General features: G+C 43.1%; 2 protein-coding genes across 2 annotated transcripts in view; both read left to right on the top strand.

Moving 5' to 3' along the window:
- The first annotated feature begins 13,085 nt into the window (after positions 1–13,085).
- On the top strand, positions 13,086–45,952 carry ABCB10 (ATP binding cassette subfamily B member 10). Its single transcript, XM_039241276.1, has 13 exons — positions 13,086–13,693; positions 21,312–21,512; positions 22,335–22,537; positions 26,327–26,461; positions 27,381–27,527; positions 29,017–29,152; positions 33,691–33,786; positions 35,123–35,332; positions 37,610–37,689; positions 39,199–39,379; positions 42,713–42,756; positions 44,120–44,154; positions 44,623–45,952. Exons 1-13 carry the CDS (start codon positions 13,183–13,185, stop codon positions 44,858–44,860), a joined length of 2,217 nt encoding a protein of 738 aa, XP_039097207.1. The 5' UTR covers positions 13,086–13,182; the 3' UTR covers positions 44,861–45,952.
- A 4,572-nt stretch (positions 45,953–50,524) lies between these two features.
- The window catches only part of NUP133 (nucleoporin 133), a 53,917-nt gene continuing 43,493 nt past the window's right edge, over positions 50,525–60,948 (top strand). The window contains exons 1-6 of the mRNA XM_039241246.1: positions 50,525–50,773; positions 53,823–53,941; positions 56,129–56,232; positions 57,780–57,887; positions 59,486–59,620; positions 60,474–60,644. Of these exons, the coding sequence (XP_039097177.1) occupies positions 50,592–50,773; positions 53,823–53,941; positions 56,129–56,232; positions 57,780–57,887; positions 59,486–59,620; positions 60,474–60,644 (819 nt within the window). The 5' untranslated portion in view covers positions 50,525–50,591. The remainder of the gene's footprint in view (positions 50,774–53,822; positions 53,942–56,128; positions 56,233–57,779; positions 57,888–59,485; positions 59,621–60,473; positions 60,645–60,948) is intronic.

The following is a 60,948-nucleotide window of genomic DNA, read 5'->3' as shown; positions in this document are numbered from 1 at the left end:
TAACTGACTGTGCCACCCAGGTGCCCTTAAATTTTCTTTTGCTATTTAGGAAACTTTGTAATTTTATACTAAAGCTTACTTTTGGAATTCTCTCCTTTTTAAATTATTTTTATTTTATTATTTTTAATTTACATTCAAGTTAGTTGGCATATAGTGCAATAATGATTTCAGGAGTAGAATCAAGTGATTCATCCCCTACATATAACACCCAGTGCTTATCCCAACAAGTGTCCTCCTTAATACCCCTTGTCCATTTAGCCCCCCCGCAAACCCCTCCAGCAACCCTCAATTTGTTCTCCATATTCAAGCCTCTTATGTTTTGTACCCTCCATGTTCTTATATGATTTTGCTTCCCTTCATTTATGTTCATCTGTTTTGTATCTTAAATTCCACATCTGAGCAAAGTCATATGATATTTGTCTTTCTCTAACTAATCTCACTTAGCATAATACTCTCTAGTTCCATTCATGGAATTTTCTCTTTTCTGATGCTAGTCCCCCTTTACTTTCTGATTTGTCCATTTGTATTCATATCCACTGTTCCCATCTGTTGTCTAGACAATGAATTTGTTTTGCTTTTGCTTTCTCTCTTCCTTCCTGTCCTATTTTAGTTGCTTAAATTTTTACTTAGAACATATCACATTTATACATGACTATTTTATTTTCATTCCCATCTTTGTTTTGGTCTTAAATTTAATTATTATTACGTGCTCATCATCAGCTCGTTTGCTAACAATTTCTCAATCATCTCTTAGTTGAAAGTCAGCCTCTCACAGACTCCTCAGGAAAGACTCATAAGTTCCATATTTCCCAAGCTTTTCCATGTTCAAAAAAATTTTTCTATAGTCTTGATAGTTGAAGGACAATGTAGTGAGTTGAATAGTATCCCACAAAGACAGATACTCAAGTCCTAACCCCAGGTGCCTATGAGTATCAACTTAATTGTAAAGGAGGTCTTGGCAGATACAATTAAGGATTTTGGGATGAGACGATCCTGGATTTGGGATAGGCCCTAAGTCCAATGACTGATGCCCTTATTGAGTAAAGAAGGTGAAATTTAAAACAGAGGCACATAGGGGAATACCGTGTGAAGAAAAAGATAGATTGGAGTTACACAGCCCCCAAGGCAAGGGATACCAGATTTGCAAGCAGCCACCAGAGGTTAGTGGACAGGCATAGGGACAGATTATTCCTCAGAGCAACCAGAAAACCCAATGTTACTATCACCTTGAGTTCAGATTTCTGGTCTCTGAAAGAATAAATGTCCATTTGTTTTAAGCCACTGAATTCCTAGTAATTCATCATGATAGCCCTAGAAAACGAACATAGCTTGACTGGTTATAAAAATCTCCAGTTCATGCTTTCTTTCCTTGAGTTTCTTTTCTTTCCCTTTTTTAAAAATGCTGCTCTGGTGCGCCTGGGTGGCTCAGTCGGTTAAACGTCCGACTTCGGCTCAGGTCACGATCTCACGGTTTGTGGGTTCGAGCCCTGCATCAGGCTCTGTGCTGACAGCTCAGAGCCTGGAGCCTGTTTCAGATTCTGTGTCTCCCTCTCTCTTTGACCCTCCCCTGTTCATGCTGTCTCTCTCTCTCTCTCAGAAATAAATAAAACATAAAAATAAATTTAAAAATGCTGTTCCATAACTGCCTTACTTTGCATGTTACTTTTGAAAAGTCTGCAGGCTGAAAGCAGTCTAATTCTCTTGCCCGTACAAGTCATTTGATCTTTTTGCCTGGAAGCTTTGAAAAATTTTTTTATCCTTAATGTTTAACCATTTTGCTGTGATATATCAGAGAATGGTCTTTCAGTTTCAATTTTCTCAAGTAGCTGTGGGCTTTTTAAGTATTAGATTCAGATTATTTTTATTTTTGGCATGTTTTCTTAGATTATAGGTTTTAATGTGAGTTCTGGTCTATTGTTTTGATTTGCTTCTCCATTATAAGAATCTTGGATCTTCTTCACCTATCTTCCATCTCAGTTATTTATTCCCTTTTACTTTGATTGTTTTACTGCCTCTTTCCAATTCTGCTCATTATATTTTTTTATTTGAAATATTTTTTCCTTGGGTACTTACACATTTAGTCTTCAATTCTTTTTTTTTTTTTTAGTTAAAAATTGTTTTTAAGTTTTATTTATTTTTAGAGAAAGAAAGGAAGACGAGGGGAGGGGAAGAGGAGGAAGAGAGAGGATGCCAAGCAAGTTCTGTGCTGTCAGTAGAGAGTCTGATGTGGGGCTCGAATTCACAAACTAATAGATTGTGACCTGCGCCAAAACCAAGAATTGGACGCTTAACCAACTGAGCCACCCAGGTGCCCCCTTTATAAAAATTTTTTAAAAAATATTTATTTTTGAGGGCTGCCTGGGTGGCTCGGTCAGTTAAGCATCTGACTTCAGCTCAGGTCATGATCTTGCAGTTTATGAGTATGAGGCCCACATCAGGCTCTGTGCTGACAGCTTAGAGCCAGGAGCCTGCTTCAGATTCTGTGTCTTCCCCTCTCTCTCTCTGTCCCTCCCCATTTGGCACTCTGTCTCTCTCTCTGTCTTTCAAAAATAAATAAACATTAGGGGTGCCTGGGTGGCTCAGTCAGTTAAGCATCTGACTTCAGCTCAGGTCATGATCTTGCAGTTTATGAGTATGAGGCCCACATCAGGCTCTGTGCTGACAGCTTAGAGCCAGGAGCCTGCTTCAGATTCTGTGTCTTCCCCTCTCTCTCTCTGTCCCTCCCCATTTGGCACTCTGTCTCTCTCTCTGTCTTTCAAAAATAAATAAACATTAGGGGTGCCTGGGTGGCTCAGTCAGTTAAGCATCTGACTTTGGATCAGATCATGATTTCACAGTTCATGGGTTCAAGCCCCATGTCGGGCTCTGTGCTGACTGCCAGCTCAGAGCCTGGAGCCTATTTCAGATTCTGTATCTCCCTCTCTCTCTGACCCTCCTTTGCTCACGCTGTCTCTCTCTCTCTCTCAGAAATAAGTAAAACATTTAAAATTTTTTAATAAATAAATAAACATTAAAAAATATTTTAAAATAAATAAATAGTATTTATTTTTGAGACAGCACCAGATGTGGTGGACAGATGATCCAAAGTGTCTCTGATGACAGAGAGCCCAACGCATGGCTTGAACTCATGAACTGTGAGATAATGACCTCTACCGCAGTCGGATGCTTAACCGAGTGAGCCACTCAGGCACTCCAGAATCTGGCTCATTTTTGAGTTCTTTCCTTTTGGTCAGAGTTTTGATCCACTAGAACCCTTTCTTCCCTAATTACCCATATTTTCATCTTTAAATTCTCCTTCTCTCTCATGATTTTAGGTCAATCTTAAAATTGTTTTCAATTCTCTTCTCTTGTTTTCAGTTTTTTAGGAGTCCTCCTGCCACAGTTATGTTCCAAACCTAGTGACACACCTCGACAGATAGCTCTGGTAGAAACTGGTGTTTATTTTTCTATGTACTGGCAATACGAGGTTTGTAATTACATTATAGGTATAAGATTTGTGTGTCTTTATTTGTTCTTTTTGTTACTCCATAGAGCCATATTTAGTTGGCAACAGTTACAGAAGTTTTCCTTGGCTTCTTTATTTTTTTTATATTCTAGATTCACTTCAGCAAGTTAAAAAAAAATTTTTTTTCACGTATGGAACCACAAAAGACCCCAAATAGCCAAAGTAATATGGAAGAAGAAAACCAAAACAGGAGGCATCACAATTCCAGACTTTAGCCTCTACTACAAAGCTGTAATCATCAAGACAATATGGTATTGGCACAAAAACAGACACATAGACCAATGGAATAGAATAGAGAACTCAGAATCGGACCCATAGATATATGACCAACTAATCTTTGACAAAGCGGGAAAGAGTATCCAATGGAAAAAAGACAGCCTCTTTAACAGATGGTGCTGGGAGAACTGGAGAGCAATGTGCAAAAGAATGAAACTAGATCACTTTCTCACACCATACACAAAAATAAACTCAAAATGGATAAAGGACCTGAATGTGAGACAGGAAACCATCAAAACCCTAGAGGAGAAAGCAGGAAACAACCTCCTTGACCTCAACCGCAGCAATTTCTTACTTGACACATCCCCAAAGGCAAAGGAATTAAGAGCAAAAATGAACTATTGGGACCTCATCAAGATTAAAAGCTTCTGAATGGCAAAGGAAACAATCCATAAAACTAATAGGCAACCGATGGAATGGGAAAAGATAGTTGCAAATGACATATCAGATAAAGGGCTAGTCTCCAAAATCTATGAGGAATTCATCAAACTCCACACCTGAAAAACAAACAACCCAGTGAAGGAATGGGCAGAAGATATGAACAGACACTTCTCCAAAGAGGACATCCAGATGGCCAACAGACACATGAAACGATGCTCAGCACCCCTCCTCATCAGGGAAATACAAATCAAAACCACACTGAGATACCACCTCACGCCAGAGTGGCTAAAATGAGCAAATCAGAGGACTCTAGATGCTGGCGAGGATGTGGAGAAACGGGCACCCTCCTACACTGTTGGTGGGAATGGAAACTGGTGCAGCCCCTCTGGAGAATGGTGTGGAGGTTCCTCAAAAAATGAACAATAGAACTCCCCTATGACCCAGCAATAGCACTGCTAGGAATTGACCCAAGGGATATAGGAATGCTGATGCATAGGGGCACATATACCCCATTGTTCATAGCAGCACTCTCAACAATAGCCAAATCATGGAAAGTGCTTAAATGTCCATCGACTGATGAATGGATCAAGAAGATGTGGTTTATCTATATAATGGAATAAATACTACATACAAATGAGAAAGAATGAAATCTGGCCATTTGTAGCAACGTGGATGGAACTTGAGGGTGTTATGCTAAGTGAAATAAGTCAGGCAGAGAAAGACAGATAACATATGTTTTCACTTATAGGTGGATCAGGAGAAACTTAACAGAGGACCACGGGGGAGGAGAAGGGGAAAAAGTGGTTGGGGAGAGGGAGGGAGGCAAACCATGAGAGACTCTTGAATACTGAGAACAAATTGAGGGCTGATGGGGGTGGGGGAGAGGGGAAGGGGGTGATGGGTATGGAGGAGGGCACTTGTTGGGGTGGCACTGAGTGTTATATGGAAACCAACTTGGCAATAGACTATGAAAGAAAAAATTAAAAAATGGTAAAAATTTTTTTTTCAAAGGTTTAGTTGGATTTATGTTAGATCTATAAATGAATGTGAGAAAACCAACTTGTCTGCTAGGGATATGCTTTGGAAACTGATTGCCAAATCTCAAACCCTGCTCTGCCCATCTACTATTTGGGTGATTCGGGCACACTGCCTCACCTCTGTGCCCCACAGCTTCTTCATTTGTTTAAAAACAAAACAAAACAAGCCTGGGTAGCTTAGTTGGTTAAGCATATGACTCCTGATTTCAGTTCATGCCAGGATCTCATGGATCATGAGATCAAGCCCTGCATCAGGCTCTGCATTGACAGCATGGAGTCTGCTTGAGGTTCTCTCTTCCTCTCTCTCATCCCCCTTCCCTTAAACTAAATGAGTAAACATTAAAAAAAAAAAAACCCTAAAAGTGCAGTGCGATTATATGTATAAATTGCTTAACATAGAACTTGGTACATATTGAGTAGTGTTCAGTCTACATATCCAGGACAATATTGCATTTCTTCATTTTATTTGAGTCTTCTTTTTACCTAAGGACAACTTTATTATTGTCTTCACATTTGTCTTGTACATTCCTTTTAATTTGATTACTAGGTGTTTTACCTTTTTACTGCAGTTAACAATGCCATTTTTTGGCAGTGAATTCTCTACCTTCATACTCAGGAAAACTTATTTTTTTGCCAATTTTGGGTTCAACCATCTTGTAGAATTCTCTTATTCGTTATATTTTCACTGGACTCTCTTTGGGATTTTTAGGTAAATAATATAATTTGTCTCTAATGGTAATTTCACCTTTTTCTTGTCCATATCCACACCTCACTCATTGGCTAGGACCTCCAGCACCATGTTTCGCAATAGCAGTGATAACTGGCATCTTTGCCTTATTTCTGGTTTAATAAGATTGTCTCTATTGGTTCACTAGTATGATGTCAGCTGATGGCTGGATCAAGATGCTTTTTTTCAGGGCACTAATTGTGCAATGTGACAATTCTATTCTGATCATGTTAGCTTAGTAATAATGTATTTTTCTAAGTCTTTTAATATTCTTTTGGATATGATTTGCTATGGTTTTATTAAGGACTTAAATGTTGATAATTTTCCTGTGTTTTGCTTTTGGTGGTGATCTTTGTTAGATTCAAATATTAAGGCTAATGAATTGCATAAAGTAGATTAAGAAGTCTATCTTGTTTTTTTATGCTTCAGAATAGTTTATATACCATGGGACTCATTTATTCTTTTTTAAAAAATTCTTAATGTTTATTTTTGAGAGAAAGAGGGATAGAGTGTGAATGGGAGAAGGTCAGAGAGAGAGGGATACACAGAATCCGAAGCAGGCTCCAGGCTCCAAGCGGTCAGCACAGAGCCTGATGCGGGGCTCAAACTCACGAACTATGAGACCATGACCTGAGCCGAAGTCAGAGCTTAACAGACTGAGCCATCCAGGTGCACTGGGAATCATTTATTCTTTAAAAATTTGAAAGAAGCCAAGGTGCCTGGGTGGCTAAGTTGGTTAAGTGTCTGACATGGGTTCAGGTCATGACCTCACAGTCTGTGGGTTCGAGCCCTGTGTTGGGCTCTGTGCTGATTGCTCAGAGCCTGGAGCCTGCTTTGGATTCTGTGTCTCCCTTTCTCTCTGCCCCTCCCCTGCTCGCAAACTCTCTCTCTCTCTCTCCCTCTCTCTCTCAAAAATAGATAAACATTTAAAAAAATAGTAAAAAAAAAAAAAATTGAAATAAGCCCTCGACAGAAGTATTTGCTAAAAATAAGAGAAAAAATAAATAGTCCGCAACACAAGGGTTTGTAAAAATAAGAAAAATAAATATAAATAAATACAATTTTGAAAGAACCTATCAAGCATATTTTTTTCAGGTAATCCTCTGGTATCTTCAAATATTTCCTCTTTTTCTACATAGGAGGCTATCTTTCATTGTTTTCTTAATTTTTTAATAAATACTTTTAGCATATTAAAAAAATTTTTTAACGTTTTTTTGAGAGAGAAACAGAGTGTGAGCAGGAGAGAGACAGAGGGAGACACAGAATCCAAAGCAGGCTCCAGGCTCTGAGCTGTCAGCAGAGTCCGTTGTGGGACTCAAACCCACGAACCATAAGATCATGACCTGAACCAAAGCCATTTGCTTATCTGACTGAGCCAACCAGGCGCCCTAGCATATTTTTTTAGTAGAAGATGGAAAATCCAAAAAGACACATACCCTAATACCCTGGCTATTCACTTCTCCCTAGAGAAAACCACTGTTCCTTGTGATTCCTTGCAAAGATATTCTGTTAATATATGAGTGTGTGAGCATATATATTTTTATTGTTTACACAAATATAGCATACTATGCATGCAGACCCGCACCTTGCTTTCTTCATCATACCTCTTTGGGTATGGTTCCAAACTGGCACATGTAGAGTTGCCTCATTCTTTCTAAAGATTGCATGGTCTTCCACTGGCTGGATGCACGGCAATTTATTTAACTTATGCCCTAGTGCTAGACTGTAGTTTCCAGCCTTTTTTCAAAATATTTTTTAATGTTTATTTATTTTTGAGAAAGAGAGAGAAAGACAGAGCACGAGTGGAGGAGGGGCAGAGAGAGAGGGAGACACAGAATCCAAAGCAGGCTCCAGGCTCTGAATTGTCAGCACAGAGCCCGATGTGGGGCTTGAACCCAAGAACTGTGAGATCATGACCTGAGCTTCAGTCAGATGCTTATCTGACTGAGCCACCCAGGTGTCACATTTTCCAGTCTTTTTTTTGTTTGTTTTTTGTTTTTGAAAATTTAATGTTTATTTATTTTTGAGAGAGAGATAGAGAGTGAGAGACAGAATCCAAAGCAGGCTCCAGGCTCCGAGCTGTCAATGTACAACCCAATGCAGGGCTCAAACTCATGAGCTGTAAGATCATGACCTGAGCCAAAGTCAGAAGCTTGACCCACTGAGCCACCCAGGCACCCCCCTCTTTTTTATTATTTTTCCAGTCTTTTGCTATTATAAACAATACTGCAATGAATACCTTTGTATAAATTTATCATTCCATACATGTGAGAGTGTATATATAATTTAAATTCCTAGAAGTGACACACGCATCGGAGTGGCTAAAATCCCAAACACTGGTAACACCAAATTCTGGCAAGGATGTGGGGCAACAAAAGCTCTCATGCATTGCTGGTGGGGATGTGCAACAAAGCAGCCACTCTAGTGGACAGTTCAGCAGTTTCTTACAACACTGAACATACAATCCAGCAATCTCTCTCCTTCCTGTTTACCAAGAGGTAAAAACTTTTGTTCATAAAAAAACTGCATGTGGATGGTTATAGCAGCTTTCTTCATAAATTGACAAACCTTGGAAGCAACCAAGACTTCCTTCTCTAGGTAAATAGATAAACATCAGTATGGACAAGGGAATATTATTCAGGGCTGGAAAGAAATGAGCTGCCAAGCCATGGAACGACATGGAAGACACTTAAATGCCATTACTAAATGAAAGGAGCCGATCTGAAAGGCTACATACCGTACATATGACATTCTGGAAAAAGGCAAAACTATGAAGACAGTAAAGATCAGCGGTTCCCTGGGGCTATGAGAAGGAGGGATGGATACGCAAAGCAGAGGAGTTTAGGGCAGTGAAACAATTCTGTATGATGTTATAATGGTGGATACATGTCATTATACATTCGTCCAAATGTACAATGCCAAGAGTGAGCCCTAATGTTAACTACGGCCTCTGAGTGATAACAATGTATCAGTGTACATCCATGAGTTGTAACAAGTGTAAGCTTCTGGGGGATGTGGGTAGTGGGGGGAGGAGACTGCTGTGTCAAGGCACAGGGCAGATGGGAAATTTCTGTACCTCGCTTTCAATTTGGTTGTGAACCTAAAATTGCTCTGAAAAATAGTCAATTTTTAAAAATCCTGGGAGTGACATTGCAGGATCAAAGGATATATGTATTTAAATTAATAGATATAACAGGTGCTTTCCTGTAGTAATTGACATTTTTCATCCACATCACCCAGGTTGACACCCCACCCTCATCAAGGCAGTGCAGTAAAAGTTTTTTATCTTTATTCAAATGATTGGGGAAAATGGTATCTGCTTGTCATTTTAGTTTTCATGTCTTCTATTATAAATTAGATGGTTTCGGCTCAGGTCATGATCTCACCGTTCATGAGCTCCAGCCCCATGTCAGGCTCTGTGCTGACAGCTCAGAGCCTGGAACCTGCTTTGGATTCTGTATCTCCCTCTCTCTGCCCATCCCCTGCTCATGCTCTCTTTCTCTCTCTCTCTCAACAATAAATTTTTTTTTAAATTAATACTCTGCTCCTACTCCAATATGGCTTCATCTTAATTAACTATATCTGTAACCACTCTGTTTCCAAATAAGGTCACATTCTGAGATACCAGGAGTTAGGATTTCAACATACCTTTTTTGGAGGGACACAATTCAACCCATAACAGGCTTCCTCTAGAGCCTTTGGGGAGAGGGAGAGAGAGAATGTAAAAGCCAAAGTTGCCAAAACCCTCTACTTACATTCCATTCAACTGGCCTGAGTCCTATGGCTGAGATAAAGTTACAGCCTCAGCGCTCACTCTAAGCACGCAGTGCAGGTGAGTTACCAAACACTTCAATCTGGACTTCAGAGGAATTGACAAAACACATCTGCCCCACGTAGGTTGCACCCCCTTCCTGGTTCATGCTTCAGGGAACTGCATGCGCCACCTTCAGCCAGTGCCCTGCCACTCCAGTCCCTCGACTGGATGAGCTGCAAGCGGGAATTAAGAGAAAAAGAAATGTAGGAAGAAAGGTCAACTGACAGCCCCACCCCCTCCTTATCAGATCACAAACTTCACACCAGAAGATTTTTGTTTGTTTCTGGTGCTTCCCCATGAGGGGGAGGGGGCGCCTCCTGCTGTCCACATGAGCTCCCTTATCGCCCTCTGAGAAGTACAGGAACCCACAGGTGGAACTATTCTTGAAGTAATCCCAGCTGCTCTCAAGTTTCCGTCAAAAGACATCCTTTTTTAATTCAACACCTGTTGCCCACTAAACCTATTAAGAGTCTATTCACTGAGGGCCAGATTTTACCATTTGGCTCAATCACACCTCTACCAAGAGCCCTTTCTGTCTGTCATTGGACAGGGTTTGGACTTTTGTTTGTGGTTTCAGAATTCATGCACAGGCTTTTCTTGCTTTTCTATGGTATTTTATACTATTAATCCACTCACATATAAGTGGGTGCATCTTACTTTCCCAAACACAGCTCAGAATATTTCTTACCTTTTTCAATGGCCAAAGAATTTCTAAAAAGACAAGAAGTTATCTTTATTTTTAAATGGGAAGAGAAGATCACTGTATTGCAAAGCAATAACATATACATGCACAAAATGTGTATATTTACTGCTTTGTATTACGATAACCTTTTTTTTCTCATATGAATGTATATTGAATATACACACACATATATTTAGAGTAGACTTTTGGGGGGGTGTTTTGACTATGTAAGTCCTGGTGAACCTTCTCCCAATATTTATTTCCTACTCCATTCCCCCACTGTATATATATTTTTAAAAACTATGGACATTTTCTTTAGTGTCTATGATAGTAAATCACTCTTGCCTTGTATATCATATGATAGCTGTGCAGGATTATTCTTTTTTTAACATGACATTTTGGTCAAGGTTAATTATTTTCTGTTACCTGCCTGATTTTTAGAAATGCAAAAAAGGGGCGCCTGGGTGGCTTAGTCGGTTAAGCGTCCGACTTTCGCTTAGGTCATGATCTCGCGGTTCGTGGGTTCAATCCCCGCGTCGGGCTCTGTGCTGACTGCCAGCTCAGAGCCTGGAGCCTGTTTCAGTCTGTGACTCCCTCTCTCTCTGACCCTCCCCTGTTCACGCTGTCTCTCTCTCTCTCCTAGAGATAAATAAAACATTTAAAAAAAATTTTTTAAAAAGAAAGAAATGCGAACAACATAGTTTTTGTTGTTTTTTGCTGTTGTTTTTTTCAAATCAACGACACTGGAGTTATTTTTCTGTTGACTCCGGGCGCCAGAGGGTGCTAGCTGAAAAAAGCCTGGTGGACATCACTCTGGCAAAGGGAGAGTGCAAAGGACAGTCGTGCCTTCCCCTGCCCTCCCCTGCCTGTAGAGTAGCAACCGTTTTCCGGAAAATGGGAAAAAGAAAGTAAGAGGAAGGTTAGATTTGACTTACACGGATCACTTTCCAACTGGGAGAATGTTATCTTTTGACATTGCTTCAGCTGGGGCTCAAATGGGAAGTAGCAGAATGCAAGATGTGGGGTGTGCTTTTTAGAAGTTACCGAATAAAATCTTTCCAGAAAGGAACATAACTACTCATAAATCTGTGGAGTCAGTTTCACTCTACACCCTGCATTCTAGAATTTGGACACCAATGAGAGGCTAACCTAAGTCATGGTTAACTTGGGTGGGGATTCCATATTCCCCTGGGTCTAAGAGGTTGGAATTTAAGAGGAAGGCATGCTTCCTGCTCCCTTCCTGCTCATCAGGGCATTTAAAGCACTATTTAATTCCACACTTTGTATTATCAGTATTTCCTCTCAAAAGTCCTATACTCCTTACCTACCGGGACCCCAAGTAGGGTGAGGTGAGGCAACTCTGCTGGGGGTGATACTTAAGGGGGTCTAAAAAGTCTCAGTAATCAAGATAAAGAACACTTCATGCAAAAATAAAAAGAATGACTGTTAAAGTAGGCCAGCTTCGAACTGCCTAATTTTGCAAATAAGGTTTTTAGGGGTAGGATTAACGTGGGAGGAGAGAGGCAGGATCGTGCAAATGCAAAAATGCATTCGAAATTTTGATATATTGCTCATAATGGGTTTTTTGCATTAATTTTTATTTTAAAAATACTGCATTAAAATATTTATCTTGATTATTGAGGTTTGGTTGGTTTTTTCCCCCCGAATCCATAAATTTTGCAATTGAAGCACCTGTCTCTCACTAGCCTTACTCTAGTACCGGCTCTGTAAAATTACGAGTCAACAAATATCAATCCACCTTCTTCAACCACGACTGCTACACGTTAGAGAATCAGGCTGGTCCCATCCCCAATCCCCCAGCGTACAGATGCGTGCACCATAAAGTCTCCTTGCGTCCCGGTTGGATGCTCTCCTCTGGCTTTCCTTGCACGTGCATGAAAATACTACATTGCATTTTACATTGCATTTAGATTGGTCTTCTCCACTCTGAGCAGCCGGAGTGTCTCGACCATGTCTGTTTTTGCACTTCGGCTCAGGTTAGGAAATGATCTCTTCCTTTCCTCAAAGTTATCCAATTTCACTTGCTCACCAACCACATCCTCCACAACGCCTTCCACAACCGCGCTGACCCGCAGCGATGGCCTCTCAAACACGGTTCTGCGACTCAGTCCGTGCTCGGCACTGGGACGTAGGGTGACAGGACCGGCCCCAGCCGGGGTCGCCGGGGCCGCGGACCCTCCCCGAGCCCCGACCAGCGCGCCGTCCGGCCGCCGCATCCCTTCACCGGTCATCGTGTGATCTTGTCTGCGCGCTCCGCCGACTGCTCCGGCGTGAGAAAGGGCTCGCAGGGTTTTACGGGAAGGGACTCGAAGCGCGAAAAATCTCCCCGCACGATGGTGCGCAGGCGCAGCGGCGCCGGGCGCTTTCTTCAGCCTTGTGGTCGGCGCCGCCAGCTCCGCGCCGGGTCCTCGGCAGCCCGGTGGGGGGCGCTGCGGAGAAGGACCCCCAAGGCGAGAGGGTGCTCCTCGGAGGGAGTGTGGTGCCGGGCCCGGGTCGCCGCCCTAGGGGGCGGGGACCCGTGCGGGCGGAGGGCCGCGGCTCGGACGGGCATGCGGCGGGCGCGACCCGGGGCGTGCGCGGGGGCTGGGGGCCCGCTGAGAAGGGTGACGGCGGGTGACAGCGGGCGGGGCGGCGGGCGGCGCTGCGTTCACGCCCTCCGCTCGGCCGGGCCGGGAGGGTCCTCGGACTCTGTGCGCGCCGTGCCCGGCAGGCTGAGGCGCGCGGGTGGGACGCGGCGCCATGCACGGGCCCCCTGCTTGGCCGCTGCGGCTGCTCGTGTGGCGAAGCCGGGCCGCCAGCACGTGGGCCCCGGGCGTCCGTGCCCCGGGGCCCCGGCCGCTGTTGACGGGCCTGTGGCCGGCGCGGCCTTGGGGCGCGGAGCCGGGGCTCCTCGGGGATGCTCGAGGCCCGCGCCGCTGGAGTAGCGGCTCCCCAGGCGGGGGTCCCCGCGGCCCCGGGGGCGGAGCAGGCCTCGCGCGGCTCCTGGGGCTGTGGGCGCGGCCTCCCGGCGCCTGCAGGTGCTGGGCGCTCGCCGGGCCCGCGGCTCCGCGGCTCCCGCGCGCCGGGCTCCCGGGCGGCCCAGCAGCAGCGGCAGCCCGGGTCGGGGGCGAAGCCAGGCAGCGCGGGCCGGCTTTGCCTGCGGCCGCGGCGACCCCCGGAGACGACCCGCAGACTCGCACCGCGGCGGCCAGGCGCTCGGAGGCCCGGAAACTTCTGGGGTTGGCGTATCCGGAGCGCGGGAGGCTAGCAGGTAGGCTTCTCCGTCCTCTTCCCTCCTCGGGTCGGCACTCCTTACAAGGCGCGGGGTCCCGCCGAGGGGGACACAGCGGGGGCTGCACAGCGACCCTGGGCCGCTTGCAGCACCACGAGGAGGGACGGGCTGGCTTTTAACCTGGGGATCTCTACCGACAAGTGCTGGGTGGCGCGCACCTCCCGGTAGCGTTGTGGAGCCCTCAGGTCGGCTGACTTTGTGTTTCATGTTTGTTTTCTTCGCTTGACACTTGATACAAGTGGAGCAGTATCTCATAATTGGAACCTGTGGGTCTTTTCTGCTCTGGCAGCATTCTCAGAGTGGGCTGGGTCTTTCCACCCCCTTCTCTTACATTTTAAATTTTAGTCCAGCCAAAACTATACTTATTTTGTATTATGCACTCTTACCACTTCTGAAAAAAAAAACATTTTTTTTGCCTTAGGTAAGTTTATTAAACAGTCAACAATTTTTTGCTCCGTGAAGTAAAACAATCTAACTTTCAGATTTGCTTCCTGTGCTTTTTGCCTCCCTGAATGGTAAGCAGGAAGTTACCGGCTCTTCTAAAAAATCAAATACTGGCTACGATCAGCCATCTATAAACTCCAGAAACTTTGAGAAACTGTAGACCAAAACCCAACTAAATCATAATTGAGTAATTTTTTAAAGAAATAAAAGTGAATGTTTTTAAATGTGTGTGGTTTTTTGTTTTGTTTTGTTTTGTTTTTTTGAGACAGAGAATGAGAAAGAGCGTGAGCAGGGGGAGGCACAGAGAGAGGGAGACAGAGGATCTGAAGCCGGCTTCTTGCGTCAGCACAGAGCCTGACTTGGCGCTGGAACCCGCCACCCGGAGATCATGATCTGAGCCGAAGTCAGACACTCAACCCAGGGAGCCACCCAGGCGTCCCAAAATGAATGTTTTAAGAACAATTTTCTATAGCTCCTCATTTTTAACCGTAATTAGGGAAATGTTTAAATGCAAGGGCCTTTTAAAATTTACACGTTTTTGAGATTTCCCTAAATCTTCATTTCTTTAATAAATAGTTACTAAGCCCCCTCAGTGTGTGGTGGGCCACACCCCTCCCCCCCGGGTTGCATTGGTGAGCAGAAAGAAACACAGTCCCCGTTCCTCCTAGGGTTTCCAGCTTAGCGGGGGAGAAACAAATGAAACTATCATATGACCAGAGACAAAACTGCAATCGTGATGAGGGCTTGGGAAGGAGGCCGTGAAGTTGTCAGATGCAGCCCTTGAAATAGTGAGAGTCCCACATGCTTTGCTGCAAATCCACTGCTTTAGAAAAGATTTTCCAAGAGAGTCATTTGGGAGGTCGGGCGGCTTGGCGCTGTGAAGGAGGGCAGATAGGGAATGTTTCACTTCTTACTGTCTGTTGAAGCTCAGGGGAGTTCTTGGTATCACTGAGGCAGGAAGAATTTATGTCATTGCTCAGTTGGTTTTGTATGTATTTTGATGCAAATGAAGATCTTTTACTCTATTAAAAGAACATCTTGAGACTAGAAGGTCTTACTGGACTGTGAGCTGCTCGAGACAGGCGCCGTGTCTAATTCTGTCTAGTTCTTAGCATATGTGCAGCCTAGAGCAGGGGCTCAGAGTGCCTGAGATGAGAGAATAATGGTACAACCGGGCCCAGATTGAGGCCTAAACACTGCAGGGTGTGTCTACCATCCCCATATGCAACTCAAACTGAGTGCAAGGAAAACCAGGTCTTTTTTTTTTTTTTTTTAATTATTTATTTTGAGAGTGAGAGAGAGCACGTGTGCAAGTGAGGAAAGGGCAGAGAGAGAGAATCCCAAGCAGGCTCGATCTCACAACCGATGAGATCTCCTGAGCTGAAATCAAGAGCTGGACGCTTAACCGACTGAGCCACCCACGTGCCCAGTTTTGTTTCATTTCTGAGCTATTAGGCGCCGAGAAGGGTTTTTAGATGTCCAGCTTTGCTGGTGCCCACGTTGGCTCCACACCCTGGGTAACCCTGCCCTGCGTCTCTCATGACCATCATCCCAGGACCTTCTTACTCTGTCCCACATGTCCTACCATGCCGGTATGTTGAGAAGACCGCTTTAAATAAAGCAAGAGCGGGGCGCCTGGGGGCCTCAGTCGGTTAAGCGTAGACTTCGGCTCAGGTCATAATCTCACGGTTCGTGGGTTCAAGCCCCGTGTCAGGCTCTGTGCTGACAGCTCAGAGCCTGGAGCCTGCTTCAGATTCTGTGTCTCCCTCTCTCTCTGACCCTCCCCTGCTCACGCTGTGTCTCTCTCTCTCTCTCTCAGAAATAAATAAAAACATGAAATAAAGCAAGAGCTGTACCTCCTTTTATCTTAAGAAGAGCTAGTTTGATCTGCCACATGAATAATTGTGAACGCATAATCTGAGAAAATAAGGCTGAGGTTGGTTCACTAATTTTCTAAGATAATAAGTACATATTGTATCTTATGAGGAAATCTGAAAACCCCTTTACTAGGACATCTGGTTTCCTTAAAAGTCATTATATATGATATGTTGAAGCCAATCTGGATGTTGGCATTTGTGGGATTAAAAGGAAGTGGGGTGTCATGTCATCATTAATTTGTAACTTATAAGGGCAGCCTCAGATGTTGGCACATCTCTTTGAAATGCTACAGATAAAGAGCCACGTGTGTGCACGTGTGTGTGCATGTGTGCCTGCGTGTGTGTGTGTGTTTTAATCAAGAGACCCAAAAACTGAGTTTGAAGGCAAGGCATTCCAATATTAACATGCTGATTTCTAGGAAAACAAATGCAAACATCCCTTTTTTTTTTTTTTAACAATTCAGCTCTACTTCTGATTAACAGTATTTTCATTCGCCTTCAGTGATTTGCTGAGTACGCCATCTGATGTGTGTGACTAGAAAGGGTGGATCTTAAGTAATTTGTATCAGAAACTTTGAAATAAGGTCTACCATCTGAAATGTTTCCAGATGTGTGGCGAGAGCAGTCTTAGCATCCCCCCCCCCCCCCCCCCCCCCCCCCCCCCCCCCCCCCCCCCATGCCTTCCACTTCCAGAAGCACTGCTCTCTGCTTCCCACTTGCTGGAGGACTTTGCAGCCATCTTCCTATAGCTGTGGCTTCCAGAGGTGCTCTCCCTGCTCACTTATCAGTGAGGCTCTTCATCTTATCACCTGGGCCAGAAGGAGTCTTCAGAGAAACAGGAGCTCCCTGAGGAGCCCCTGGTGGACTGCTGGGATAAGAAGTAATTTGTCAGAGCCCCTTGCTGTGCCTGGCAGATAGAGGGGGGCTGCGGACGGCTCTGACCATCCCCTCGAGTTAGGGGCAGGGAACACCACATAAGTCGATCTCAGCAGTGAGCTGTGTGGGTCGTTGGGGTGCCGTGAGGTTATGCCTACAGTACCAGCCTGTGTGTAGGGCACACAGAGACTGCCTGCCTTCCCTACACTTTCCAGACAGGTTCCTAGTTACACTATGCGAGGTACGCCCCTACCCCTCCACCCACACCATTCAGTTGAGGCCTCTGGGGAGGAGCTGGGAGGGTGCCTCTCACTTAATACACTGATAAGCACTTGTGTGGTTTGAGATTAGGACCCTTCTTAGACCTCATGGCCACCAGGAGCTTTGGCTGAATTTATGAGTTATATTTTATGAAGTGACCAAAAAGAGTCAAGTGGTAAAGCCAGCGAATACGGTAAGCAAGGAGAGGGTGAGCCGCACTGAGCACAGGTCTTTCCTGAAGCCCCAGTCAGGGCAGAGGCTCTGATGAGGGCAGTACTGCTGCACAGGGAGGCTGTACCTTAGAAATGGAGACTGCTCCAGAAAGCCAGGGATGTTTGTTTGCTCTGGAAACACCAGCATTCGGAGAAAGCATTAGTGTTCTGTGGCTGTGCTGTGAAACGTGTTAGCATTGATTTAAGAGGAAAGCGCGTACTAGATTTTAAAAGAACTAAGTGGGAAAAAAAGTAAATGATCATCATAGGGTTCATTCGTGTTTTTATGTTGTTACACATTGTTTCATAACTTGGACATATGATTGGTAACATGTCCAGCAGGTGGTGGCCATGCTGCCCAGCTTCTTCCACCCAGCCCACACCTCTGTGCTTTCATGAGTTACCTCTGCATTTTAGGGTTTCTTCCCTCCTTCCTTTGCAGAGTATTTCTTTCACTTTTTGGATGCCATGATTCAGTAGAACAAGGCTAATAGGAAGATACCTGAAGAAATCTGTCAAGAGATACATAACAGTTGCCGGGATCCCATCAGGCAAGATGGAAAAAAGTTAGAGAAGAATTTCAGAGAGATTGCAGTCTACTTGGCATGTTGGGTTTAGGGAGGAATCTAGACTGATACTTCTGGTTCAAATCTAAAATATTCGTTAATGTTAAAGATAACGGTATGTAGAAAATCCTCCATTAAAAAGAATCCATCTAACTGAAAACTGAAAAAAAATTTTATTTTACTTTTGTCTACGTTCAGTTTGTAGGAGAAAGACACAATAGCAATAAAACAAGCTGATAATCTTTTTTTTTTTTTTATGGAAAAGGGATACCTGGAAAGAGTTTGGACTCAACTAAATTCTTTCCACTTTGTAATCATTAGTTTCACTGTGTCAAAACTAGGCTTCAGAATCTAATCATGGGCATTCTGTTCACGAACTACAGATTCTGATTTGGAATCAGAAATCTGAATTGGAAGACTGGAGGAGGGAGGGAGAAGTGGACCCTTCTAGCACTTCACATACATTACACCGGTGGAAGCATCTGCCAGAGAGAAAGAGTGGACTGGAGAGACGAGCTGCTGATGACAGATGAAGCAGAAAGCCCTCTCAGGTTAATCCCTCGCTCCTTAGGATGCCTCTGGAGCACACCAGTGCTCTGAGGTTGTGCTGGGCAGAACCCCCAGTAAATGTTCTCTGTGCCTGGTGGCCTTTCAGTCCCCCTGGGCTCTGTCCTCAGGAGTGTGGCATTTTGAAACAAGACCCCAGGTCTTACATCAAAAGAAAACGGCCCTTGGCCAGGTTCATATTATTCAGTTAAATTGTGATTGTGCGATATTAAGCCAATCACAAGAACTTTCTAGCTCTGTGCAGAGAGTCATTTCCATGAGGTGCCAGATCTTCCATTCCTAGGGAGGCTAACTGAGGAACTTTGGTCTGATAGACTTTTGTGCCTTCTTCGCCACAGTTCAATTTATTTGTTCATTTATTCAACAGATGCTTATTGAACTTCTCCTGTGTGTCTGTCGCTGTGGGCAGTGGGGGTATAGCAATGAATGAAACAGACAAAAATCTTTTGTGTCCTAATGCAGAGTAGATAATAAACAAATGAAACAGTTAGTTTAGAATGCCGGAAGGTGGCAAGTGCTAGGAGAAGAAGAAAGAGGGAGTGAGGCAGGCAATGCTGGGTATTTGTATTTTCAAGAAGGTTGTCAGAGTAAGTCTTCTCCAGAACAAGATGTCAGGAGGTCTTGAGGAAGGAAGAGAACCGTTGTGGGAAACGTTCCCTACTTAGAAGGCTCCCATTTTGCCTAGAGCTCTGCAACTAAATAATCATTGGCACTGAGTTTTTTCTTTGTTCCTTTTTAAATACAAAAAAATATATATTGTTAATTGAAGTATAGTTGATGTACAAAGTTGTATTTATTCCAGGTATATAGTATATTGAATCATCAATTCTGCCCTTTACTCTGTGCCCACGACAATAGGTGTAGTCACCATCTGTCACCAAACAGCACTTAGTACTGTATTATTGACTGTATTCTCTAGGCTGTACTTTTCATCTCTGTGACTTATTTATTTTATAACTGGAGGCTTGTGCCTCTTAATATCTTTTATCTATTTCTCAGTACTCCCTCCCACCTTCCCTCTGGTAATCTCCAGTTCTCTGTATTTAAGAGTCTAAAACATTTTGTTTGTTCATTTGTTTTGTTTTTTATAGTCCACATGTAAGTGAAATCATGGTATTTATCTTTTTTTGTCTGACGTCTTAGCATAATACCCACTTGGTCCATCCATATAGCAAATGGCAAGCCCTCGTGCTTTTATATGGCTGAGTAATATATTCCACTCTGTGTGTGTGTGTGTGTACACCACACTATTCATTCATTTGTGGATGGACACTTGGTATCATAAATAATACAATCTATATTATTTGTATTAAGGTTACGTGAAAGTAAAACCTTCAATTGCAGTGTTAGCATTAGGCAAAACACAAAGAGAAGCAATTGCTATTTGCGGGGTGTGAGAGCTCCCATCTCCTGGGGTTCTGTCCATGTTGTGTTCATCTAGGAGCCTTGCCATAGACTCTGTAGTGGTGGGACTGGGTTCCTAATAGGACCAAGCTCAAAAGGTATGGGGTGGCACATACCCTGCCCCCTCAGTTACCCTAGACTTGAGAAGGAACTTCTGTTACCTGCTTCCATTTATTCTCCTAGAGATGTCCTGTCTGTACGTAAACTTAGAAACCAACAAGAAAATGTTAACATTTGTCTCCTGGGCTGTTTTCACTAATGGTGTATCTTGGTGATGTCAATACCTATAAAGTTGCCTCATTCCTTTTAATGACTATAATACTCATAAAATAAATGCTCCTTTATTGATTTAACTTGTTCCCCATTTGTGGATGTTCTGCTGGCATAAGTCATGCTGTAATGAACACCCGTGAGTGTACATGCTTTGCATACACTTGGGGGAGTATATGTAGGAGTTAAAATCTTAGAGGTAGAATTGCTGCATCAAAGGGAATGTATATTCACATTTTAACTGATATGATCGCATCACTCTCCATTGCGGTTGTACCGCTTTGCACACCTACTGACAGTGCAAATGCCTCTTTTCCCACAGCTTCACCAGCACAGTGTGTTATTGATCTCTTTGATCTTTGCCAATCCAGTAGGTGAAAACTCGTATCTTTGTAGTGTAGATTTGCATTCCCTCATTGTGAATGTACTTATCTGTTTTATGTGTCGTTCCTGATTGGATTTTCTCAATTTTTTCCTTTCTGTTAAGACTCTATCCCACTGTTTTTAGATGTATGAACAATTGTGTTACTATCTATTGTCCTGTCGTGCTGGTATTCTGGTGCTCTATTCCCCAAAGCGATAAGATTAAGAAGGAACATATCACATGTGTAACGGATGAAAGTAACTGCTTTCCAAAGGTTATTTAAAGTTTTGAAATAGTATACATAATTCAGAGATTTATCTGCATTGTTTGATCTTCAAGCAAAGATATGGTTCAGACGCCAGGGAATAACCACATATAGCATGAATGTAGGAAACATGTCATCTGAGATGAACACCAAGATCAAAAGGCAGGGAGGGAGGCCAGAATGGATTTCCAGATTTTCATAGTTAGCTTTTGGATATTCCTGGCAAGGAAGACATGATCAAACCTGCGTAAAAGCAAAAGTCATTTTATCTGGCTACTGGGATATGATCAGTCACTGTACCCGTTCTGTCCCTAGAAGCCCCTGGGTTCTTGCCTTTAGTCAAGGGCCCAGGAGCTATAAGAAGGAAACCCCCAGCACCTGAGAGCAGCACACGCTCTGAACAGCTGCTTGGGGAAGGAAGCATGGTGAATTTGGCACCCTGCCCCTTGCCAAAGCTCCTCCGGGACCTGAGAGCTGCCTGTGTTTTCTAGCCGCAGTTGGGTTTCTGGCCATGTCCAGTGTCATCACCATGTCCGCTCCCTTCTTCCTGGGAAAGATCATCGATGTCATTTACACAAACCCTACCATGGACTACAACTACCACCTGACCCGCCTCTGCCTGGCACTCAGCGGTGTGTTCCTGTGCGGCGCCGCTGCCAATGCCGTTCGCATCTACCTCATGCAGACTTCAGGTAAAAGGGCCCTCATCTTGCCAAGCGAGGCGTTCCAGGGCACTTGTAGTGCAGGACCCATGGGGTTGAGTTTCATGTGCTCTAGGCCCCTGGTTCCTCTTTTCCCATAGTCACATCCAGCAGGAACAAAAGCCCAGGTCTGGCCAGATGTTGGAGCTACGAATATTCTTAGGCACTCTCTTCTCAACCCCCCTGGTACATGGGTGGGGGTGAGGGAAGTTGCCTGTCTGGTGGCAGGTTTGCTCCTCCCGTGGGCAGGAGGCTGGAGTTCCGAGCCTTCCCCAGGGAGTCGTGGACGGCTTATCTGGTCCGTGTTTGTGTTTCCCCTTCAGTAGGCACCGGCGCGGTGGTGTTTTACAGCCTTTCCGCGATGAGGCCTGGCTATTAATGGGCTGGTGGCTACCACAGAAATCACAGAGCCCGGGGTGCCCGACGCGAGGTCGGCTGCTCGCCACTCAGCTAATAAAAGGCTCTGCAAATAATTAACCGGTTCTTGCCATTTGAGAGCTCAGATGGAAAAGGATTGTCAAGGGGGAACAAAATGAGCTTTGGGGAAGTTAATGCAGTGAGACCTCATTTGTAAATGGTACCTTTCATGCATCTCTCAGGGGTCTTCTGTTTTATCACAGTGCCCCCTCCTCCACATCCACGTCCCTGTGCGGTTCCTGAGAGAAATGAGGCCCGTCACCGGTGCGTGCATGTCAGCATGCCAGGTGGACACGGGGCACTAGGTGTGCTCGGAGGAGGTGACCGCAGCGGCCGGAGCCGCTGCCTGTTAGCTGGCCTCGCCCAAGCCGATGTCATCCCTGTTTGCTTTTGCAGGTCAGCGCATTGTGAATAGGTTGAGAACTTCGTTATTCTCCTCTGTTCTGAGGCAGGAGGTTGCTTTTTTTGACAAGACTCGCACTGGAGAACTGATCAACCGCCTCTCCTCAGACACCGCACTCCTGGGGCGCTCGGTGACCGAAAACCTGTCGGATGGGCTCAGGGCTGGGGCCCAGGCCTCCATTGGCATTGGCATGATGGTATGTCAGCCCGACTGGCGTCGATGCCTTCTGGTCAGGGCTTTGGCCATTGCCGGGCCTCTCAGTCAGGGGATGAGCTATCCTCATCACCCTGTGAGCCACTTAGCCAGGAGTGCTGCCACAGAGGCCACAGGGCACATGGGGATTGCTTCCTCTTGTGCGGCCGCCTGCAACCTTTATTTGTCTGGGATGACTTGTTATCTGGAGCGTGGACTATTAACATTTAGAAAACATTACATTATTGCCTGGGTTTTCTAAGAACATGTGAAAGAACATTGCAGAAAACAGTAACAGGTGGAAGGAGCCTTCTGGGTGCCAAGCTGTGTGTTAGAGGAAAGGTGGTAGTTACAGTCTACCAGCCCCCCAGCCCCCACCAAAAAATGCAGTAAAGGTCCATTGCTGTCTTGATAATACCAAGGGATGGTTTCCCTTCCTCTTCTCATAAGGAAGAGGGTAAATTCTATTCTGTGCACAAGTAGGTCTGCACTCCATTGAAGTGAGCTCTCTCTACTCCCACAGCCTCTTTCTTTCTTGCCTTAACTGGGTGGCTGGAGCATCGTCATGTCTGCTTGCCTCACTCCTTCAAACCCCTCTCTTCAAACCTGTGCTGCTGGCCTCTAGAAATGTAACGCAAACTACATGGGTACCTTTAAATTTCCTAGTAGCTAGATTTTATTATTATTTTTTAAACGCTGTTTATTTATTCTGAGACAGAGAGAATGCAAGCAGGGGAGAGGCAGAGAGAAAGAGGGAGAGAGAATCCCAAGCACAGAATCTCAAGCTGACAGCACAGAGCCCAAAGCAGGGCTCTATCCCATGAACTGTGAGATCATGACCTGAGCTGAAATCAAGACTCTGACACTTAAGCGATTAAGCACCCAGTAGCCCCTCTAATAGACATATTTTAAAAAGCAAAAAGAAATAACATTAATTTTTAAAATGTTATTTATTATTTTTAAGAGAGAGAGGGCAAGAGAAAGGGGGGGGGCAGAGAGAGAAGGAGACAGAGAATCGGAAGTAGGCTTTCCACTGTGCACAGAACCCAATGTGGGGTTTGAACTCACAGACTATAAGCTGAAATCAGATGCTTAACTGACTGAGCCACCCAGGTGTCCCCAAGATGAGATTAATTTTAATGTATTTTATTTAACCCGATATAACAAACTATCAGTTCAACAATAATTTTTGTAACAATTATTAATCTGATATTTAATACTATTATTTCATGTTAAGATTTCAAAACCCAATGTGTATTTTATACTCACGGAGCATCTGAACCTGGATGCTAAATTTTCACCAGCAATATATTGTCTGTATTTAGATTTTATAAAATTTGCCACTGTAAAAAGCAGGTTGACATACCAGGTTTTCCAGATATACCTAAAACTTGACCAGTAACTGAAGAGAAATGGAATATTGATTTTTAAATTTAAATTTTAGTTATAGGTAAACACATTTAGGAATTCAGTTTCTCAGTTACACTAGCTACATTTATAGTGATTAGTAGTAGTCATGTGGCCCTGTCATTGTAAGCAGTGCAGGCCTGGATCCCTAGAGTGGAGACTCTCATTGATCCCATCTCCCAAGTGGAAGACTTGGGTTTTTGCCCTCTTTGCGTCCACGGAGCGCTCAGTCCAGAGCAGAAGGACGCACTGCCATCCTGAGCCGGTAAGATCTGATTTATGAAATGGAAAGCCGCTTTGAAACCCCATGTCTTCTCCAGAAGACCCATCATGCACTAAAGCATCTTTCCTAAATATTGATAGTTCTGGAGCTCAGGAAGAGTTGGGAACGCCTTCCTGTAACAGTTTCAGACAGTTCTGAGTTAAGTCCGATGGCTAATCAGAAAGGGCCTTAGTTTGCTCAGGCTGTCAGAACAAAGTACCACAGAGTGGGTGACATAACCAACAGAGACTTCTTACAGTTCTACAGGTTGGAGTCCAAGCTCAAGGTGGTGGCCAAGTTGGTTCATTGTGAGGTCTCTTCTATTGGCTTGTAGGTGGCCGCCATCTTGACATGTGCTCACATGGCCTTTCCCCAGTGCTTGTGTGGAGAGTGCAGGTTCTTAGGTGTCCCTTTTTTTAAAGGACACTGATCTTATCAGGGCCCCACCCTTATGACTTCATTTCACTTTAATTACTTCCTTAGAGGCCCTGTCTCCAAATACAGCTACATGAGGGTTAAGGCTTCAGCACATAAATTTTGGGGGGACACCATCATTCAGCCTCATGAGGTGGCATGATCTATGGGACCCAGTCGTTAGCCCTGGAGGAACAAAAGTATTCTTAGTTTCTCAGAAGTTCCCTGGACCTGACCTCTGATAAGCCTGCTCACAAGAACCTAATAATGTCTATACCAGACTGCAAATTTAGTAATTTACAGGATCTTCCTTCCTACATTAAGAGGTGTTTTCCTGCTATTCCAATGCTCCTTTTTGGTGACAGGACCCTGTGTTAGGCATCAGAGTTATTACCAAGCATAGAACCAGAGCACAGAGAGGTAGGTGAGTGTGAGACATTCTGATGGATATCCTTGCCCCCCCGCATGGGACATCCCATGCAGGTGGTTTGCCCGAGCGTTGTCGTGTTCAGGCCCCAGCACTGCGAGGCCTGCCTTGATTTCATCACTGCCCCTGCACATGGCCTACTGGCGACCTGACTGCTCAGGGTAGATCAGTCCATCAATGATCAAAGGTGCCAACCGTATTCTTGCTTCAGGGCCTTTGTGCACTTGCTCTTCCAAGACTGTGTGTCACCTGAAATTATCCTCTCTGTCTTTCTCTCTTACCCGCCTGCTACCTGGCTCTCACTCTGATAAAACTCCTCATGGGTCAGCTCTCTCCAGGTGCCTGGGACAGTGTGACATTCAGTAACGGGCTGTTAGAGGAGTAAATGAATGAATGATTGGCTGGTCCATTTATCACTGTACATTTCAGTCTGCAACTTTTCCTCAGCATTTTAAGAAAGCCTTATGCTGATTATGCTATTTTCCTGTGCAAACGAGATTTGGCAGATTTTAACAATTTGTTGAAGAGATGCTAGTGCCATTTAAAATCCAATCACCAAATTGCAGGGTTGACAGGAAACCCATTATGTTATTTCTATAGAAGTTGATTATCTCCTCTTTGAGAAGCTCCAGTTGTTAGAAGCTTCTCATGTTGAGCCCACATCCCTCCTGCTGAGGCTTCAGTCCTCTGAGCCCAGGAAACAGCTCCAGCTCTTCTTCCACTTGTTAATCCTACCCCTGCTGAGTCCTCTGTCATCTGATTGTCAGTTGATATGGAGTTTTGTGGTGGCTTTGCCTTCTTGGTCATTTCAGTGCGACACATTGCTCTGGTGGCTCAGGGCCTTAGAGGGGATGCAGACTTGAATACAGAATTCCTGGTGTGGCCTGGTCAGCGCGGAGCCGCATGGGCCTCCTCCCTTCACTCCGCTCCTGCTTCTCCTCCTCTGTGGTTGAACAGCACAGTCTAATGTACGTAGCACACTGCACCGGCCATGGTCCAGCACTGGAGGGTAAAATATTTCCATACTTTCTCCAGCACCTTTGTCATTATTACCCCTGTGTGGTGTGCTCAGCACTCATGGAGTTTTATGAAGCTTGAAGGTGTCTGAATAGTTCAACGGACACAGGATGTACAACTTTGAGATGGCACCTTCAGACCTGCCAGTTAATTCTCTCTCTCTCACACACACACACACACACACACACCCCTGTAGTAGATAATGAAAATGTCTTGCTACTCTATGTAACAAGCACCTAACATCTTTTGGCTTTTGTTTTTGACAGTTTTTTGTCTCCCCTCATCTGGCCATTTTTGTTTTGAGTGTGGTGCCTCCAATATCCATCCTTGCTGTGATTTACGGACGTTATCTACAGAAGCTAAGCAAGGTTATGCAAGATTCTCTGGCACAAACCACTCAGGTAAAAGCCTCTCCCCCATGTGGTCTCTGGCTTTTCAAAAACGTACTTAACTTTTCCTTAAGTTCACCCTCAAGATCCTAGAAACCTAAAATACTCTGCCTTCTAGACAAGGATATTACCCACATCTTGAAGTAGATCCCACTTGACTAAACATTGTACAAACTCCTTAGTTCTTTACCATCACTGTTTCTTATAGGATAGAAAAGCTAATTATATTCTGAAAATAGTTTCTGCATGACACTCTGTCCTTCGTTAATTAATAAGTAAAGCTTTGAGATGCTATCCAATATTGTAGTTTTTAAACACTAAAAATAACTTATATTTTCATGTTACAGAAAACATGGGTGTTCATTTATAACTGAAAACTTGAAACCATAAAGAGAAAAAATAACACATATAACTGTCTCTCAGAATGAATGTTATTGACCTTTTTGGAGTCTATCTTTTTCTCTGTATAAAAATGGATTTCACAGGGCGCCTGGGTGGCTCAGTTGGTTAAGCGTCCAACTTTTGATTTTGCCTCAGGTCACAATCTCACGGTCTCATGAGTTTGAGCCCCGCACCCGGCTCTGCACTGACCACACAGAGGGTACTTGGGATTCTCTCTACCCGCGCCCCCTGCTTTGCCCCTACCCCACTTGTACTCTCTCTGTCTGTCTCAAAGTAAATAAACTTTAAAAATATATGTATTTCAGTATCTATTAGCCACCCCGTTTGCCTTTCTACCTACATATGTATGGTGTTGTATGGTGTGTATATGTATAGGTCTATATTTGTTTCCAACCAATAAAATTATTCATATACTCTGCTCTCTAACCTATTTTTAGCGTCTTAAAAATGAGAGCCCCATTTTGACTTTGCTTCTAGAAATCTTGAAATGTGACTTTCCTCCCCTGAAATGTCTTTATTATTCTCCCAGCTAGCTGAGGAACGTATTGGAAATATAAGAACCGTTCGAGCTTTTGGGAAAGAAATAACAGAAATAGAGAAATACGCCAGCAAAGTGGACGATGTGATGCAGTTAGCAAAGAAAGAGGCATTTGCTCGGGCTGGCTTCTTTGGAGCAGTAAGTAGATCATTTTGGAAAGAGTGCAAAGAATGGATATTATGACCAAGAAAGATTTTTATTCCCTTGACTCTGCCACAAGTAGAAAATAATTCTATTCCACTTCAAGACTAGGTCTGAGAGTTCATCAACTGTTTTTGTGAAATAAGAGGAAATCTCTACATGTGACTAAGCAGCGCTGGGTGATGAGACCAGCCCAGTGTGCGGGCAGGCAGACCCTCAGCACGGCCCAGACCAGCTGTGTCCGCTTCCTCAGGGAACTCTCTGGAAGTGTAGAGCCTCAGCTGCACCCCAGGCCTACAGATCCATTGCTCTGGGGCTGCAGCCAGCAACAATCTGTGTGGTTTTCATATTTTTTTTAAATATTTATTTACTTTTGAGAGAGAGACAGAGTACAAGTGGGGGAGGGCAGAGAGAGGGAGACACAGAATCCAAAGCAGGCTCCAGGCTCTGAGCTGTCAGCACAAAGCCCGATGCAGGGCTTGAACTCATGGACCGAGAGATCATGACCTGAGCAGGAGTCAGATGCTTAACTGACTGAGCCACCCAGGCGCCCCAGTAATGATCTGTTTTAACAGGCCTCTAAGTTGTTTCTGAGGCAGGCAGCTTGCGACCCACTGAGGATTAACCAAAGTAACCTCAGTGTGTTTCAAGAAAGAAGTTTGAAAAAATTGATCACGTTGATCACAATGAACTCAAATATGACACTGAACTAGAAAATCGCCAGGAGGGGAAACCCAAAGCATCTGCCAGTGAGAGAGAACTTCCGAGGTGACTCAATAATGGTCATGATGTAGGTACACAGAGGAAACAGAGGCCCAGATGGAGCAGCACTTACTAGAGACCATACATCTAACAAAGCTCGAGGCAGATCAGAGAGCAGCACCCCAATTTCTTGTCTAGCCTTTGCTCAGGGCATCGCATTAAGATACATAAACACGGGGTGTCTGGGTGGCTCATTGGTTAAACGTCTGACTTTAGCTCAGGTCATGATCTCTTGGTTTGTGGGTTCAAACCCCACATCAGGTTCTGTGCTGACAGCTCAGAGCCTGGAGCCTGCTTCAGATTCTGTGTCTCGCTCTCTCTCTGCCGCTCTCCTGCTTCTTCTCTGTCTCTCAAAAATAAATAAACTCTAGAAAAAATTTTTTAAAGGTACATAAATGCATATGCTAGCTGTGCATTTGTCTTGTCGTTAGGGAGGGAATCCTTAATATTGTTTTTTTCCTTTGCAGACTGAGTAGATTGAGTGAAACAGGAAACTGATAGGTGACTTCACGTCTAGGTTTCCATGTTGAAGAGATTATTTCCTTCAATACTGCAATATTTCCAAAGCATTGTTTTATTTGAAATTCATATGAAAATGGTTAGTATTTTGGAAACATCTTGTTGTGATAGTTAAATGCCAAAAAGAAGCTATAGGCTGTGTTTATGCTTTTTGCACGTAGGTCTCTGGTTCCTATCTGAGGTGTCTGTTTTCTTCATTTGACAGACGGGGCTGTCCGGGAACCTGATTGTGCTTTCTGTCCTGTACAAAGGAGGGCTGCTGATGGGCAGTGCCCACATGACCGTGGGTGAACTCTCTTCCTTCCTAATGTATGCTTTCTGGGTTGGATTAAGCATTGGAGGTATATAACTTAAATAGGCTTGCGAGTTACAAATTAAAAATCCGATCGTTTCTGAAGTAAAAATGTAACTTTTCCATTACACCACCTCTCATCCGTTAACTGAACTGAAAAACACATTTCCTAGCATGTTAGTCCAGCTTGACTGTGAAAGAGGAAATAAAGATACGAATGTGATCTTGCCACATAGGTGAGCAGTTCCTTGGCTGGGAAGGTGAGGATTTTCACAGGCCCCTTGCAGCTCGTTGAGCTCAGGGTCATACTGGAGCCCTGTTTTCTGACATGCATGTTAAGGCGGCTTGTTTGCTTTGGTCCCGGGAGGCGGTGAGGGGAGGTGGAAGGAAGGACAGTGCTGAACAGGTGAGCACACAAAATCTGCAGCCCCGTGGCTGTGGTAGTTTCACGACTGACAAATCACGGTGAAATAAAATTCCTTTTGTACAAAGTCAACCACATTCAAAACTGATGAGCAGTTGTTCAGTGTACATCAGAAAGTGCGTGAAACAGAGCTGCTTGCCTTAGTCGAGAATCTCTCAGAGTCCAGCTTCCGTCCTTCATTCTTGGACAAAAGGAAGCCAAGTCCACGGAGACCGAGCTGTGGAAATTTCCTCTGCTACTTTTCCCGCAGGCCCAGCCAACAGGGGGCAAATGACTTCCTGCGTTTTGTTTCCCTCCCTCCGTGAAAATGTGGAAATGGAGATGGGAAGGTTAGGTAAATAGCTTGAGGTCCGGTCAGTGGAACTCTGGAATCCCACCGTGTCATCTCAACCCAAGACTTCTTTTAAGGGTTAAAGGTAGAGGCTTCCTTAGACACTGGCAGGCGAGTGAGGATATTTTACGGGTGGAGATTTCCAGAGATCCCTGAGAAGAGCGTTTTAGTGGCTGCTTTTGAAGAAAAGCCCGATGTAGACCGGTCAGAGTGCTACGTGACTTGGGGAGTCGGAGGGTCAGTTCAGGAGGACCCAGTGATGCGGCTCCATGCCTGGGATGAGCCTGCTGGGCTGCAGGGTCTCACACCTGGGTGGTCGTGTTCCTTTGGGTCTCCTGTCCTGCCCGGGAGTGCATTTACCTATTACCACCCCCTTCTCTGTGGCCTTTCCATTCACATTCCACACTCAACTACAGTCTATTGCCCTCCCCAGCCTCCCCCAATCTTACGTTTTCTGCCACAGGTTGATTTGATCTTTCGTAGTCCCTCTGCTCTTCCCGCCTGCTTTTCGCCAACGTACTTGATCTGCCAGAAGCTCCCTTGGTTTTGGGGGTTGTTCCCTGCCTTACTTTCTGCCCTGACAGGTTCGCAGCTGTGTCTTGTACAGAAGTAGGTTGGAAACCCAGTGGACTGGGTGACTGACCAGGAGTCACTTCCCTGCCCCGGTTACAGAGACTGCTGCCGAGGCTTTGTCTCTGCTTGAGATTTTGGGGTAACTTGGCTTTCTGAAACAAATACAACAAATTCCACATACATTCTTTGCTGAGAGATGGTCAGAAGTACTGTTTCAAGAAAGCCATGCTTGTTTGTTTTGTACCAGAGAATGCTCTTACATCTTCCTAGTGAACCCCAATATCTTGTTTCTTATTTATTTTTATTGAGATGAAATTCACCTCACATAACATTAAGCGTTTTTAAAGTCTACGGTCCAGTGGTATTTAGTACATTCAGTGTTGTGGAACCACTACCTCCCCTTAGTTCCTAAATCTCTTCGGCACCCCCCAAAAGAAAATCCCATACTCATTAAGCAGTCTGTTTCCGTATCCTTCCCTCCCCCAGCCCTAGTGGGGGGCACAGTTTGCTTCGTGTCTTCACGTCTTTACTTCAGTTCACATAAAAGGAATCCCATAATATGTGGCCTTGTATGTTTCGCTTCTTTCACTCAGCATGTTTCCAGAATTTACTCACATTGTAGCTTGCTTTGGTCCTTCCTTCCTTTTTATGGCTGAATAATACTCCATCGTAGGGGCAGACTGCATGTTGTCTCTCCAGGGCCATTTTGTCTTGTTTTTATTTTCCACTATGTTGAACTACCTCCAACTCCTTCCCTTCTTCTTTTTTTCTTTTTTTATTAATAGAATATTTTTTCAAGAGGAATTTTAGGTTCACCACAAGATTGAGCAGAGAGTACAGAAAGTTCCCACATGTTCCCTGCCTCTATAAGAGCACAGCATCCCCATTGCATCCACCACCCCAGTGGCACATTTGTTATAATTGACAGAACAACACTGGCACGTGATTATCAGCCGAAGTCCAAAGTCTATAGGTTACATTCCATTCACTGATGTTGTATATTTTATGGGTTTGGACATGTATCTATCACCATAGTATCACACAGCGTACATTCACCACCCTACAAATCCTCTTTGCCCTGCCTATTCCTCCCTGCCATTCACCCCTGGCGACCCCTGATCTTTTTATCGCCTCCATAGTTTTGCCTCTTCCAGAGCGTCATATTGTTCAGATAGGCCTCTTTCATTTAGTAGATGCCATTTAGGCTTCCTCTGTATCTTTTCAGGACTTGATAGCTCTTTCCTTTTTAGCACAGACTGATGTTTCATTGTCCAATGTACCACAGTTTATTTATCCATCCACATATTGAAGGACATCTAGATGTTTTCCAACTTTGGGCAATCATGAATAAAGATGCTATAAAGATCCACATGCAGGTTTTTGTGCAGACATAAGTTTCACCTCCTCTGGGTAAACACAAAGGAATGAGATTGCCAGATCATACGGCCTTCCAGAGTGCCTGCCTGTACCATTTTGCTTTCCCACCAGCAGTGAATGAGGGCTCCCTATGCTCTTCCTCCTCACCAGCTTTGGGTGTTGTGAGGATTGGGGATTGTATGCAGTGGTATCTCATTGTTTTATTTGCATTTCCCTGATGACGAGTGGTGTGGAGCATCTTTACATATGTTTGTCATCTGTAGAACTACTTTAGTGAGGTCTTTGGATTGGTTGGGTTCACGCCTTTTACCCATTTTTTAATTGGGTTGCTTCTTTTCTTATTGTTGAGTTTTAAGAGCTCTTTGTATATTGTGGATACTTTTGTCAGATATGTCTTTTACAAATATCTTCTCCCTGTCGGTGGCTTGTCTTCTCATTCTCTTTGGAGAGCACAAGTTTTTAGTTTTAATGAAGCCTAATTTACCAGTTCTTTCTTTCATGGATCATGTGTTTCGTGTTGTATCTACAAAGTTATCACCAAACACAGAGTCATCTAGAATTTATCCTGTGTTAACATCTAAGAGTTTTATGGTTTTGTTTTTTACATTTAAGTTTGTGATCCATTTTGAGTAGTTTTTATGAAGGGTGTGAGGTCTGTTTAGATTCTTTTTTTTTTTTTTTGCTCATGGATGTCCAGTTTTTCCAGCACCATTTGTTGAAAAGACTATCCTTTCTTTATTGAATTGCCTTTCCTCATTTGTCAAAGATGAGTGGATTATATTTATCTGGATCTATTTTGGCCCAATGCACTTTTAATTCAACCTGAAGAGTTTAACCCACTGTTTCTTGCACAAATTTCCACAAAAAATGCACAAAAATACCTTAGAGAGAGTATTTGAATTGCATTTTTGTGGCATCCCTACTGAAGGTTACAAGTATATGTTTTTATGGTTGACATGGCCTCATGTACTTAGAATTAGTTTGCTTTAAGTTACTTGCATAGTTCAAAGGTGACCTTGGGGCAGCTAAGTGTCTTAGTCGGTTAAGTGTCCAGTTCTTGATCTCAGGGTCCTGAGGTCAGGCCCCGTGTTCAGTTCCGTGCTGAGTGTAGAGCCTGTTTAAAAAACAAACAGGGGCGCCTGGGTGGCTCAGTCGGTTAAGCATCCAACTTCGGCTCAGGTCATGATCTCACAGTTAGTGGGTTTGAGCTCCGTGTCAGGCTCTGCTGACAGCTCAGAGCCTGGGGCCTGTCTTCAGATTCTGTGTCTCCCTCTCTCTCTGACCCTCCCCTGCTCACACTGTCTTTATCTCTCTCTCAAAAATAAATAAGATATTAAAATTTTTTTAATAAAAAAGTAAATAAAAACAAAAACAAAAAACAAAGGTGACTTTAAAAAGAGACATTGACTTTGACACTTCAAATTCCTTTTCAGTTTTTAACGTAGTAAAATTTGTATTTGTTGAATGCCTGAAAGGGGGAGTTTTATGGATGTGAATTTAAAATGAATGTTGGGATGTTTTATATTCCTTTTAAGTAAGCATTCTATTTTATGTGTATATGTTTTTTGACTAGGTAGATTCTCTCTGTAACGTTGTGATTCTAATTCAGTGGTTGATTACGATGGCTGTGTGCCTTTGTAAATTCCCAATCAGACATTAAATCTTTATTAGAAATCAGGGAAATTGGAGGAGGAGAAGCTGAAGGCAAATAAGGGTATGAGATCTTTGAGTACAGATTCCCAAGTAGTTGCCTCAAATCCTGTTTGAAAGTTAATAGGTTTTATATTAAAAGCAAGTTACCGTTACTATTTGCAGAGGGCTAGGAGTAGCAGATGGTTGTTTCCTGCCACTGGTGATGGGTATGTTTGCTTCTTGTGCTTAGGTCTGAGCTCCTTCTACTCGGAGCTGATGAAAGGGCTGGGTGCCGGGGGGCGCCTCTGGGAGCTCCTTGAGAGAAAGCCTCAACTGCCTTTTAACGGTGAGTCTCCCATGGGTTTGTTCTTTGCTGGGATTAAACAGATGTTGCTTTGGGGGCACCTGGGTGGCTCAGGTGGCTGAGCATCTGACTTTTGATTTCGGCTCAGGTCATGATCTCACAGTTCATGAGTTTGAGCCCTGTGTCAGCCTCTGTGCTGGTGGCTCAGAGCCTGCTTGGGATTCTCTGTCTCTCCCTCGCTTGCTTGCTCTCTCTTTCTCTTTCAAAATAAATTAATAAGCAGTTTTTAAAAATGTGGCTTTGGGCAGTTAGACCAGCTCTACCTGTGAAGGATGAGCATGACAAGGATGTTGTCCTTGCCACATAGCATGGAAAGGGTGACCAGAGGGGCAGGTGGTGAGAGAAGGACGGCGCCAGGTGCCACTGCGGGGCGAAGACTGACCCTGGAACATGGGGGCTGACCGTGCAAGGTGCCGGTCCTGCAGCTAATGTGTTACCAGCATCAGCGGGAAGGAAGCGATTGCCACCCCAGGGGTGCATATGGAAAGGGCCCTGGCCAGTCCACCAGATTTGCCTTAGGTGGTGCTTTTGATGTTTGTGTTGAGGTGAGGGCGGAGTGGGGGAGAGGAAGACAGATCACACATTAAAAGCCTCTACATTTCTTGACTTTTGTGGGGTAGGCTAGCGGGAGCTGATGTTAATTGGCAAGAGCCATCTCTTTCATCAACTCCTTCCCTAGAAGCTAGTACTCAGGGGAGCTATGTGACCTGAGGCAGTAGCCACTGTAACTCACTGACTCCCAGGACACAGACTGCTACTGAGTCCCAGTATTCTCCAGTGTGACAGGCTGGAGGAAGCAGACCCAGCTGGGAGCTTCTCCCGTGATAGATACCAGGACGGAACAGCCCTCGGATCCCTCTGGCTCTGCAGCTGGTTTGCAATGCTCAGCCCTCTATCATCACTCTCTCAAACATCTAGAGTAGAGAAGATAAACCCTGGACCCGAGGAACCAGAGGTGATGGCACAGGGAGGGAAGGCCATTGGGCCTGAAACCAGGCTGTTCCACCAGTGGAAAGTAGCTCCTCTGCCTGTTAGCTTGGGCAGGTGGCTGTCTCTAGGACTCTGTGTCCTGTCATTGAAGCTGGGACAGTCATCTCTGCCCGTCAAGGTCATGAGGATCAGGTAAACGCAGAAGTATCCTGCCTCGTGGTAAGTGTTAGATGGAGGCCTCTTCTGGACTCGCCCAGGAGGAGCTCACGGTCCGGGAGAGTGTGGTGGCTGTGACTGGGCACCGTCTGGAGTCAGACAAGTGGGACAATGGAGTTCTGCTGTTAGTTCCATCTCTGCGTTAAGTAACTTGTATTCTGTCTTGTTTCAGAAGGGGTCATTTTAAACAAGGAAAGTTTCCAGGGCACCCTGGAGTTTAGGAATGTGCATTTCGCCTACCCTGCTCGCCCGGAGGTGCCCGTCTTCCAGGACTTCAGTCTTTCTATCCCGTCCGCGTCAGTGACAGCGCTGGTCGGCCCTAGTGGTTCCGGCAAATCAACGGTGCTATCCCTCCTGCTGAGGTTGTATGACCCCATTTCCGGTGAGTGATTCATCACCTGGTAGGGTGGGGGGCCTCTCCAGAGCCTTCTACCCCTCTGTTCTGGAAGAGGACCAAATTATGGAAAGACTGGTACTGTGAGAGTTCTGAATGCCACAGGGTTTGTTCCCAGGAAAGAAATCCCCTATCCACAGGTGTCACTTTTAAGGATACACAGAAGCCCTGTCAGGCAGTTTGAAGAATTCCTGTCTGGCCTCTTCAAGTCCCAAGTCACTTACTGAATTCTTCCTCCATGCCTCCCATGCCGGCGTCTCCTTCTGATGCCCCTGTCCTGGGGGTGCTACAGGCAGGTGTCCCATGTACGGCTAAGCATCACTGCCCAGCACTTCAGAGTAGTACCTCTCTGTGCCGGCCACTCAGCTTGTAAAGCTTCTCTAGAAGCCTTTGGGCTGCATCCGCCCATGAACTGCCCTGTGGCCAGTGTGTAGACAGGTAATTGGGCAGTCCGTGATTGGCTCCTATCTTGTGACTGCTTTATTAAAGCTATTTTGAGGTAGTAGGAATTTTTTTAAATGGATTTTTCTTGTTCTGGTTTTTGTTTTATTTTTAACTGGATTATAGCATCTTTTAGCAGAAAACATGTTATTTTACTTCTCTATATCCTTTGTCAATTAAGATGTAATTGATATGCAACATTATATTAGTTCCAGGTGTGCAACCTGATTTGCTCTGTGTATATCTTTTTTTTTTTAATTTTTTTTTTAATGTTTTTATCTATTTCTAGGAGAGAGAGAGAGAGACAGCGTGAGCAGGGGAGGGTCAGAGAGAGAGGGAGACTGAAACAGGCTGACAGTCAGCACAGAGCCTGACACAGGGCTCGAACCCACGAACCGCGAGATCATAACCTAAGCGAAAGTCGGACGCTTAACCGACTAAGCCACCCAGGCGCCCCTGCTGTGTGTATATCTTATGAAATGTCTACTTAACATCCGTCACCACACATAATTATAAGTTATATCCTTTTTTATATCAGAGCCTGGAGTAGATGCTTCATATGTATGGCTCTCATTCTGGATTGAGAAAACAAGGATGTTTCTCAGCAGGAAAACAACTGTTTGTTAGTAAAACTCACGTCATTAATTTTAAAATGGATATGTCTTGTGGCTTTTGTACCTGTGCTTTTGGGTTAAAACAACGAGAGCTGGCTGTGTGCCAGATAAGTATCTGATGTGCAGATTCTGACCCACAGAATCACCAATCATTCAAATGGGTATTAGCGATACTGTTTGCCTCTGGAACCTCTCTTTTGATTCACTCTACTTGCTATAAAATTCTGAACTTAGAAAAATCCTAGTGAGGCGAATGCAAAGTAAGTCAGAATGTTAGGCCTATGACTTCTTAATCATAAACTGCCTTATATTCTACCCTTGAGTAGACTCTCTCTGTATGTGTGTATGTGTGTGTATATACATACACATATATATGTAAAACACATATATGTGTAAAACACTTGTATTTTTTAAGTCAAAGACCTCAGATTTTTGCCAGTTTGTGAATGTTTACAGTTGGCTTGTGTAATTCCACACCACTGAGAAAGTGGGTCACTGTCATCGTCATCACCAAGCATTACTGAGCCCCTCGGTGTTGTAGAGTTAAATCTGTTAGCTAGGGTCACAGAGTCACATCTGACTATTTAGATGTTGTGCTCTGGTATCAGATTCTCATTGGTGGATAATGAATCTCCTCCAACTGCCTTTATGTGGGAAGGGATATTTTAAGGAGTAATAAAAGAGCTAAAAAAAAAAATCACTGGCAGGGTTAAACCTCCAGGACACTTCTCAGAACTTCACTGCAGAATCAGGCCTTCAAGGTAGTTGCTGATGCCAACATGGGCAGGAAGCTCCAGGACTAGGCGCCCACTGTCACAGGTGCCAAAGCTGTGCCACCAGCGCCAGTATTTGTGCCAGCAAGTGGACCCCTCCCTGCTTGCCCCCTGCCATGTAACTCTCTCCTGAGTCAGCTTGGCACAGGTCCGTCTTCTCGTGGAGCCCCGAGTCGCTCCAGAAGGGAAGTCACTGCAGCAAAATGAGCTGCGTGGATAAACAAGGAGATGGATGGGCTGTCCGCTGCCCACTGCAGGCAGACAGGAGACATGGACATTCCATGAAATATGCTGATGTTAGATTCTGTTTGGAGATTGTCAATGTACTTTTAATCTTTAAGAGAACTGAGTGTGGAATTTTCCCACCAGATCCTTTCTCTGTTTACATTAGTCATTGGCCCTGTGACCCTCCATGACTTTCCTCTCCTCTCTACAAGGAACTATCAGTCTCGATGGCCATGATATCCGTCAGCTAAATCCAGTCTGGCTGAGATCCAAGATTGGGACCGTGAGTCAGGTAGGAAGAGAGGTTTCTATTTTTATTACACTTGTCTTTTCAGTTTGCTTTTATTATTTATTTTTTATTTAGACTTGACCCCCTCAACAGAGAAGGAAGTTTTCCAGATGTACTGAGCTGATCTCACACGGCAGGTTTTGTAGGCTTGTAGTTAGTGCTATACCTGAAGACCTTAAACACTTGATCCAATCGAAACCAGTTTTTCTCAAAAGCTGGGGACTAACATTACTTTGTAAGGCAGATAGTCTAGAGAGTGAGGAGAAAACGATAAAACATTCTGGGTTTTACTGACTCTTCCACAGTTCCCATCTTTGTCACCAGCACAGTCTGCTGTTTAACACGATGGGTTTCAGAGATAAGCAAGCCAAGATTATGGCAAGAGCCAGGGTCTCCTTGCAAAGCAGTCGCAGATTTCAAGGCAAAATGTTAGTGTCATATGGTGGCTTTGATGAGGCTGTATTCGTGAGACCGTTTGGTGCGGGGAATTTTTGATGCTGCTGTTTATATTTTTATTACCAGGCTACATGCACAGCAGACAAATCTGAGCCTCCAACCCCATTCCTGAGTGTCTCCCTCTAATAACCTTCCCCTCAGACCTTACTCTACCCCCCACTCCAGCAGGCAAGGAGCAGGAGGAGGGAGTGATGGGGGCTGCTTGGTTGTATAAGGTTATCATCCATGCACATTGTTTAGGGACAAAGAAATGAAGCTGGAGGTTTATTTGCTTTTTAGGACTATTCCACAGGGCTCTGTTAAAATGTCACGTTCCCACCTGGTTTGTGTATATTTCTAAAAGTAATGAATAGAGATGGATTCCCCCTCAATTCTTAGTGGGAAGCCTACAGCTGGAAAATTCAGATGGACTTAGACTCGGCGTCTTCCATACCTGGCAATTCCTAAGGGAAGGGGCTCGCATTTTTGAAGAGTCTACCACATGCCAGGCACCTGCTGGGGGATCTCATTTCCCGTAGTATAACGATGGAATCAATCCTGTTCACGGAAAAACATGAATTTTGAAAAAGTCGGCTGGGCAAATTTATGGAGAATGAGGAAGTAGAGTTGAGAAAACAGTATACAACTGACCCTTAAACAACATGGGTTTGAACTGCTTGGGACCACATATATGCAGATTTTATAGTGCAGTACCATAAATGTATTTTCTCTTCCTTATGATTTCTCAGTAACGTTTTCTTCTAGCTTGCTTTATTGTGAGAATACCGTATAGAACACATATAACATACAAGATACATGTTAATCAACTGCTTTATGTTATCAGTAAGGCTTCCAGTCAACAGTAGACTATTAGCGGTTAAGTTTTTGAGGAGTCAGAAGTTATACTCAGATTGTCAACTAACCCTCATGTTATTCAGCTGCAGACTGTGTGTTCTTTGGGAGCAATTTAATAGTTTCTTAGATGTAAGTACTGTATTAAACGTCACTATATTTACTAGATATGTTTGCAGTCTGTTTTGAAATTTGCAGTAAGTGTGTTTTATTTCCGATTTGCAGGAACCAATTTTGTTTTCTTGCTCCATTGCTGAGAACATTGCTTATGGTGCAGACGACCCCTCCTCGGTGACTGCCGAGCAGATAGAGAAGGTGGCTGATGTAGCCAATGCAGGTGCTTTCATCCGGGATTTCCCCCAAGGATTCAACACTGTGGTCGGAGAGAAGGGTGTTCTCCTTTCAGGTACCTTTTTGTTACTGCTTTGCAGCAAAAGCTTGCTGCTACAAAGAACTTGCCAGTATTTCATATGGCAGTATTAATTTCTAACTGGGCTCTTGTCCTTAGGTTTTATGCAGTTTGCCTTTCCATTTCCTAAAATTTCTTCTGTATGGGGACTGCTCCCCAGTTTCCTTCACTTTCTACCCCAAAGGGGTTCTCAGATTCCCACGCAGTGTCCCCTGAGTAATACTCAGCCACTGCAGCTTTTTTCTCATAGGAGGGAAAAAAATGTGTTTTACAACTTGAAAACCTTGAAAATTGCAGAACATAAGATAAATACAGGGTGGCAAGATGATCTGTCCAGGGAGGAGGAGGCTCTGAATCAGGAACAGAACTGAAATTGATATATATATCAATATATATATAATTTTATTTCTAGGAGAGAGAGAGAGACAGCGTGAGCAGGGGAGGATCAGAGACAGAGGGAGATACAGACTCTGAAATAGGCTCCAGGCTCTGAGCTGGCAGTCAGCACAGAGCCCGACGCAGGGCTCGAACCCACGAACCGCGAGATCATAACCTAAGCGAAAGTCGGACACTTAACTGACTAAGCCACCCAGGCGCCCCAATGAAATTGAAGAATTCTTTATTCCCCACTTTGTACTTTGCCTGTTAGACCAGGAGTTTTGTTAAAGGGCCAGAGAGTAAATATATTTTTTAATTTTTTAATGTTTATTTCTTTTTGAGAGAGAAACAGAGTGCAAGTGGGGGAGGGGCAGAGAGAGAGGGAGACAGAATCCAAAGCAGGCTACATGCTCTGAGCTGTCAGCACAGAGCCCAACGTGGGGTTCAAACCCACCAACCATGAGATCATGACCCGAGCTGAAGTCAGATGCTTAACTGACTGAGCCACCCAGGCGCCCTTAAATATTTTAGATTTTATAAGCCATGTATGGTTTCTGTCACATATACTTTGTTGATTTTTTTTTTAAAACAGCCCTTTAAAAATGAAAAAAAACACTCTTATCTTGAGGGCTGTGCAGAAACAGGCCCGGATCCCCATCTGGCCCACAGCACGGCGTACCCTGCCCTGTGCTGGACACACTCAGGACTCGGGGCTGAGGCTCAGTCGCTATTCCTTGGGATGTTAGAGCGCGTTCTATCTCCTCACATTATGGGTGCCATATTTCAGGAGGGAAAGAGAAAACTTGTATTCCATTGTTTTAGGGTGCAGAAGTGGGACCCATGAGTAGAATTTACAGGGAAACGAATTTTGGGGTAAACACATAACTTTTCTCGTCGCAAATATTGACATGCTCTCCCTTCCACGGAATGAGCTAGAAGTATCTGGGCAGAGGACAGATGTCTCCACATCAGCGTGAAGGTGGCTGGGTTAGACTAGATCAGATGTCCTTTCGAACTCAAAACTTTTTGCTCAAGGTTAGACCACAGAAGACTTCACATGGGCATGTTTTTATTATGTTGGCTTTTTTAAAACAGTAGACAGTGGATGAAAAGATGTTTTGGCTCGATTCGGGAGACCCCAGAGATAGAGTTACACGTTGCCGTGTGAGAGTGAACTCCTCTGGCGTCTCTGAAACGCGTCCTCGGGTAGAAGAGCAGTTTCAGCTGCTCATCGTGACCTTATCGAGCATCTGGGTGTGGAGCTGGGAGCGCCGTACTCTGTCCAAAGCGCATGTCACCTTCTCACTTGGAACAGATTCTGCATGTCCTTCCCTTTACTGGGATTCTCAAGCTCCCCATTTCAGGGTGAAATAACCAAAGGTTTCACTCCACTCTCCCTCTCTGGGAGGAAGAAAGGATATCCAGTGACAGATTCTCAGTGCACTGACCGGCCCCGCGGATTTCTCAGCGCTGACCTGAAGCCCTGGGCCGGCTGCACAGCGAGCCCAGCTCAGAGCGCCCGGACGCCCTCACTGACTGGAGGGGCTCTGAAATACAGGGCCTTGCCTGGCTCCCTTGATGTGAGCACCGGGCTGCCTACTGGAGAACAGATTTTAGCAGCACCACACAATTCAGGTGTCATTTGATGAACTACATGTTTCAGTTGTAATTCGATGCAGTTCATCGTTTGACGAGCTTCTTTTAGATGAAATCATATAATGTCCAGCCTGAGTATGTTCATCCAGACAAAAGCAACCAAAATAGGAATGTTTTCGTCCCCCAAAATGGAGTGAGTTTTCTAAAACAAAGTTAGTCAGGAGGAGTCCGAGACCCTACCAGCTGGGAGTCCCGTCCCCTGGAGGGAAGCAGGGAGGGTTGTGTGAGGCAAGGATGAGGAAAGGAATCATCATAGAGCTCTGCGTGCCTCTGTCGGCCCCATCTGCATTTCCCCACGCCCACCCTCAGTTTCTTCCCTTGCTTCTAGTACAATTTATTCTATGAAGAGAGATTAAGGTGGCTTATTCTTTTTTTAAAACAAAAATTTTTAATCTTTATTTATATTTGAGGGGGGGGGGAAGGAGAGAGAGAGAAAGCAGGGGTAGGGAGAGAGGGAGACACAGAATCGGAAGCAGGCTCCAGGCTCCGAGCTGTCAGCACAGAGCCCGATGCGGGGCTTGAACTCACAAACTGCGAGATCATGACCTGAGCTGAACTCAGACACTTAACCGACCGAGCCAGCCAGGCGCCCCCGTGGTTTACTTTGTTTTCTCGGGTTTCCTGCAGGCACACAGTCTGCTCCATATGACAGTTGTCCCCCAGGGCAGGGAAGAGAAGAGGATAGACAGCATGATGACGGGAGGAGTGGGGTAGTTAGCGTAGCAGAGTCACAGGCCCCAGCGTCGTGGGCGCCCTCTGCTCCCGGGTCCACTCCCGTCCCCTTCACCCACTGTTCAGAGACCTCCTCATGTCTTCAGTTTCCAGTTTCCGTGCCCCATGGGACATTGTACCAGGGAAGCGATTTGTGCGGCAGTTAAGATCACAGGCCTTCACTGTTGGTTCATACCCTGGCTTTGCCACTTGCCAACTGCAGACCTTGGACTGGTTATTTTGTGCTTGGGTTTTCATCTGTGAAAAGGGAATGAACAGGATCTACTTCCTAGGATTTCTTACAGATTGAATGAGATAACATTGTAACACATTTAGACAGTGCCCGGGACATCGGTACATGGGAACTCCTCAGCCATGTTAGCTGATAAGAATGTTTGTCACTAATGGTGAGGTTGGCGAGGAGACCATGTATTTTAAAAAGAGGTTTCTGTTCCCCCATCCACCTCCGCTGTGAATAACTGGAATATGCTGTCTTCAAATTGCCACTTAGCTTATCAGAAAACCCTGTTACCAAGAATTTTAAGCCTTTCAAGTTTTTTTTAAAAAATACATTGTCATTGTCAGGTGGGCAGAAACAACGGATTGCAATTGCCCGTGCTCTGCTTAAGGTAAGCTTCGACCCACTTGGCCGGGATGTGTTTGTTATCATTTTTAATTAGGGACCTTATCATTTGTAATTTACTCTTCTTCTTCCTTCTGTTTCTTTGGAGGGGACGGTAGGTACATGGTTGATAGTTGTGGTGAAAGATGGGTTGGGAGTCCCACCCAGTGTGTCCTGTCCCAATTTAACAAGTACTTCTTGGGGTACGAGGAGCCCAGGACTACACTACGGTTGTTGGAGGGAGAGAAGTTTAGCACACGAATCTTCCGCCAAGTATACAGTCTAATGAGTGAAACAATGATTACTTTAAAATATCAAGCAATACAAGTATGATTCCTTCTATCACCTACCGTCAACCGTTGAACTTAGTGGTGGTACAGACTGGAAACACTCACACAGGACTCCTGAGAGGAGAGGGAAGCCATTGTCCCTGAAGGCCCCAGACATTGTATTTCTTAGGAAATGATAGCCTTCCCCTCTGTTGTAGAACTCTTCTCCTCAGGTTTATAGATGAGGTTTTATTTTTAAAATGTTTTTTATTAAAAAAAGTTTTTTAAGTTTATTTATCATTTATTTTTTGAGAGAGAGTGACAGTGCATGAATGAGGGAGGGGGCAAAGAGAGAGGGAAAGAGAGAGAATCGTAAACAGGCTCTGTGCTGTCAGTGCAGGACTTGAACTCACAGACCATGAGATGACCTGAGCTGAAATCAAGAGTCCAATGCCTAGGCAACTGAGCCACCCAGGTGCCCCTAAAACTTTTTTTTTAATGTTTATTTATTTTGAGAGAGAGTGTGTGTGAGCGAGGGAGGGACAGAGAGAGAGGGAGAGAAAGAATCTCAAGCAGACTCCACTCTGTGGGCTCAGAACCTGATGTGAGGCTCGATGCCACAAATCGTGAGATCATGACCTGAGCCAAAGTCAAGAGTCAGACACTTAACCTAAAACTGAGCCACCCAGGCACCCTTATAGGTAAGGTTTTAAAAAACAGCTTTATTGACCACTTTTAAATGTACTTTTCAGCGACTTTTAGTAAATTTACTATTGTTCAACCGTCACAATTTTAGAATATTTCTATCACCCCAAACAGACTCCTTTATTCAGTCTTGTTGCCCTTCCCCTTCCCACCTATAGTCCCAGGCCATCACCACTGTAATTTCCTTCTGTCTGGATTTGCCTTTCTGGACAATTCAGATAAATGGAGTCCTACACTTTGTAGAATTTTCCATTTGGCTTCTTTTCACTGAGCAGAACGTTCTCAAGTTTCATCCATATTGTATCATATATTAGTACTTTATTTTTTTATTACTGGGAGTTTGTGTTTTTCTAATAAAATTGTGTTCCTTTTCTTTTTAATGTTTTTCCTTCTTAGAATCCCAAAATCCTTCTCCTAGATGAAGCAACCAGGTGAGGATATCTTAATACTATGTAAGATCATATAAGCCAAATTCTCCTTTTACCAAATATTATTATTCCTTACTTTAAAGCGATACAGCTGAAAATGCCGTTCCCCCCCTTCCACTTTAAAGTGACCAAGCATGTCATTATTAAATGACAGGGGCACAGTGGTCTGGCTGAGTCACAAACTGAGGGTTCTAGTCTCAACTTAGACACATTTGTGATGAGCCCCAAATCACACTAGTCAGCTTTTCTATTTCTGTGACAGGAGTTCTGTGGAAATCCAGAGTTCCAAGCTTCCTTTATAGTATCTTTAAAATACAAAAAGTATATAGCAGACCCAAGAAGTTGTCGTTTTGACTGCAGTGAAAAGTCACTGCCGGCACAAGACACCTGTATGTGTCAGAGGAAACACGTGAATACACGGTGTGCGTGGCACTGATATCTTTGCTTTCTCACGTGGGTTTCCTGTTTAAGCGCCCTGGATGCTGAAAATGAGTACCTTGTGCAAGAAGCTCTAGACCGACTCATGGAAGGAAGAACAGTGTTGATTATTGCCCACCGTCTGTCTACCATTAAGAATGCCAAGATGGTGGCCGTTCTTGACCAAGGAAAGATTATAGAATGTGGGAGACATGAAGCACTGCTTTCAAAACCCAATGGGATATACAGAAGACTAATGAACAAACAAAGTTATATAAGCATTGAGAAGTAGTTACTGAGAAAGTGACCGTGAGAGACTTTAGAGTGAAACACCGTCACCAGAAAAACAAACTTAGAGATGGTATGAAATCCGTAAATCATACTGCAAGTTATTTTAAATGTGCCTATTTTTTCCAAGGTGGGTAAAATATTGTTCTGAGATGTACCTGTTCTCAAGACCTTTTTATTCAGAGTTTTAATCATTGTAACTTTCTAAATGTCTATGGCACTGAAGTTATTTTCAGGTTTTTTTACTTTCTTTTATCTTGGAATGCTTTAATTAAAATAACATGGCACCTCATTTTTTTTTTTACCTGGTGTTACAGATTGAAGCTATTGTCAAATGACAGATTTTAAAAGGGGATTATAAATAAACAGCTTAGTTATTTTAGGTGAGTTTTCCAATCACTGTGTAATTCTCTTGGTAGTATTCTACCTACTTTGTGTCTAATTTTACTAGAAGATGAAAATCTTCCCTTTTGTTCTGATAATCTCATAAAGCGAACCTCACATACAGATATACAGAAATAGTTAACATCACATGACAACATGGGAATGTTTACATTCCACACCTCCTGTGTCTTCAGAGTTGTGACAGTTTAGGGATATGTGTCCCTCTGGGATGAGACTGTGTTTGGATGTGTGTGATTTTCAACATCCTTAGCACATGAAAGCCTGACGAGTTTTTAAAAGGGTTAAGAAGCCCATAAGCCCATCCTTTGAATAAGAAAACTTCTATTTTCATTATTGACGCATTTGTTACTTTGGGAAGTGAGGCATGAACTGCCAGGCATTATTAAGAGGTAAAAATGAATTTTACGATGAAGTCGTCCAAAGTCATGTATTTTGAAAAATATCTTTTAAGAATATATAATTCCTAACCAAATTTTACTTTTTATAAGTTATTTAAATACTTTTGGGATTTCACTCAATGAGGCAAAAACCTAAATAATTTTCAATCTTAAAACATTTGAAGAAAACATAGTTCCTTCTATTCTGCAGAACATCATGAAGCTTTAAGAACTTGTCACTCTTGGGGCGCCTGGGTGGCTCAGTCGGTTAAGCGTCTGACTTCAGCTCAGGTCATGATCTCACGGTTCGTGGGTCCGAGCCCCGCGTCGGGCTCTGTGCTGACAGCTCAGAGCCTGGACCCTGTTTCAGGTTCTGTGTCTCCCTCTCTCTCTGACCCTCCCCTGCTCATGCTCTCTCTCTCTCTCAGATATAAATAAAAATGTTTAAAAATTTAAAAAAAAACTTGTCACTCTTCTGAAAAGAGAACAATAGTCATTTTTATTTATGGTTATAGTTTATTCACCCAAATGCTTCAGAATTCCTAATGCAATGCTGATAGCCATTAGATCTGCCATATTTCAAGTCAGTACTGTTAATTTGCTCTTGTCATAAGAAAAAGTGCTTTTTTTACATTGATGATGCTAGAATCTAAGAAATAAGTATGTTGATGTAATGAAAATAGAGGTTTTCCCATGTTCTACGTATTCATTAGTTCATTTATTATACTGGAAGAAACCACTATTTCATGATAAGCACAGAATATTTCATTCTACATAAGGGAGTTTACTATTGAATAGTGTGAACTCAGTGAATGAATGAACTCCATGTTCTTTGGATTAGGAAGCAGTATATTTGTGACAATCATTTTAACAAGCTTTTCTTGCATTCTTTATACAATTTGCTAATACAATGTGGTTCTCAGAAAGCAGACAAAACACAATTACAGGGTTGGATCTGAGGGAAATCTCTTTGTGCCATAAAAGTATTTACAAAACTGTATTTGATCATTATGTTTTATTTTCTAATATAAAATGTTCAATCATGTCTTTAGGGAACACTTTATATCCTGGATTAAAATTTATAGTGAACTTTATCTGTGTCTGTCATTTCTTATAGAATTTTATTACATTTAGTTTCTCACTAGAATTTGGCTATGGAGATTTGGGAATAAAAAAACCTGACATTACAAATAAAGTGAGTAGTGATTACAAGTTCCCATCATTTCCTCCTTACCTAAGATTATTAATATCCTTTTTTTTTTTTTTTTTTTTTTTTTACTACTTATAAACTGTTAGAAGGTGAGGGAGGGACGGTAAAGTATTCTCCAAACTGAGACGGCATTTAGAGACTGGAAAACGAAGCAGGTAACTCCATTCAGTTTACACAGAGTTTTATTCAGGTCGTTCGGGTTATCATCCAGGTAGCTGCACAAATATTCTCCACCAAGTCCAGAGCCCTTGCTTATAGGGCAAGGGGACTCATGGGTGGGGAAGGCACTGTAGTGAGATCAAAGGGCTTGCATGCACTTAACTGACAGCTAACCTTTAATTAGATCTCGTGGCATCATCCATGCATCAGGCAGGGTAAAGACTATGTTATCTCTAACAGATTTATGGGAGGCCAAAGCAAGCCTCAAGCCCTCCCTCCCAGCCTTGACAGTCATTTCTAAGGTATGTATATTAATCCTCAAGGGGCCTGGAACACAAGGGAGGTGATTGAGCAAACATGCACAAGATGGAGGGCAAAAATGTAGCCAGTATCATCAGTACCCCTACATAAACACTGTAATTAGTTGCTTCAATGCAATAAATAAGTATCCCCTGCCCCTACCATGGACAAAGAATTGTGCTGTGGAGTTGATGACAGATGTGTCCCTGCCCTTTAAGGGGCTTCTATTTAGAAGGAGAGATAAGGCAGATAAAAATTAATTACAAGAAAATAGCTAAATATCACAGAGGTGTTGTTGCGAATACTGTGGTTCGTACCACTTTGTTTCCAGAGTGTTTGCACCTGTTACCATGTTTGGTACTTTGACGGTCCTATAATTTAAATAAATGCCTGTCATTCCCCTTTCTCAGAAGAGGAAATAAGAATAGGCAAGTTGTAATTAATTCAGCATTGATGCTGTATACAAGAAGAGATTAGAGAAATAGGAGCAGATCATAGGGGACCTTCAACATCATGCTGAAAAATCAAGTTTTCATGCTACATGCATGGAGAGCCATTGAAGGATGTGTACATTCATAGTGGAAATTGAGAAAATAAGCAAAAAAGAACATTTGAATTGCCTGAAATTCTACACGTGAAGATAAAATTTCACGTCAATGGGCTTAACATTTTGTCGTCCACCCTCTCAGGCTCATCTCTATGTGCGAGGGCTTCTCTGACCTCAGACCTGACTGGTTCTCAGAGAATAATCACAACCTAAATAAACTATTACAGGCTAAACTCTTTAAATACATTTTTGTAAATTAGGACTGTTTGGGGAAATCCATTTTATTCCATAAAAATGCCACAGTGGCTCAAAAATAAAACAAATGTCAATGTTACAAAACATTAAGTATATTAATGAAAGAAGTATGTGAAAACTATACTGTAAATGTTCCTTTGGGGATGTTCTTCTACGTGATTTTTACATCTGAGGCATCATGGTAATCTCTTCACTCAGGTCATCCAACAGACCTTGATCATCCTCTATTTTGTTAGGTCCTATGCTAATAAAGGATCTGTGCCTCTCTCGTGAAACTAATCTGTGGGTCAGCAAAATGGAACCTGCTGCCTGATTTGTATGGCCTATAAGCTGAGGATGGTTTTTTACAGTTTTAAGTGGTTTAAAAAAAATAAAGAGAAAAATCTTTCATAACACATCAAAGTTCTATGAAGTTCAAATTTCAGTGTCCATAAATAGAGTTCTATCGGACCACAGCCACACTTGTGAGCAGTTGCAACAGACCATACGGCCTACAAACAGATGCTCTCCGGCCCTTGACAGTTTGCTGACTGCAGAACTAACGAAAACAACATGGGTTCTTCCCCACTCAAAGGACGTTAAAACTGCAATGAAATGTAGCATTATCTCAAAAAGTTCCATTGGCATTAGACGGCAATTAAATGAATACCCTGAGAATGACTGGGCGTGGATAATTCTCATGATGAATTCTCCATTGTTTTCCTGCCTTTCCATTTTAATATTATCACCATTATTATGTTGGTGATTTTCTTTAAAGAGTAGTGTTTTATTGGAAATGCTGTTTTTCTGCAGCTTGTTTGCTCTCACGATGTTTGTGTTTTTTGACATCCACAAATATGGTCACATCTACATTATCTAATTCTCACAATTGAGTACTATTAGTAATTTAACAGAGGCTTTAAAAAGGTGACACAGATAGCAAATAGCAGAGGTGAGATTTGAAGCAAGTCCCATTTAATTCGAGTCTACACACTCAGTTACCACACCAGCGGTTATCAGAATGTCCCCAGACAGCAGCATCACCAACACCTGGAAACTTGTTGGAAATGCGAACACTCAAGCCTTAGCCCAGACCTAGGACTCAGACACTGTGGGTGGGCAACAATGCTGTTTAACAAGCCCTCCAGGTGATGATGCACGCTTGAGTGTGAGGGCCACTGCACTATGCTCCCTTTCTTCTAGATTTCCCGTAGGAGAGACTATACTTTTTTTAAAAAATTTTTAACGTTTACTTTATTTTTGAGACAGAGAGAGATAGAGAGCTTGAGCAGGTGACGGGCAGAGAGAGAGGGAATCACAGAATCCGAAGCAGGCTCCAGGCTCTGAGCTGTCAGCACAGAGCCCGACGCGGTGCTCGAAATCGCGGACCGCGACATCATGACCTGAGCCGAAGTCGGCTGCCCAACCGAATGGGCCACTCAGGCGCCCTGAGACTATACTATTTAAAATGAGGTCAAAAGATAAGTAATTTTTTTTTTTAAATTAGGAAATGGCAGCCACTAGTAAAATATAGAACTCTCGGTAGTGATAAAGAACCACGTACGCTGCCCTAAGGCATAAGTCCTGAATATCTACTGTTTCACTCGCGGTCCCCACTATACACTGCGGGAGGGTGACATCTGTGGATCGGACTCAGGAGCCACAGTGTACCAGGATGTTGCAGTGGCGGGGAGTGTGGAGAATGACTCTAGGATAGAGCTCTTATTTTTGACCTAAGTAACCGGCCAATTTTACCAAGTAGGGCAGAGGTGGGAGGATAGGGGTCCTAAAGGAAAACAGGAAGTCAGTGTTTAGCAGGTGTATTGTGAGGAGTCTGCAGGACACGCAGGACACGGTGTCCACTGGGGAGATGTCAGGAGCCTGCAGTTTTTTGGGCAAGATCCGGGACAGAGGGGGACTTGGGGCGTTACTAGCGTGGATGCGACAGTGCGGACCTGAATGGGGAATGACAAACCTAGAGAAGAACAAAGACAACATCGGGTGTGAAACCAGTGACAGCTTTTCGGTTTTTCTCCCTTCTCAGCGACGGACACTTCCCAGTTCCCAAGAGGCTCAAGAAAGACCAGCGTTCAGAGAGGCTTAGCGTTCAGGCTGCTAGAGGGCTAGCCCCACCCACCAGAGTCCAGAAGGCCACCCGGCTTTTCAGTTTCACTTCCCCGGAGGCTGGGGACACCCGCCCGCAACCTAGAACCCTCCGCTAGTCACCTCTTGGATCACGCCTCAAGGCCGGACGCTGCCCTCTGACGTCATCACGGCGCGCCCTCTCCCAGACCGCCCCCACCACGCCCCGAGCCTCCGCGCTGCCCTTTGACGTCTGGCCGCGCGGCCTCCCCCGCCATCTCGACCACGCCCCGCGGCTCGGCGCCGTCCTTTTACGTCATCGGCGCGCGCACTCGCACTCCCGCTCCCGGGTGTTCAAGCTCCGAGCGCGAGTCGAGCCTCTGTCTCACAGGCGGAATATCTGTCGCTTCTCCCTTCCGTCATGTTCCCGGCCGTCTCCTCTCCGCGGACACCGGGGCCCGGGACCCGAAGGGGCCCGCTGGCCGGAGTCGGGCCGGGCTCCACGCCCCGGGCGACAAGCAGGAAAGGTCTTTCCCTGGGGTCTGCAGTCAGCTCCCCGGCGCTCTTTTCGCCGGTCGGCCGTCGTAGCTCGCTGAGCTCGCGGTAAGCGATGGTCCCCGGTTGGGTCTGGTGAACGGTAGGCTTACGGGCGTCAGTGGGCCTGATGGGGTAGTGTCTTCAGAAAGCCTCAGGAACGCGGAGGAGGGGGCGAGGAGGAATGCCAAAGGCTGGGGGAGATAGGCTTTCGCCATCTTTGCGAGTAGTTATTTCAGCTTCACTTTAATTCATCAATTAGGCCTTCACTTTGCACTTTGCATGGAATTAACCTCTGTGTAGAACTGAACAAATTGGATTTCAGTCAGTGGTTACCTGCCTCCTTACTAACCCTGTCTTCCAGTGTAAGTCAGTCATGATTCATTTGTGAAATGGCGATAATATTCGCCCTGAGCCTGCTTCTCTTAAGGCCGAATGAATCAGTATAAAATCCCTCGACGACAGTGGGAATTAGCATCTACAATTCTGGAAAATCATGTTATGCTTAACATACTTAACTGCCATTAATACCTGCTGATTGATAATTACATGACTTTTAGCAAGAGAGGTTACCTTTGTAGCTAAATTAATAGGGGAAAGTCTTTCCTAGCAGTGAGATAAGAACATTACTTTTGGGGCACCTGGGTGGCCCAGTCTGTTAAGCGTCCAACTTCAGCTCAGGTCATGATCTCACGGTTCAGTTTCTGAGTTGGAGCCCCATGTCCGGCTCTGTGCTGACAGCTAGAGCCTGGAGCCTGCTTCACATTCTGGTCTCCCTCTCTCTCTGCCCCTCCCCTGCTCATGCACACACTTTCTCAAAAATAAATAAACATTAAAAAATTTAAAAAAATAGTGGTTTTGTTCCCAAATAAACATGTGGCACGTCAGTCCACATCATCCCTTAAACCATGCTCCTCACCCCCCTTTCATAATTAATCTAGAACTTTAGAAGGTAATATGTTTCTGAGTAGTTTCCTCCGAATTCAACTACCAAAAAAGAATTTTCCTTTGCAAGAAAAGTTTAATATTGAATTTGGAGCTAATAGTTCAAATTTGTCTGTAAATGTCTGCAATACTTTAAAGGAAAAATGATTTTTAATTTTTTTTAAGTTTATTTTACTTATTTTGAGAGAGAGAGTGAGTGTGCACGGGTGGGGCAGAGAGAGAGAATCCCAAGGCTCCACACTGTCATCTCGGAACCCCATGTGGGGCTCGAACTCCCCACCCATGAGATCATGACCTGAATAGAAATCAAGAGTCTGTTGCTTAACTGGCTGAGCCACCCAGGTGCCCCAAAGGAGACATGATTTTAAAGACTACACTGTGTCTTTGACTTTTACCCTTTGAAAGTGCTCTTCACCGTGGTGATCTTGTCAGTGTTTTCTACTCCTTTTGAGAAAAGTAAAGCTGTACTTTATTTAATGTGTGTTTTGTTTTAAATCTCTTTTTACTTTCCAGTGATCCTTTAAAGAAAAATCTTTGTTGTAATACTCTGTCAAGAAACAAAGCTCACTTAATCCTCATGATAAGAGATGGAATAAATTTTATACTGGTAACTTTATTTTTTTGAATGTTAACAAGGTGAAAAGGAGATATAATTTCTACACTGTATCTGCTATTGAAGAACAGGTAATAGCAGATACTCATGACCCTATTTAATTTCTTGGTTATATAAATCTGGTAGATTTCATATAATTCTAGGGCTCACGAGGGCAAAATGGGTGAAAAGGGAGTGAGAGGTACAGCCTCCAGTTATGAAATGTGTAAATAACGGGGATGAAAAGTACAGCCTAGGAAATGTAGTCAACAGTATTGTAATAGGGTTGCATGGTGACAGATGGTATCTGTCCTTGTGAGCATAACATAGTTTCAAATCACCAGGTTGTACATCTGGAACTAAAGTAGCACTGTGTGTCAACTACACTTCAATTAAAAAATTCTAGGGGCACCTGGCTGCTCAGTCGGCTAAGCGTCTGACCTCAGCTCAGGTCATGATCTCATGGTCTGTGAGTTCACGCCCCGAGTCAGGCTCTGTGCTGACAGCTTGGAGTCTGAAGCCTGCTTTGGATTCTGTGTCTCCCTCTATATCAGCCCTCCCCCACTGGTGCACGCGCTCAAAAATAAACATTAAGAGGGGCGCCTGGGTGGCTTAGTCGGTTGAGCGTCCGACTTTCGCTTAGGTCATGATCTCGCGGTTCGTGGGTTCGAGCCCCGCGTGGGGCTCTGTGCTGACTGCCAGCTCAGAGCCTGGAGCCTGTTTCAGTCTGTGACTCCCTCTCTCTCTGACCCTCCCCTGCTCACGCTGTCTTTCTCTCTCCTAGAAATAAATAAAAAACATTAAAAAAAAATTAAAAAAAAACATTAAGAAACATCCCTCTCTCTCAAAAAGAAACATTAAAAAAAATTCTAGAGCTGATGTGAGCTTAAAGATAATCTAATCCAATGTATGTAAAACTTTTTTGACCACAGTGTAGGATAAACTCTATTTTTTATATTTTATTTTATTTTTCAGAAATGTTAATTGAGACCCTCACAGTGACCCACAATTTGGAAAATGCTGATCTAGTCCAAACTTTGTATTACACAGCTAAGGAAGCGGTTATAAAGAGTTTAAGTGAACAGAGCATGCACCTGATTACTAGAGCATGAGAGTCAGAAGCCAAGTTTTCCTATATCCCATCAGTCTGTTTTTTTAATGAAAAATATATTTTTATAGTACACATGAGCAAGAGTTTTTTTGTTTTGGGTTTTTTTTTTTTTTTTGATGTTTATTTTTGAAAGAGACAGAGATAAAGCATGAGCAAGGGAGGGGCAGACAGAGAGGGAGACACAGAATCCGAAGTAGGCTCCAGGCTCTGAGCTGTCAGCACAGAGCCCGATGCAGGGCTTGAACCCAAGGACTGTGAATCATGACCTGAGCTGAAGTCAGATGCTTAACCACTTAACTGACTGAGCCATCCAGGTGCCCCAAGCCAGAAGTTTTTTTGTTGTTTTTTTTACTGCTACAACTCCTCTTTTTTCTTGTTAAGATCTTTTCTTTATGTGAAAATATGTACATAAAAATTAGCATAACAAAATTTTAAATTACGGTTCAACTAGTATGGTCTCTTTTCTTCAGAGGAACACCCACACGAATACTGCCACACCACTGTGTAACGGAGTCTATGAACTATGATGTGAAAACATTTGGATCTTCTCTCCCTGTTAAAGTAATGGAAGCCCTAACATTGTCTGAAGGTGGGTGTCATTTTCTATTTGTTTATATTAGCAATTCAAAATGAAGCCTGTCTCTGGGTCTGAGATTGAAATTTGTGTTTTCTCTGGTATACCTTCACTTAAATGGGGGTAGAAACAGGTAACATTTGGTTTTCCCTGTAATTGCAAAATATAATAAATTTTAGAAGCAGAACGAGTTCATTTTTAGCACAAATTACTTCTTCAGTGGCTGTAAATGCTGCATAAGCAAAACTCAGTCCAATTACAAAATTTGATTGCATGTGTGAAGCTTAGCTTAAAATAAGAAACCACTGCCTCATGTTATGGGTATAATAATGCAGTAAGATCAAGTCTTACCGCCATTTCTAGATCCTGTGTAGAATTGCAGAGGCTATATGTACACATTTATGTTATCAGTGTAAAGTACCTTTAGAAGATTCTGTTGGCAGAGAATTAGAGTGGAAGTTTGGAAGATGCAGTCACAAGCATCAGAAAGGCAACAGTAAGGAGAAGGGGTTGGGTGACTGGAGGAGCAAAGTTCACAGCATCCTCAGTGATCTACCCAGGTCGTTTTTGTTTATGATTCAATTCTAGATTTCTGTGATTTTTGGAAACAGTGTTTTTCAAACTGCATGTAGTGACTGAAACCAGTTTAGTGGTTCATGGACAGCACTTTAAAAAATTGAAAGCAGGGGCGCCTGTGTGGCTCAGTTGGTTAAGCATCCTACTTTGGCTCAGGTCATAATCTCACAGTTCATAGGTTTGAGCCCCGCGTTGGGCTCTGTGCTGATAGCTAGCTCAGAGCCTGGAGCCTGTTTCAGATTCTGTGTCTCCCTCTCTCTCTGCCCCTCCCCTGTTCATGCTGTTTCTCTCTCTCCAGAAATAAATAAAACATTAAAAAAAAATTTTTTTTATAATTGAAAGGAAAACATCAGAGTGCATTTTATGTAATAGTGTTACATACCTTTTGTTTTATTTAAATTATATGTGAATGCATCATGATATAAAATGTATTTTATATTGTGAATGACAGTCAAATAAGTTTAAAGTACTCCATTGTAGAAGAAGGACTGTTTCTCATCAACCTGAACTTACATATCTTGCCTGCGAGTCCTTGGGAACCTAGGTACAGTGGTTTTTGGACAACTAAACTTCCACTGTAACCTCTATCATGTACTATTTTTGTTTTAATTATCTGTAGTGTATATTATATTTTCTTCAGTCCTCTAAAAGTTTCAGTTCAAATTGTATTTAAACTTTTTAACATACTCCTAGTTCATGCCACCAGACTGTTAATAACAAAGAGTACATAGCCTTAGAGGAGAGTCCCTAGAAATCAGGATGTGTAAATGTAAGGGTGTCTAAACTTGAAGAACTTTTCCAGATATGGAAAAACCTACCTCATGGGCTTACCAGTATTTGGAGCTGCTATTTTGCTTTCAGGAAATGAAAATACTGAGCAGATATTCTAATTCAGCAAAAAGCCCACACCTAACCTAGGCATGATTTAGTATTTTAGTTTGTACATTGTTGATGCCTCTTATTTTGCCCTTCTACCCTGCTTTAGGCAAAGAGCAGAGCTCAAATTAATGAAGTTTCCAGGGCTAACACACTTAACTGATGTTTACTACCAGTGCTTTTGACAGCAATATACTAATTTAGTTTTGTCGTTTAATATGGTGATGTAACCTCTGATGTCTGCATATAATGAAGTGATTTATCATACTTTAAAGAAAGTACTTGAAAATCATGTTCTTTTGAAGGAATACTCTTTCCTCGAAATTTTTTATATATTTAATGGGGGAGGTCATTTGCGTTTCTGTATCAAAATAAAATTACAAATGTTACTAAATATTATAGAAAGTAAGATTCTTGTTTATAGCCAATATTAAAAGATAGTAAACCTAACCCCAAAATATACTTTTACCTTCAGATACGTTTCTAAAAGTGGTTATCAAAGTTAAATGGCTCTCTTGTTTTGAATATTAATAACTCTAACTCTTGAATTACTCAAAAGCGGTTTTTGATATGAATGAATCTTTTTTTTATCTTTTTTTATCTTTTATAAAGAATGAATCCATAAAGAAGACCTTGGTATAAGGAATTTTAACAGTTTTTCTTTACTTCTTTGTCCTTTTTTTTCCTTACACTTTTTCTTACTCATTCTTTAAGGTTAAATATGTACATTATGTACTTTTTTTTTTTCAGTTGATGATCAGCTGACTGTTCACATAGATGAAGGTGGATGGGCTTGTCTGGTCTGCAAAGAGAAACTCATTATTTGGAAGATTGCTCTGTCACCTATTACTAAGGTAATGGCTTTTTAGAGACCTAGAAGGAGATAGAGGAGAGGATTACAAGTGGCTCTTAATTTTTAGTCTAAATTTTTAGAGTTCTTGGAGGACAGCAGTCTGAATTTACTCATTACATTTGCATTTTCGTAGTGGTATGAATTACTGAGCGTACATACACATTTTTGTGTTGGGGAGAAAAAGTTTCTCCCCTTTAATAATTTTAAACAAGATCTACGTTATTAAAATTTTTAGTGAATGTTATGAATGTCATATCAGTCTGCCTAATGAAGAATAAATGCTACCCAGATAAACTAATGAACTGAGCTTATTTCTTTTTTTAATTTTTTGTTTTTGTTTTTGAGAGAGAGAGCGAGGCTCTGTGCTGAGCATGGAGTTCAATCCCACGTGATTGATGCTGGCCTCAATCCCATGATCCTGGTGTCATGATCTGCGCTGATGTCAAGAGTGTGATGCCTAACTGACTGAGCCACCTTGGCGCCTCTCAGTTTATATGTTTCTAAGATAGGACTACGTTTTATTGAATCTACTGAATGATGTTTAATAGGAAAAAAATGATACCAGTTTTAGCAATTGCTAGTTTAACTTCTCGGTTGTCAGTTTCTCACATGGGGTTATCATTCATGTTTCTAGGAACTTATCCTCAGCAACCTATTTTCCTGTCTGTTCCAGAGGAGGCATACTCCTTTGCAGCCACTCACTGGTCACTGTTACTGGGCTATTGTTCTGTTGGAACTGGGGCTCTTACTTACTTAAACTCTTCATGTCTGTGGGCCTTTGTACTTCTGCCTAGAAAATAGTATTTATAATTAATAGCATAGGTGAAGGAAAGTCCTGGGGCCCATGAAGAGTTAGCAGAAGGAGCCTGATATTTGTCTGAGGTGAAGAAATATTTTCTGCTCAACTTGGTATAATTAATTGCACTGTAGTCATACTGATTGTAGATGTCAAATAAATCAAGACTAGACTGGGAAAATTCCATAGGAAGCCTACGTCTTTAAGCGAAGTATGACAGTCTGGAAAGATATTGGGCTAGTTGATAATCAGAGTCCAGTCTAGCTTTTAGGTTTATCGGATTCTATGTCTCTTAAAATATTTTGTTTTAAGATTACTGAAATGCCTGGGGTGCCTGGGTGACTCAGTCAGTTGAGCGTCCGACTTCAGCTCAGGTCATGGTCTCGCGGTTTGTGGGTTCGAGCCCCATGTCAGGCTCTGTGCTGACAGCTAGCTCAGTGCCTGGAGACTGCTTCGGATTCTGTGTCTCCCTCTCTCTCTGACCCTCCCCTGCTCACACTGTGTCTCTCTGTCTCTCTCAGAAATAAATAGAACATTGAAAGGGAAATTTAAAAAAATAAAATTACTGAAATGCCTGAAGAAAACCTGATCAAAAAGATGTGAGCAAAAAGTATGTTTGTAGAATGATATTTCCAGCAATGAATCAGATTATGAAATGTTCAGAGAAAGGAAATCGTGAATTCGGGTACATATCCAAAAAATTGGATTTGATGTTGAAGATTTTTGTTTGTTTGTTTGGGTTTGTTCTTCAGTTATCTGTTTGCAAAGAGCTTCAGCTGCCACCTAGTGACTTCCACTGGAGTGCTGACTTGGTGGCTCTCTCTTACTCTGCTACCTCAGGTGAAGCACATTCTACTCAGGTAGGTGATGTAAATGCTTATTGAAATATATATATATATTCCTTTTAAACAAGGGAGTTGTAACATTGGAGGAATTATCCAAGTTGATTCAGAGACATAACTATAAAGCTATAGGAATCAAGACATAGTATTGGCAAAGAGATAGACACCTAAGGGCAATTGAACAGAACAGAGCGTACAGATACAGATGTACAAAGAGATGCCCCTTTGATCTTTGACAGAGGTGTGGTAGCATTTCAATGAAGTAAGGATTGTCTTTTCAGTAAATGGTGCTAGGACCATTGGTCATCCTTATGCAAAAAAAACAAAAAAAAACAAATACCATCCCTCATACCTCATACAAATATTAACTCAAAATGGATCATAGGTCTAGATGTAAAACACTAAATATAAGATATTTAGAAGAAAATGGGAGAAAGTCATGATGTGGGATTAGAAAAAGAGTTTTTAGAAATCACCAAAAGCATGATTCACAAAAGAGAAAAATAGATAAATTGGACTTCATCAAAATTAAAAATTTGGTGTTGGAGACACAAGAAAATGAAGAGACAGGCTACAGACTGGGAGAGAATCTTTCTAAGTCATATAGCCAACATAGGATATCTATCTAGAATGTAAAACAAACTCAAAGCATAATAAGAAAACAAACAACCCAGTTTAAAAACAGGGCACAGGACTTGAACACTTTACCAAAGAGGAGCTAAGGCTGTCACAGAGGTGTTCACATCATTAGCTGTTAGAGAAATGCAAATTAAAACAAGAGTGAGCTATCACAATACTACCTATTACAGAGGCTACAGTACAAAGTACTTGAACTAGCAAGTGCTGACAAGGATGTAGAGCAACTGGAAGTCCTGCATTGCTGACGGGAATGCCAAATGGTGCGACTACTAGATTTTCCCTTTCTAATGAAGTTAAAATACACTTGCTGTTATGACCCAACAGTTCCATTCTTGGCTTTTGACCTCAGAGAAATTAAAATTTATGTTTACACAGAAGACGGTACATGAATGTTACGGCATTCATATCTCATTATTTCTGATAGCCAAAGGTGGAAACAACCCACCCACGTGGGTTCACCCAAGTGAATGAATAAACAGATGGGTTCATCCACAGGATGGAATACTACTCAGCAGTAAAAAGGAATGAACTCTTGATACAAGTAACACCCTGGATGTATCTCAGAGACTTGGAGGTCAGCCAGTGCTTAAATGTTACATTCAGATGAAACTCTAAGGATGGAAGCAGTGGAGTGGTTGCCAGGGTTAGGATAGGAGATCTGATAGGTGATCAGAAAGGGGTAGAGAGCACTAGGAGTTTTGTGTGTTAATGGAACTGTGCTGTATCGTTATAGTGGTGGTAGTTAGATGGGTCTATACGTGTGTTAAAATTTATAGAACTGCACAACAAAAGGAAAAGAAAGTCAATTTGATAGTATGGTAATATTTAAAATACAAAAAAGCAGTGGTTTTTTTTCCCTGTAATTTCTGTTAATCAAATAATAAATTGCCCTGTTTTCTTTTTATCAGTGTCACCAAATTGCTAGTTTCAGGGTCTTTCTCTTTATTATGATTGCTGAGTTATGCTCTTGTTTCAAGGCCATTGCTGTCATGGTTGCCACCAGAGAAGGATCCATCCGCTATTGGCCAAGCCTTGCCAGTGAAGACATCTACACAGAGACCTTCGTAGATTTGGGAGGTGATAAGACTTACAGTTTCCTAACAGCAGTGCAGGTATGCGATAGATATTCTTCTGTATTTATTGGAAGGCTGTTATTTGACTGGGAAGTGAGATGTGAATGACTAATGTAACAGGCTTTTAAATAGACCATACGGGCCATAGAGGGATTGAAGAGCCAAGAGAAGAATGTAAGGGTCTGGGATTTCAACAGTTGGACAAAGGAAAGCCCTTCTACTAGGACTTGGATACCAGTATTGGATAGTAGCCTGTGGTATTCATTTCTTTCAGAAACATTTTCTGACAGTGACTTAGAAACCCTTAGGTATTATGAAGACTGGCTTGCTAAAGTACACTCTGCAGGTTTACCAAAGAATAAAATGCAGTACTTGATTTGTTGAACCTGTAATGTGATGAGCCTGTAATTTAAAAATCAGAATAAAGACACGCAATTAGAAAAACAGAATTGCAACTAGAGGTTTTATATGTAGAGTTAATAGTAGTATGTGAATGGATTCATAAGTAAATCACTTTAGTAACATTTTCCTTTCTTATTCTTTTAGATTTTTTTTTTTTTAGTTTTTTTTTTTTTTTAATAGTTTATTTTTGAGACCGAGACAGAGCATGTGTGAGGGTGGAACAGAGAGAGAGGGAGACACTGAATTTGAAACAGGCTCCAGGCTCTGAACTGCCAGCACAGAACCCAATGCGGGGTCGAACCCACAAGATCATGACCTGAGCCAAAGTCAGACGCTTAACCAACTGAGCCACCCAGGCGCCACTCTTTTAGATTTGTTTTAAGGGACAGATGATAGATAATTTATCTCTGTATCAAAGCATTTTTTATGAATGTTCTTTATCTTAGTTATAGATGCTTAACTGAATGAATTTCACAATATTTGTTCATAGGGAGAAAGTTTTATTTTGTCCTCGTCAGGAAGCCAGCTGATTCGACTGATACCTGAAAGTTTAGGCAAGATTCATCAACATATCCTGCCTCAAGGACAAGGCATGCTTTCAGGAATTGGTCGCAAGGTTTCTTCTCTTTTGGGAATTTTGTCTCCAAGTACTGATCTCATCGTAAGTTGATGAAATAACTTTGTTTTACAAGCCTGTTTCTAATGGAATCAGTAAGTTGGAAGTTTCCTATGAAGTTGGTATTGCCTCTGTATGAACACTAGTGTATATCCAATAAAACCTTTGATCTTTTCAGTGATGCATATTTATTGTGATCAAATGAGATACCAAAGTAACCCTCTCACAGACACTGGGACTCTAGCATTCTTAAATAAACCCTACATTCTTTTAAAAGTATGTTCCTTGAATTAAAACTGTTATGTAAAATTATAAATGTGTTTAAGGTCCAGGTTTGCTTCTTAGACTT

Source organism: Hyaena hyaena, unplaced genomic scaffold (genome assembly GCF_003009895.1).
Source record: "Hyaena hyaena isolate Hyena2069 unplaced genomic scaffold, ASM300989v1 scaffold_193, whole genome shotgun sequence".
Lineage (NCBI taxonomy): Eukaryota > Metazoa > Chordata > Mammalia > Carnivora > Hyaenidae > Hyaena > Hyaena hyaena.
The sequence above is the reverse complement of the archived record's forward strand: the minus strand, read 5'-3'. Positions and strand labels throughout refer to the sequence as shown.

What these genes read in the sequence shown, in the direction of transcription:
- ABCB10 (XM_039241276.1), top strand. Translation starts at nt 13,183, where the DNA reads ATGCACGGGCCCCCTGCTTGGCCGCTGCGGCTGCTCGTGTGGCGAAGC. An exon ending in GGAGCGCGGGAGGCTAGCAG is followed by an intron (nt 13,694 to 21,311) that starts GTAGGCTTCTCC and finishes TGTGTTTTCTAG; the next exon opens with CCGCAGTTGGGTTTCTGGCC. An exon ending in GCCTCAACTGCCTTTTAACG is followed by an intron (nt 33,787 to 35,122) that starts GTGAGTCTCCCA and finishes GTCTTGTTTCAG; the next exon opens with AAGGGGTCATTTTAAACAAG.